At 34.9% G+C, this 72,089-nt stretch overlaps 7 protein-coding genes and 1 long non-coding RNA gene across 9 annotated transcripts in view; 4 read left to right on the top strand and 4 right to left on the bottom strand.

Annotated features, from left to right (window-relative positions):
* Positions 1–1,266: 1,266 nt before the first annotated feature.
* LOC104879464 (putative disease resistance RPP13-like protein 2) lies at positions 1,267–5,556 on the top strand. Its single transcript, XM_010652305.3, has 3 exons — positions 1,267–1,524; positions 1,817–5,029; positions 5,153–5,556. The coding sequence occupies exons 1-3, from the start codon at positions 1,475–1,477 to the stop codon at positions 5,157–5,159; spliced, it is 3,270 nt and encodes a 1,089-aa protein (XP_010650607.2). The 5' UTR covers positions 1,267–1,474; the 3' UTR covers positions 5,160–5,556.
* Positions 5,557–9,251: 3,695 nt separating this feature from the next.
* Positions 9,252–10,010, bottom strand: LOC104879482 (uncharacterized). The gene is made up of 2 exons (XM_010652342.3): positions 9,474–10,010; positions 9,252–9,355 (listed from the first exon to the last, which is right to left on the bottom strand). Exons 1-2 carry the CDS (start codon positions 9,859–9,861, stop codon positions 9,252–9,254), a joined length of 492 nt encoding a protein of 163 aa, XP_010650644.1. The 5' UTR covers positions 9,862–10,010.
* A 1,307-nt stretch (positions 10,011–11,317) lies between these two features.
* On the bottom strand, positions 11,318–20,530 carry LOC104879483 (lysine-rich arabinogalactan protein 19-like). The gene is made up of 3 exons (XM_010652343.1): positions 20,108–20,530; positions 19,249–19,411; positions 11,318–11,367 (listed from the first exon to the last, which is right to left on the bottom strand). The coding sequence occupies exons 1-3, from the start codon at positions 20,528–20,530 to the stop codon at positions 11,318–11,320; spliced, it is 636 nt and encodes a 211-aa protein (XP_010650645.1).
* A 13,633-nt stretch (positions 20,531–34,163) lies between these two features.
* LOC132253722 (uncharacterized) lies at positions 34,164–35,189 on the top strand. Its single transcript, XR_009465605.1, has 4 exons — positions 34,164–34,355; positions 34,659–34,751; positions 34,835–34,951; positions 35,109–35,189. It is a non-coding gene; the product is annotated as an uncharacterized LOC132253722 (long non-coding RNA).
* A 1,729-nt stretch (positions 35,190–36,918) lies between these two features.
* LOC100241320 (uncharacterized) lies at positions 36,919–38,627 on the bottom strand. The gene is made up of 2 exons (XM_019219927.2): positions 38,615–38,627; positions 36,919–38,510 (listed from the first exon to the last, which is right to left on the bottom strand). The coding sequence occupies exons 1-2, from the start codon at positions 38,625–38,627 to the stop codon at positions 36,919–36,921; spliced, it is 1,605 nt and encodes a 534-aa protein (XP_019075472.1).
* Positions 38,628–46,100: 7,473 nt separating this feature from the next.
* Positions 46,101–52,076, top strand: LOC104879484 (toMV resistance protein Tm-2(2)-like). Of its 2 annotated transcripts, XM_059737163.1 has the most exons (3): positions 46,101–46,322; positions 48,426–51,618; positions 51,735–52,076. In XM_059737163.1, exons 2-3 carry the CDS (start codon positions 48,434–48,436, stop codon positions 51,739–51,741), a joined length of 3,192 nt encoding a protein of 1,063 aa, XP_059593146.1. In that variant the 5' UTR covers positions 46,101–46,322; positions 48,426–48,433; the 3' UTR covers positions 51,742–52,076. The 2 variants fall into 2 exon arrangements, with proteins under 2 accessions (XP_059593146.1, XP_059593145.1); XM_059737162.1 differs by lacking the exon at positions 46,101–46,322 and having other exon boundaries at positions 48,354–51,618.
* Positions 52,077–56,071: 3,995 nt separating this feature from the next.
* Positions 56,072–58,570, bottom strand: LOC100852780 (uncharacterized). The gene is made up of 2 exons (XM_010652347.3): positions 58,451–58,570; positions 56,072–58,345 (listed from the first exon to the last, which is right to left on the bottom strand). Exons 1-2 carry the CDS (start codon positions 58,461–58,463, stop codon positions 56,193–56,195), a joined length of 2,166 nt encoding a protein of 721 aa, XP_010650649.1. The 5' UTR covers positions 58,464–58,570; the 3' UTR covers positions 56,072–56,192.
* Positions 58,571–71,967: 13,397 nt separating this feature from the next.
* LOC100252583 (7-deoxyloganetic acid glucosyltransferase) overlaps positions 71,968–72,089 on the top strand; it is a 1,736-nt gene continuing 1,614 nt past the window's right edge. The window contains exon 1 of the mRNA XM_010652306.3: positions 71,968–72,089. This exon is cut by the window's right edge and continues 526 nt beyond it. The gene's annotated coding sequence lies outside the window, so the exon portion shown is untranslated.

The following is a 72,089-nucleotide window of genomic DNA, read 5'->3' on the forward strand; positions in this document are numbered from 1 at the left end:
GTCCTGCCCAAGAGAACCTGTCCCTTTTTATACCTAAGAGCCATTGACTCAGCAAAAAAATAAAAGGAAAGCAAAAAATCAAAGAATAAAATCAAGAAACAATTATCAAACTTGGTTTATTCATAAATACCCAAAGTAAAACCCAAAAATCATGGAATAAAATGGGTCAAAACAAACCCATGAACCCTTAAATTTGTGTTCTCAAATTTTTTTTTCTTGTTTCCTTCTCCAAATGAGAGAATAGACCGATGACAATACTGGTCACGGAAGATGGTGACAACGCTATGTTCTAAACTTCACATAGATGGGGCAACTAAGGTGGGTATGACCGTAGACTATGTTTAGATGAGAAAATATGTAGGACAAGGGAGAGGAAGAGAGATCATGAGAAAGATCTCAAATGGAAAAAGAAACACAAATTCCTTATTTCTATTTCTTCAAGAGATACAAAATCTGATTTTAAGATTTCATGGATAAAAACTCTTATCTCTCACATATTTCAGGAACAATTTGGCTATTGAAAATATTTAATTTATATGTTAATTTTTTATCTCTCTTTGCATTTTTTAATCACTAGAATAAATTACTTGTTGTAATTTCTTATTTTAGATAAGTGTTAGATAGCATATTAAATGATAAATATATATATATATATATATATATATATATATATATAGAAGAAGTGAACTTTAATTTTATCTCATAGATATGGAAATATTTTTCAAAATAATATATTTAAAAAAATTATTTTTAAAATTTACTATATTTTCTTAAAAACTCCTCCAGATAATTAATTATACATTACATAAGTCTTGAGTATCTAATGATGGCCTCTTCAACAAGGTATTTTGATTTTTATATAGAGGATTACATAAATTGCCCCAGATTCTTTAATTTCTAGAGCTACTCGAATCCTCAATCCTTAGTAGAATTTCTCATTTTGTCCAAGAAACTCACTACATATTTACCACCCTATCTTTCTCATGTGGAAACAAAACCTTTCCACATTGAAAACATTGTTTGGTTAAGTTGACTCCCTTGTCTTACAAGTCTTTCAAAAAGAGCTAGCCTACCAGTATTCCTCTTAGAAAAAGGGTGGGAGCAGTCCATTATCTCTCATAGAGAAAAAGAAAAAGAAAAAGGAAAAAGAAACTGATGGTATTGGGTGGTCAATATGTGGTGGTCACTGTTAATTGGCTTTCAGATAAAAATATATATATAAAGAGAGAGGAAAGGAGAAAAGACGTCAAGGGGAATGTTCTTAGAAAGAGAAGATGAAGGTGGTGATGAGTGTGAATTGGGTTGAAAATTAAGAAAGAAAATGAGAATATAAAATGAAAAGGAAGGACAAAATGATCAGGGAAAGACTTAGTTTTACTTGTTAGTTACCAGATTTCTTTGCCATTGTGAGTTTGTTACTAAGGCCGCCTCCACTCAGTCCTTTGCCTTTCGCGGCCAGCTTCACCTTGGCAGTATGAAATGGCTATGGAGTTTCATCGGGGGCTTTGTCGCCTACAGATTTTTGTAAGAACAATGAAATTTTGATCAAGTCTGCAATATCATCTCCCCTTTTGTGATCCTCCTAAGATGACTGATTATTAAATATTTATGGGTTAATAATTTCAGTTATTGTTTCCTTTTATTCATCATCATTTTATTAGATATTTTGCATGAGGTTTTTTTTTTTCCTTTCCCCCCTTGGTTTAATTTCTAGATTCTTGTTCGGATTGAAAAGCAGAATCTGCATCTCTTGATAATTCTTAAGATATGTTTTAATTAGATTTGTGTGAGAGCTTTTCTGTTCCTTTCTCCGCAGAAAAATGCTGCATGAATACTCTACAAGGAAGGAAAGGGAGGAGGCGTGGAGGATGATGGCAGAGGGTAGAAATGAAGAAGCTAAGGAGATGCGGCATAGAAACTCTACGTTGAAGACGAACGACACACCAGATTGGGACACAATAAATTGGGCAGAGGTAGACGACACACGAGATTTGGCGAAGATAGTCTTGTCGAGGGTCATAGAGAAAGTCTATGTTGTGCGCATTCAAGAACCAACAGTTTTCGTTGGAGTTGAAGAAGATGTCCAGTGGATCCAAAGAAAGTTGATGCGTGCTCGGGTTGAACCTGAATATTCCCCAGAGGAATTAACGGACGTTGCCTATGATTTTGAAGATGTGATTGATGACCTTATGCTCAGATCACCCGCCAAGCAAAGGAGATTAGGAAATTGCGAGAGGTGCCTTTTGATCATCAGAATTCATAAGAAGCTGGAATTGATGAAGTCTAAGATCCCTGCTCTTCCTTGTCTCCCGATCGCAATAGCATCAGGTGCCAACCATGGTAACTACTTTGAAGAAAGGGTCTGGTCAGACATATTCTTGATACAGGATCGGAGTGTGGCAAACACAATTGTTTCCCCAGTGGAACAGAAGGTATCAGCTCTGCTAGCTCAGGAGGTAATTCATCCCCATACTAAGAAGAAAGTCATGCGGGTGCTAGACAAATTCAGGTCTCTGAATGATTTTCTGACAGGCTTACAATCAGTGGAATTAGACTCTTGCAATATGGTTTGGATGGAGGAGTTGTCCCATGTTGCCCTGTCTGCTGTGACTGCCATTGAGTACTTCATCAATAAAAAAGAAGAGTTCACAAAAAGAAGTTGGATGAGACCTTCAAGGGGATTTCTTTTTGCTTTTGGCAAATTGAAATCTGAGGATAAGCTTGCTGTGGAGATGGACAAAATATATGCTAAGATCCAGAACCTCTCTATGCACAGACCAACAGAATTCAGTAGACAAAGTCAAAGTAGGGACACAGAGTCCACCGTGCTAATCTCACCACAGCCAACAACGCAAGAACCTAATCTCCCCAGCTTCACTGATGATGTACATGCGATGGTAAAACGGTTGCTTACAGATGACAAGAGTTTCAGAGTGATTCCAATAATGGGTATGGAAGGCATTGGAAAGACAACCCTTGCAAAGTTGATCTTTAACAATAAAGATGTTCTAAACCATTTTCCTTTTGGTGTTTGGACGTCTGATGGCTATGAATTTCACCTACGTGACAAGGAGAAATTGATGGACTCCAACCTAAGTCAACTAGGAGATGTGTGGAATTATCATGTTGAGTTACAACGGCTGAAAGCTTTCTTAATTGATAAAAGGTCTCTTATAGTTCTGGATGATACTCATATCCCATTCTTAGAGCATGTGTTAAGAATACTTGCAGAATCATCAAACGGAAGTAGAATGATTTTGACTACTCACAAAATCAGTTTACCACCAAATTTCCAAACGATGAGTGATCCTCACCTACTGCGATTACGAGGAGATGAGGAGAGTTGGGCATTGTTTACGCATGCTTTGAAAAAGAGCATACTCCCGGAATTGCTAAAGCTGAAAGACAAAATTGTAAGAAGATGTGGGGGTCTGCCACTGCTGATTGTAAAATTGGCAGAAGCACTCTCACACAAGGATGCAACCATTGAAGAGTGGTCCACTGTACTTCAACAGTTTCATCATGACCAACAGCAACTTTGGTCCAACACCCTCTATAAGATCCATAAGGATTTGTCCTTGTACATGAGGAGATGTCTATTTTATTTCACTTTATTTCCTAAGGATTTTGATATTCCAGCAAGAAGATTGATGGCACTGTGGGTTGCAGAGGATTTGGTCCAGCCAGAGGGCGAGAATGAAACTCCAGAAGACGTTGCAGAGAGGTGTCTGAATATGTTGATAGCCCAGGGAATGGTTCAAGTGACAAAGAAGAAGCTTAATGGGGATGTTAAAATGGTGCGATTGCCGGATGCCCTAAGACAGTATTGGTTATCCAAAGCTCAACAAGCCACATTTCTTGGAATTCATACTGACACAAGATCTGAGTTATCCCTAGGCACCAGCAGGATCCGTCGTCTTGTTGATCATCTTGACAAAGAAGATGTAAGCTTTGATCATATTCATGGTGATTACAACACAACTTCTACTTCTTTGCCACCTTACTATCAAGATGCGCTTTCTTTTATGTCCTTTGATACTCGAAAAGAAAGCAAACCAGGAGAAGACGTGGGAAACTTTCTTCGTCAAAGCATATCCAGTGGTTGCTTCCTAGTACTGCTCGTGCTTGATCTTGAAAATGTCTTCAGACCTAAGTTACCTGAGGCAATTGGCAAACTAACTCGACTAAGGTACTTTGGCTTAAGATCTACATTTCTCGAGATACTCCCATCATCTATAAGCAAGTTGCAGAATGTTCAAACACTGGACATGAAGCATACTAGCATCAACACTCTGCCTGATTCAATCTGGAAGCTACAACAACTGCGGCACTTATACTTGAGTGAGAGCTACCGAAGTAAACTTATGCTTGGACAGGGTACAAATTTTCCTACAATCCTCCAGACATTGTGTGGGCTATTTTTAGATGAGGAGACCCCGGTAAGAGATGGCCTAGACAGGTTACTCAGTATTAGGAAATTGGGATTAACAATGTCATCTAAACAAGAGGCAATGTCATTTCAACTGCAGGCAGTAGTTGACTGGGTTCTGAAACTGAACCAACTCCGGTCTTTAAGGCTCAAATCTATTGATCAAAACAATCAGCCATGGGATCTAGAATTGAAGCCTTTAGTAAGCCTTGTGAATCTTTCTTACATTTACTTGCTCGGACGGTTAAGGAATCCATCTGTTATGTCCCAATTCCCATACAGCCTCATCGACCTCACCTTATCAGCTTCAGGACTTGTAGAAGATCCAATGCGGTTATTGGATAAGCTTCCCAATCTTAGAAGTCTTAAATTGCTTGCCAAATCTTATTTAGGGAAAAGCATGCTTTGCTCTTTTGGAAGCTTTCCTCAGCTTCGAGTTCTTAAACTATGGAAGTTAGAGCAACTGGAGGAATTAAATGTAGAGAAAGGAGCACTACAAGCTCTCCGAGATTTGGAGGTTAGGTTCTGCAGAAGTCTGAAAATTCTTCCTGCAGAATTGCTGCATAGAACTCTCTTGAAAATTGAAGTTCTACCTGCCCAGTAAGTTCACTACTGGTCTCTTGAAAATTGGTTTATAACCAGCTTAACATGAGATGATTTCGTAATGTAACCAACAACCTGATACACCATTGTATTTTTCCCTTTTTTGTTTTGTTTGATTAGGGCGTGAGAAGCTATGCGAGAAGGTTCTGGTCTACTTCGTGTTGGGCTTTGCTTTCCATTTCAATGTTTTTGCTGTTGGAGCAGATATTCAAATACTCATGAGGGCAGTTCTCAGTTGCAACAATTTATAGAGCTCATTTCGAATTGGGTTTCCATCCCTTCTGCTCATTATTCTGTTCTACCATTGATGATAAGTTCTTGTCTTTCAAACCTTAAATGTATGCTGTAGTGTACTTGTTAGTAGATTCTGTGAGTTGTGTGTGTGAACCGTAGAATCAGGGCATCATGAACACAATGGTGTTGTGGGTGTGAATGCTATAGAATTTTGCTTTGTGATTGTATTTGGATTGAATAGAGTACTTTCTTCTTTCAGTTGATGATGTTTATTGGATAGAATTTAACTAGTCTGCTGGTATGCATATATGGAGAAAATAACATATATCACTATTGCCTAGATGGCCAAAGGAGAGTGAGATTAATCCTCCACCTTTGTTAGAAATCATAATACTAATATGTTAAAGAGTTTTGAATATTCCTATTTGTAGCTTATTTTTGTAAGTGCATTGGGTTCAAAGTCTTGAAATAAGTTATATTAATATATCAAATTAATGCTTCCTGCTGCTAACAAGCTCAGATCAGAACCTACCATCACCTGCATGGCTGCTTACATGCTCTGCCCAATCCAGTGGCTTACGACTTCTTTTTTCCTTCTAAATTAAGAAGATTTGGGAGTTAGATCATGCCATATAATTATGGAGCTTTTGTTATAACACTCATTTGAAATGGGATTCATCCACCTAAAGCTCTTCAACTCCAACCAAAGCTGCTGGTTATTGAAGGAGAAGAACGGAAAGTTTCACCAACAACCTCCATCCAGTGCTTACTGACATGAGATATCCATCTCTTTCCTGCTTCCTCCACTCTAACCTGTTACATTCCACCTGCTTCTTCTACTTTTGGTATGGTCAGTGTGGATTCAGGAAATGAACAGCAGAGCAGAGGTTACACCCAAGTGAGACCTTCGGTTTTGGAACCATAAATTTAGCTTGTGATTTGGGTGGTTGAAACAGGGCAATTAAAATACAGTTACTGGAATGCCAGCAAAATTTAGGGCCTAAATTCATGGGTAAGTATAGGTGGGAAAGCATTGAGCTATAAGATTTCACTGGGGAACAGTGATATAACTGGCAACTGCAATAGGTCATTAATATAGCGGCAGGAAGCAGCCTTTCCTGCACTGCATCCATTCTGCATGAGACCTACTACTTTTTCAGCACTTTCAAGCACTTAATAGATGCTCTCCTTCATTCTTTTCCAGAATATGCCTTGGGAGTTTTTTCAAGAGAGGAAGTACATAACAGTTGGAAACCAAGCTGCTCAACATTAGAAGTGAAAGGAGATAGAACAAGTGAGGGATTTTTTATGGCTGCAGGATGGCTAGAGACAGAGGATCATTGGTAGTGTGCGCAGAAAAGGGAGATGATGAGTCATGTGTTTGTGGAGAAGCTATCTTATTCTGTAAGGCAGGGTTGACCGGATCAACAAACCAAGTAGCCCAGAAAAGGTGAAGAGCTGCCTGACTTTGATAGAAATGAAGGTCCAATCTTCTCATCTTTTATTAGATCTGACGCCCATTTCCACCATTTATGTCTTACAGGTTTTTCTTCATTAATTCAAGGATTTATGGTATAGCATTTGGAGTTGTGTTTGATGTTTTACTTGGATATTCACATTAAGCACATGAACTAATTGACGAAAATTATCTATGCTTTCCTCAATATATGCATTCACATAGAAAATGCTACCTACACATCAACTTACCAATTCGTCTCTGTTTTTTATAATGATAAAGACGTTTGGTATTTTAGGAGACAAATGGAGATCTTCCCAAAAAGCTTGAGAAAATCTGGAACCCTGTGATATGATTTTACTCAGCCTAAAGTTGTCATCATCTTGTTGAGCAAGGAGAGAAAATGTATAGGGACAAGATGGGTCAGAGTCATCATTTAGCTCGCTTATTGATTGGGCTGCAACAACTGTCTTGTCCTTGGTGGCCCTGACATCATTTGAGCCCATTCATCCAAGCAAAGTCATCATTTCAAGACATGGTTCAAAATATCTGCTGATATGACTCAGCCGAGTTGTATCCACCTCAAACCTTTCTACGCTGAGTCCGATAACCGGTACCATCTTTAACACAGACCCAACTAAGAACCGACTAAACTTGGTTGCCTTGGTTGAGATTCTGAGTGGACTCGGTTGAAATTACGAGTTCAATCGTTTAAGATCTAAATATTCTCATATTAAACAAAAAAAAAAAAAATCCATTTCAAATCACAACAAAAGGCAACCAAAACTGAGAAATCTCTAATAAATATGAGAGATTCTCTTAAAAATAATTTTTTTTTCAAGACCCATAACCGTGAAGGATATGAAGAAAAAAGAAAGTTTCGTGTCGGTGATGTGGTTGTGGTGACTGACCGATGAGAAACATCACATTCTTTCATCGATGATGATCTTTGCATGTTGGTGTTGCCTCTTCTTGCTCGATCTTTGTAGTGTTGTTTGGTTGTGTACTACAGAGAGACAAAAGCAAACCGGGTATCCTGTGGTGTGAATAAGTGATGTTTGGGATTGAAAATTAAAGAAAAGGGCTTAATGTATTGTTTTATATAAAAATGATTTATTATTTCAAATGTTCATGTATTTGCTTCATTTTACATTAAATGTCAACAACATTTGGATTGGAAATTTGAAAATTAGAATTTTATATATTAAATTTGGTATGAATGACTTTAATTTTAGGCAATATATTATTTTACATGGTAATGGTATTATATAAGGTGTATTATTTTATATGTTAATTTATTGTTAATAATTTAAGAAATTATTTAATTTATTATTATGCTACTACAAAAATAATTTATGGTGTCACTATTTATGGTGTCACTTTTAAAATAATGACACCATAAGGTTTATAATTAATAAAGGTGACACATCATATTAAAAATCTTCAATTGAGGTAGTTAGATGATGTTAGTTTTATATTAATAGTGTCATTTTTCGGGAAGTGACATCATATAAAATAAATTTTTTTAAATATTATAACTTAATGAGCCTACTTGAGCCCACTTTTAGAATTAATAATAAGGACCAATCTATAAAAAGCCCATTGTTTCCACATGATACCCACAATCCAAAAAATCTCAGTATACAAACCCTATATATAATAAAAATCATAATCTTCTTCTACCTTTTCTCTCACCCATAGTCAACACGCTCACAATCGACATTCTTCTTTTTGTGGACTCCCAGGTAAGCCAAAATTTCTTAGATCTATCATCTTTTTTCTTTTATTAATGTTATTATATTGATTGTTTCAACATTTTTGTATTATGGTTTTTATGAACTGCGTTTTTTTGAGTTGTAGGGAAGAAAAACTTAGGTTTAAAGTTCTAGCATAGAAGAAAAAACCTGTAGATTAATTGATTTTTTAATCTGAACCAAACACACGATCAACTCCATAAAAACAAGTGGAAAACAAGAAAAAATGAATGGTTTTTAATATGTATTTGTGTGAGAACGATAGGTATAGATTTTTTTTGAGATATATTGCCACATGATCTTCATCCCTTCTAAAAAACGAGAGAGAGAAAAAAAAAATGATTTGAGTAGACACATCTTGGCATCGGGATGGCTTGAGCAAGGTGTAGTCTCCTACAATAGGAAGCATGGTGAACTGATGCATCACATGAGCAAGACTCCTATTGCATGAGACATACTCCTATCACATGAGATTTCTAGTCAAAGTGGGAGATTGAGACTTGATGCAGGAAGAGAAAGGGACTCTTGACATGAGAAGACTCCTAATCGGGATAGGAAACTAAATCTTCATGCATAAGGAGATAGAGAGATGTGGCATGAGAGTTTTAGATTCAGTAGGACTTGAGTCCTACTCAAATTTGTCATCTGTTGAGCTTGAGTCAGACTCAAACTAGGACTCAAAAGTTAGTCTCCTAGTAGGATTAGGACTGCTTGGTGCAACCTTTATAAAAGGAGGGCGTGACCTTCTAAAAAGCAAGTGAATACCTAGTAGGAGTCATATTGGACCAATAGGATGCTCCAAAAATTGAAACTCTGCCATTTTATACGGTTCAAGGCGTCCACCAATACCAGATTGCCCTTCCTCGATAACTGTAGTCTCTGCATCAAAAGAAGGAAAAGATCTATAACATATTAGAATCCCCATTGGCCTAATGGGAGAAAGGACTACACAGTGGCTAATTCCTAACTAGTTTTTACATTAATGTTATCTCCACACCTTGTCCAAAAGTAGCAGTTCGCCAACCCACTTGCTCCTTCGCACCCTTCAACTGTAAATCTCCATCTGTAGTCAGCTCAAGGACGCACCTTTCTGATGTGTAAAACCTTGTAAAATGGCCAGAATCCCACACCTTAACGTCCCCAAGAAAAACACCCAAGGAACACGCGTATTTTCCATTAATTGCTTCCACGCTCAATGCAGCTCTGAAACTAGGTACCATTTGGTTGGCCTCCATTAGAAATGCTCTCCCTTTGAATCCCACACTATATCCCACCGGCACTGCTAGCATAACGTGAGAAGGGGCGGGAAGATCAGACTTGCAAGAGCCATGGGCGAACAATTGAATTAGAACCCCAAGCAGAAAGAGAAAGAGAAAGAGCTTCATTAGTGAAACCTCAATCCCTATCTGCACTTTTTGGCACTAATCCTTGGGCTTGTGGGATGTGGGTTTGGTGTCATTAGGAATTTCTGGTGAGGGTTGATGGAAGACAGTGAAGGAAAAGTTTGGCATGGGTGTTGGAATGTGGCATTGCCAAAAAGGGCATGAGCTTGCTATTGCTTGCTTAGCAACAATTGAGTATATGTCATGTGCTTGCTATTGCTTGTTTAGGTTCTTTGTGTACCAAGAGAATACACACAGCAAAATTAATTATTAAGTTCTTGGTCACTTAATGCCCATTTCAGCCTCATCTGAGCAAATTCATTTCAGCCTCTTGTTACCCATTTTAGACTTTGTTCAGACATGAAATAATGATTGATATTTTCATGAAATCTTGCTACTCTAGATTAGATTCTTGGTCACTCATATGGCATGATCTAAGTGGAAAATAAGGTGGTGCTTGCTTCACATGTGCCTGAGAAAATGGCAGGCACCTTCATCCTAGGGGCTGCATATTTAGAATTTTGGTATAAGCTCTCTCCCCTGATCAAAGCCTCAAAAGTTTGATGCTTAGAGTCCAAAATATTGACAAAAGCCACAACAAGCTATCCTCATTAATACGTTGTGTTGATGACTTCCCTTTTCCTTTAATGGCTGTTTTTTGATATGGAATCCCATTGACTGCAGTACATCTCCAGTTTTATGCTTGTTGCTTGCAATGGAGAGTAGAAAGTGACAAGCTCATCACGTAAAGAAAAATTCTCCAACTCAAATCCATCTTTTCCCTTATTTTCCAAGCTTCAATTTATTCCTAAAACAAAAATAAATAAATAAATAAATAAATAAATAATGCAAAAAACTACAAACCAGAAACCATCATAGGGACTGCTTAGACTTTATTTAGGAAGTGTTTTTAAAAACAAATTTGAAAAACAGTTCTTAAGAATAATTCTCTATCATTTTATAGGAAAAAAGTGAACCTTAAATGTTCTTAACTCTATATAAATAAGATGAAGGAAGGAATTTTTGGAGTGTTACCAAGACTGCCACATTTTAAACTATAAAACCCACACAGATAAAAAAAGTAAAATAAAGATGTGGATTTAAAAATAAGTTAATTGTTTTTATTTATTACTTAAAAGTTGTTTTTTTTTTTTTAAATTTAAGTAATATCATTAATTAATTTTATTAAATATATTTAATTTATTTAATGACGTAAATTAAATTATTAAATGATTTTAAGTTATTAAGTTATTTATTTATTTATATATTTATTAATTTCCCAAATCTCGCAGTATCCTGAAGTAGAACATCAATAGATTTTTTTCTTTTCTTTTTTTATTTTGGGATTCTACGTCAGTAGATGACCAGCACTTCATGCAACCCATCATTTTCTATACCACCCATCTAAGAAAACCAAAATTGATAATGCTACTGAGTCAACTATTTTGTTTTGATTCTCTTACAACACATAAACAATCATTTTAGTAGGAGAGAATGAAAATTGTCGACCTGATTCAACAAAAATACATTATGAAATGAGAAGTTGTTGACAATTATCAAACTGACTGGCTAGAAAAACACATTAACGACAAGGACTACTGTACAGAAAGAAAAACATTGGGGACTATTCCATAATCATATGCTTTTTTATTGTTTTCTGAGGAACAATTCTCAGTGTTTGAATATATATATTCTTCTATTGCTTTCTGCTTGAGAAGTCTGCATAGTTGAAGTTTTTCTTTGCAAGATTGGGTACTAGAAATCTCTCACTATTTGGTGTTAGTTCTACAATCTTGCTTGCTGTTTAGTTCTTGATTTATAGTATTATTTATAATAACGATTTTCTATGGTGGGTGCTTGAAATTTTCCATTTTTTATGTTAGTTTCTGCTTTGTCTTTGTCTACAGTTCTGGTTCTGAGAAAATTTCTGCTTGACTGCAATTTATTGGTCATCCCATTATCTTTGTTGGTGTTGTTGTGATTTCTTTGAAAAAATATGCATTTTAGTAGTATTTGCAAAGATGGGTAGAAGAAATTTCTCACTTGTTTATTTATTTATTTTCTGTTTATGCTCTTTATTCCTGATTTTGAGAAACATTTATATGCTTGGCAATATGACCAAGTACCCTCTGTATTTTCTTAGTTTTGTGGTGATTACCTTTGAGAAATGCAGTGTTGGAGTGTTTCGTAACTCAGGTACAAGAAATTTATTTGTTTCCAAATAATTATGGTGTTTGATTCTTAGCCTCTGCTGCTGATTCTGCTAGGTTTTTTTTTTTTATTCTTTGTCATATGGAAATTTGGTTTTGTTTGTAATATTTTTTTAAATCCATTTGTCTGATCGGAAAGTCTCTGCTTTTCTCCTTCTCCACACACACATTTTTCCTAACTCATAACTAATCCATCTCATCGTTTTAGGCTTAAGTTATTGTACTTTGTTGCACATACTAAAGCAAAAGAAAAGTTTGCTGAACATTTGAATTTGTTTCGGGTTTTGACTTTTAAGTAGTACCAGAAGAATTAGGTTGTGTTTGGCTGCATGGAATTGGAGCTTCGTATTGCAATTTGCGGTCCAGTTGTGAAATTTACAGTTGGTCCCCTTTCATAAAATTAAAGTTCAACAGTTTGCTGAAAGTGAGACTTATGGATACTGTAGAATTAAAATTATGAATCAAATCCAATTATGTGAAAGCAAACACTACCTTAGGTTGTTTAGGTTGTCACAAACTTTTGACAACTATTTTGTGTACTAATGCATATTAAGTTTTGTTCTTGCCTATTTAAGTTACATTTAGTTATTTAAATATATCCAATATTATGTTGAAAAAAGATGTACTTACTTAAATTTTTTTGTTCTTAATGTTAACAAGTTTTGCAGTTCTCTTGTATAGGATATATATTCCATTATTTTAATTGAAATGGAAAATCGAGATTGGATGTCAAAAGATAGAAGGTCAGTTGAGTATGATGAAGGAGTTGAAAACTTTATCAATTTCACATTAACACATTCAACCAACCATACCTCTATAAAATGCCCATGCTTACGTTGTGGAAATCTATTATGTCAAATCCCTCAAGTCATTAGAGAGCATTTGTTCTTTAATGGAATAGATCTCAGTTATCGAATATGGTATTGGCATGGAGAAAAGGGTCCCAGTGGAGGATTTTCAAATGTCTCACAACAACGTTATGACAAATGCGAGTATAATGATGTTGTTGATACAATAGATATGGTTAATGCTGCACAAGTTAATTGTATGAATGATCCCCAAGTGTTTGGAAGGTTACTTGCAGATGCAGAAAAACCTTTATATCCTGGATGCATGAAATACACAAAGTTGTCAGCATTGGTAAAACTTTACAACTTAAAAGCACGTCATGGTTGGTCTGACAAAGGATTCTCAGAATTGCTTCAGTTGCTTGGAGATATGTTGCCATTGAATAATGAGATGCCACTGTCCATGTATGAAGCTAAAAAGACTTTCAGTGCTCTTGGTATGGAATATCAAAAAATTCATGCATGTCCTAATGATTGTATTTTGTATAGAAACCAGTATAAGGATGCTATTGCATGCCCAACTTGTGGAAAGTCAAGGTGGAAGATAAACAATGAGGGGGAGAAGATTAAGAAGGGGGTTCCTGCAAAGGTTTTGTGGTATTTCCCACCAATCCCTAGATTTAAAAGGATGTTCCAATCCTCAGAAACCGCTAAACATCTTATGTGGCATGCCAAGGATAAAGAATGTGATGGTAAACTACGCCACCCATCAGATTCCTCAGCGTGGAAACTAGTTGACCATATGTGGCCTGATTTTGCATGTGAACCGCGAAACCTTAGACTAGCACTCTCAATAGATGGAATAAATCCTCATAAGTTTATGAGCAGTAGACATAGTTGTTGTCCTGTTATAATGGTCATATACAACCTTCCTCCTTGGTTGTGCATGAAAAGGAAGTTTATGATGCTATCATTATTGATCTCAGGACCACGACAACCTGGCAAAAATATAGATGTTTACTTGAGTCCATTGGTGGATGACCTTAAAACTTTGTGGGAAAAAGGAGTTGAGACTTATGATGCACACTTGCATGAGGTTTTTACTTTAAAGGCCATTCTTTTATGGACAATCAATGATTTTCCTGCATATGGAAACTTAGCTGGTTGCACTGTGAAAGGATATTATGCATGTCCAATATGTGGAGAAGGAACATATTCCAAAAGATTAAAGCATGGTAGGAAAAACTCGTATATGGGTCACCGACGATTTCTACCACGTAACCATCCCTATCGGAGACAAAAGAAGGCATTCAATGGTGAACAAGATTTTAGGATTCCTCCTAAAATTTTGAGTGGGGAAGAAATACTTGAAAAAGTTGATCTCATTCCTATTTCTTGGGGAAAAATGAAGATAAAATCTCTTGAATCTGATGTGAACACAAATTGTTGGAAAAAAAAGTCCTATTTTTTTAGTTAGAATATTGGAAATATCTTCATGTCCGTCACAACTTGGATGTTATGCACATCGAAAAGAATGTCTGTGAGAGTATTATTGGTACTTTGTTTAACATCCCAGGGAAAACAAAGGATGGACTTAATGCTCGACTTGACCTAGTTGAAATGGGTTTAAGGTCTGAACTTTTCCCAAGACTTGACTTGAAAAAGACCTACCTTCCCCCTGCATGTTTTTCACTATCCAGAAATGAGAAAAAATTAGTTTGTCAAACGTTGTCTAATTTGAAGGTCCCTGAAGAGTATTGCTCAAATTTTAGAAATCTTGTCTCCTTAGAGGAATTGAAGTTGTTTGGTCTAAAATCTCATGACTACCATGCACTTATGCAACAACTATTGCCAATGGCATTACGTTCTGTTTTGCCAAAGCATGTGAGATATACTATATCAAGATTGTGTATCTTCTTCAATAAATTATGTACAAAAGTGGTTGATGTGCCAAAATTGAATGAAGTACATAATGAGTTAGTGGTCACGTTGTGCTTACTTGAAAAGTATTTTCCACCTTCATTTTTTGATATTATGCTTCATTTAACAGTGCATTTGATAAGGGAGGTGCGACTATGTGGTCCAGTTTACTTTAGGTGGATGTACCCATTTGAGAGGTATATGAAAGTTCTTAAAGGATATGTTCGCAATCATAATCGGCTTGAATGATGCATTGTTGAGTGCTATTTAGCAGAGGAAGCTGTCGAATTTTGTACTGAATATTTATCAGGAACTCATGCAATTGGAATTCCAAAAAGTAACAATTATGACAACAAATTTGGTAGACCTATAACTGGTGGTCGTTCTATCAACATTGATCATAAATCGTGGTTACAAGCACATCATTATGTGTTAGAGAATACAACTATTGTCCAACCATACATTGAGTAAGAAAAATATACCTTTATTTTTTTATAATTTCATAACATAATGATGAAATCCTAAGTTTGCATTCCTTGTCTATAACGTTATAAGGAACACATGAATTGGTTGAAGTCTCAATACCCTCGACAATTTAAGAGACAAATTTGGTTGCAAGAAGAACATATGCGTTGTTTTACATATTGGCTTAAAGGAAAGGTAATCTCATAGTTTTCAGAAATTATTTTAATATGTTGAAAACACCACAAGTTTCCAATTGTGTTTTGATTACACACAGGTTGAAGAGGCTATCCATAACGGGCAAGATATTCCCAACACGCTTAGGTGGTTAGCACATGGCCCTACTCACCAGGTGGTCAAATACCCTGGATACATCATTAATGGGTGTCGTTACCATACTAAGGAACGTGATATGACATGCGTCACCTAAAATAGTGGTGTTAGCATTTTAGCAGGGACTATGCAAATTTCCAGTTCTAAGGATAAGAACCCAGTTTTTGGTGAACTTTGCTTTTATGGGGTCATTAATGAGATATGGGATCTTGATTACAACATGTTCAGAATTCCAATTTTCAAGTGTGATTGGGTTGACAACAAGAATGGTATAAAAGTGGATGAACTCGGGTTCACATTAGTTGACTTCTCCAAAATTGGTCACAAATCGGATCCATTTATTTTAGCATCTGATTCGATGCCCAGCCGGGTCTTTTAATCAAAAACATTTATAAAACCTATGGCCTTATACTGGCGTAGCAAAGCTACTATAGTATAGCAGTTCTAGGGTCGAACTCAGGGATGGGTTTTCACTCTATCAGTGACAGACTCTAAATTAGAAATTGATTCTGATGATTTCCTTTAGCACAAACTTGAAATTTAAAAGAAAATAAAATTGTTTTGAAAGTGGTGATTTAAACTAAACTCACATAGAACTAAGTAAAAAGTGGAAGAAAGAAAGTTTCCCGGAGATAAAGGTTGCTAGGTTCAAGTTCCAGATGCAAAGTGGAAAATTCCGGATTTTTCTCCTCGCATTGGGGATTTAACCTATAGTTATTGCCCGAACCGGTATAGGTTTGACAATGAAGTTTTAATCCATAAAAAGTCACTAGAGATGGTAGTTAAGGTCCATTAATGGCTTAAGACACTATGGGCTATCACCTTGAATCACTTTTCAATGGCTCGTACATGATAACTAATGGACTGATATGGATCTAGCAATAAGCATCCACAGAGACCTTAAGCTTACCATGTATTGGCCAGTCAAAGTGATTCTAAGGGATTTAAGGCAAAACCTTGGCTTTATAAACCATTTATGGACTCCAACTACCTGAATTTAATGCACGAAAACTTTCCATGTTTTAATCTGGACTTTTCACCTAGCTTCCTTTACTCTAAGAAACTAAATGTTTAGCCTCTCATCCTCTGGGAAAACATCCTCAGAGGGTGTTTGGCTTGCAAGAAAATAGAAAATAGAAGAGAGAAAAAGAAAGCAAAAGAGATCTCTGTATTTCACTAAGTAGCAAATTTACATCATTTGGTCTCCTGGAGAAAGCTCCCCGAAAAGATATTTTTTCAGAGATTACAAGAGAATTTATATAGGAAGGTAATTTTACCCTTCCTTGGATACTTCCTAGCTAAGGAATTACATGAGTGGTTGAATACATGGAGAAAATGGAAATTTAGACACAAAAATATCAGAAGAAAAAGAGTCGGCAAAAATATCCAATTTTCGCACGCTGGAGTTCCAATTTCGCACTTTGATTTGAGGTGTGCGAAATTTTCGCACAGTGGACTGAGGAATTCGCACCTTGATTTCCATCGTGCGAAATTGTCCCTCAGCTTGATGCAGTTGTCTTCCAAAGGCCATATCTTTCTCATTTCAGCTCCAAATCGTACATGGTTTGAACCGTTGGATTCTTGACTTTCTGAGCTTTGAAATGGTATATAGAATGTAAAAAATGGAGTTCGGAAAGTACTCCAAAAGTGCAATGAAATACTGCAGCTGTGTCCCCTGTTTTCATCCCCTGTTTTCCTCTTCTCCATTGTTTCTTCCTTGTATACTTTGAACGACTAAGGCAAAGGATTATGAGGCTCCATAGCTTGATTTCTTCATAAATTTAAGCTTTCAAAAGCTTTGCCATGAACTATAAATAGCTCTCCCTCATTCTTAAATTGCTTTGGTGAGCATAAAGCTATCAAAAAGCACCAAAACTTAACACAATTGTTAGAAACGATTGCAAGGGTCCCTAACATGTTAATTGGGTTAAAAGGTAATAATTACTACTCAAGGGTGTTTAAAAGAGCTAATTACAAGCTACAAAATAGCATGTTTTGAGTAGTAATCACTCCCCCCAACCGACATATTGCTAGTCCCTTAGCAATTAAGGAGAGAAAAACTAAGCAAACATAATAATATACATAAAAGAGGTCATGCAATTCATTCCAAAAAATAATTGAGAGGCATGACTGATATCCAAACACATCTCACCTGGTGAACTAAAGATATGAAGATTCAAAATGCAATAGGAGTTGTCAAAGCTTAAAACTTAAACAAAAAGTACAAAGAGTGGAGATTATGCAATTAAGTATCAAAAGAATCTCTACTCTCAAGGTTCCAAATCAAACTCTTCCATAATAAGCTAAGTGTTAATGAGATTAGCTTCCGGATATAGTATATACAACTATCCTCACCCTCCAACCTAAGCTTTTCTCGAACATTGGCAAAATTAATCAACTCTTAATAGGTTAGGAACGCACCTTCTTATTCACAATTCTTTTTACTCACTAATCTTAACCAATTCACCTATGTAGCAAGCAGAGGATCGATGACTCCCAACCAATCAAGGTTTAGGGCATCGGGTTTTAAAGGCTTTCGCCACCCCTTCGGATCATGCTTAGGTTTCAAGGAAAGAATAGAAGCTTATTCTTCTTTTTTTTTTTTTTTTTCAAAGACTCATTGGTCTTTATGAGGTGTCCCAACACTATTAAAGAGAGGCTAAGTAATGAACCAAGTCAAAATTTTCCTAAGCTTAGAAGGTGAGAAAGTTTTACATCATATATCCGGGATCTAATGTGCACAGTGGTGTAAAGCTTGAAATGGAAGAAGAAAGTTCGAAATCAAAGAGGCTTCAATAGATTATCAACTTTGAAAGCATAAAACAAACTCTAAGACTTAAATAATTAAGTTAAAACTCGACTTATCCTATTTTATTTTTGAGAAATTATCTTTAACAACCATAGAGAATGATTCAAAAAACTTTTTAAAAATTTTAAATTTTAAGCAAAAATCAACTAAAATACCAAAATAACTTAGTATTAACAACAAAACTTCCTTTCTCAACTCTCCCCCCAACCAAGTTGAACATTGTCCTCAATGTTTCGAAAGCGATTAAAAATAAAGGGAGGAAGTGGTACCTCCTGAGTGAGACAAAGTCTGAGTGTAAAGGAGGTATGGAGTACCTTAAACCACATGTTCCAAGGACAAAAGAGTAATGAGAAAAGGGAATATAATCAAAAAGGATATATATATATATATATATATATATATATATATATTTCAAGTAATACTTCCAATCCCAGTTTATAACACATGCAAAAGATGGGATTTACAAGTCTAAAATAAAAAACAAGTAAAATATAAAAATATCAAATATGAGGGGTGTCATGTGATGGCTCTGCTCTGATCTCCTCCTCTGGTATGGGCTGCTCAGCTGGTAAGCTCTCCTTATCTAGCACTAGAGGCTCGGATGGTGCAGACCTATCATGCCCAAAAGGTGTCTGCATACTCAATTGCTGCTGAATCTGATGAAGGATCGTGGTATGCTGGGCTTGAGTAGCAATGATCTGATCCTGGTGTGCCCGAATAGTGGCCATCTGGTGGATAATAGAATCCTGAGCAGTGCTCAGTGTCCGCAATGAATGCTCTAAGCCTCTGAATTCCGTAAGAGAAACGATGACAGTGGGCTCAGATGAAGGAGGAGGTGCTGGGGTAGCTGGCATGACTGGTGGAGCACCCGAAGTGATAGGAGAAATAGGATGTATAGGCTCAGGAATATGCTCTGAGGGGTGTGCTGTAGGGGCAGGAGGTGTGGTCTCTGTGAGAATCTCATCCTGCTGGGCCTGAGGCATCTGCTCATCTTGGGGTAGCTCTGGGGGTGCAAGCACAGCTGGGGCTCCCTGGGGTGCAAAGTAGGCTACCAAGTGATGCCATTTGTCGAGAGAGAAGTCCTCTCGGCAATGGCGGCGCCTCTCAAGACGGGGCTGTTCAGGATAGCCCAGGTGCTCTAAAATCTGGCAGAGGAGCCTCGGAAATAGTAATGGGATGCCATCTGCCCTTTGAAGCTTCTTCTGATGGACTTTCTCTTCAAAATGAAGAAGATAAGTCATAATCAAATGATGAGGGCCGAAGAAATAGCCCTCAGAAATCCTAAATAACGCCTCAAGTATAGCTCCTCGCCTCTGAACTTTGTGCTGAAGGGTGAAAAGGTTGGCACGCAGGAGCACATCAATAAGGAGCATCCCAGATGGAAGCTCTCTCCTAGTCAACACTGAGGCTGTAGAAGTCCCCCTGGACAAAATGCGGACCATGTCACTCTGAGAGAATGAGGACCACTCCCTGAAGTCTGCCTCAATCACAGGCTCATAAGGTATACGGAGGGCCTCAGCAATGTGACGAGCTCCAATGGCACCCTGGCGTCCATCTATGGTAAATTGGATGAGGGTAGGATTACGGAGGCCTCGAGTAGTCATAAATTGATAAAAATCTATAACTACTCTGGGATAGTAGAATTGCCTAGGAGTGAGAAGATCCTCCATGTGATACCTCTGTAGTAGTCGGAATGAATCTCTGAGCTCTGGCTGCTGTCTGAGGGCCTCTGTATCAAAGTAGGTCTCGGAATGGAAGGATCGATCTCTGCAATCCAAGTTGCCCTCTATCGGTGGTCCGGCTATCATGGGACGCCTGATAACGGTCTCAGGAGTAATCCCCACAGGAATCCGAGAGTCCTCTGTAGGTGGCTCTGACTGAGGTGCGTGGGATGGCTCTCCAGGACCCGAGAACTTGGTTCTCTTCGCTGGTGGCCGAGAAACAGAGCTCGTGGCTTGATTGGCTGGTGGCACAGGGTCCGTGGGTGGTCTCCTGGTGGGGTATCGGCGCTGAGAAGGGGCTTCCCCCTCAGATGGGGGAATGGCCGGGGCCTGAACAGGTGGCGAAGCTGCGGCTCCCATGGCGGCTCGATGTGGTCGAGGTGTCGGTGAGGATGGGGAGCCGGAAAGGCCTCCTCTAGTCTTCGCCATGGCCGAAATGGAGGTGGGTGACTGTTCGGGATTCCAGAGGCTCCTCAGCTGGTTCGTGGGGGAATCCTTTGAGCTTCTGGACTTTAAGGGATTATATAGGAATGAGGTTTAGGGGGTTTTTGATGTTTTAAAATTTTCCAAGGCAACCGAAAAGTTGTTTTTGGACGTTAGGCACAATTTCGGGGGTAAAATTTTAATTTAAAAGTCCGTTTAAAATTTTTGGAACTTAAAATTTTACCGTGCGAAATTTTCGCACCTTGGTCTGCAAATTTCGCACCTTGAAATTAGGTGTGCGAAAATGGCACCCCTTTAACTGAGGATTTCGCACCTTAAAATGAGGTGTGCGAAATTTTCGCACCTTGAAATCAGGTGTGCGAAATTTTTGCACCTTGTTTCGCACAGTGCGAAAAGTGGCTTGAGGTGTGCGAAAATGGCACTCGTGTGCCAGGAGGGGATTTCGCACCTGGCACAGTGGTGTGCGAAATTGGTTTTTAGGGAATTCGCACCTTGAAATCATTTTTCGCACCTTGAAATAAATTTCGCACCTTGGTTTTGGGGTGTGCGAAAATGGCTCCCTTTGGACCGAGGATTTCGCACCTTGGTTTTGGGGTGTGCGAAATTTTCGCACCTTGGAATCAGGTGTGCGAAATTTTCGCACCTTGAAATCAGGTGCTCTGTTTCCTTGGCTTTACTCCCCTGTCTTGCTTTTGAAGAATTCTCCCCATCTTTCATGATTTTTTTCTGAAATTTATCATCAAAATTGACTTGAATTAAGACAAAATAAACTAAGATTGAGGAAAAATTATAATAAAAAGAAATAAAAATAATGATATAACTATAAAACTATAACAAAAAATTCATGGACTTATTTAGCCCATGATACCCTGCTTTCCCTCAGAGTTGTGGTGGTTCAAGGAGGTTGATCTCCTCCTTGTCTGTACTGTAAGGCTCTATGAATGGCTTGAGACGATGGCCATTAACTTTGAAGGTTTGATTGCCTGTGGGATTGAATACTTCCACCACTCCATTGGGATGCACTTCATGAATTATGAAAGGACCCGTCCACCTGGATTTCAATTTTCCTGGAAAGAGATGAAGTTTAGAGTCATAAAGCAAAACTTTTTGTCTTTTGGTAAAATTTTTCTGATTTACCAACTGATCATGCCATTTTTTCAATCTTGCTTTTGCAATTTTTGAATTGAGGTATGCATCATTCCTCATTTCCTCCAATTCATTCAAATCCAAACATCTCTTTAACCCGGCTCTTGTCAAATCCATGTTGAGCTTTTTGATTGCCTACCATGCTTTATACTCAATCTCTACTGGAAGATGACACGTTTTGCCATAAACAAGGCGATAGGGAGACATTCCTAGAATGGTCTTGTAAGCGGTCCTATAAGCCCATAAGGAATCCAGGAGCTTGATAGACCAATCCTTCCTATTCACATTGACCACCTTCATCAATATATTCTTGATATCTCGGTTGGCTAACTCAACTTGGCCACTTGTTTGGGGGTGATAAGGTGTAGCTACCTTGTGCTTAACCCCATACTTGGCTAGAAGAGTCTCAAAAGGTTTATTGCAAAAGTGGGTTCCCCCGTCACTTATAATGGCTTTTGGCACTCCAAATCTTGCAAAGATGTGGTCCTTGAGGAATTTAAGTACCACTTTATGATCATTGCTCCTACATGGGATTGCTTCTACCCACTTAGAGACATAATCCACTCCTACCAAGATGTAGGAATGTCCAAATGACATTGGAAATGGTCCCATGAAGTCTATACCCCAGACATCAAAGATATCCACTATTAAGATAGGGTTCAAGGGCATCATATTTCGGCGTGTAAGCTTACCAAGCCTTTGACACCGATCACATCCCTTGCACATAGAATGGGCATCCTTGAAAAGAGAGGGCCACCAGAAGCCTGATTGGATCACTTTCATAGCTGTTTTCTGGGAGGCAAAATGACCTCCACATGCACTATCATGGCAATAGGAAAGAATTCCCGATTGCTCTTGCTCAGGAACACATTTCCTTATAATTTGATCTGCACAATATTTGAAAAGAAAAGGTTCCTCCCAATAATAGGCATGGATCTTATCCAAGAAATGCCTCTTGTCTTGAGCACTCCACTCACTTGGTACTTCTCCAGTAACCAAAAAGTTTGCAATGTGAGAATACCATGGAGCTACATCTACTGACATGAGAGACTCCTCAGGGAAGTCATCATTGATAGGCAGACCATGTGAGTCATGTGCTATCACAAGTCTGGACAAGTGGTCAGCTACCACATTTTCTACCTCCTTTTTATCCCTGATTTGGAGATTGAATTCTTGGAGCAAAAGAATCCATCTTATCAATCTTGCCTTGGCATCCTGCTTGGTTAGCAAGTACTTCAAAGCAGAATGGTCAGTGAACACCACTATAGAGGACCCTACCAAATAAGCACGAAACTTATCCAAGGCAAAAACTACTGCCAACAACTCCTTCTCAGTAGTTGTGTAGTTCTTTTGAGCCTCATTCAAAGTTTTGCTTGCATAATAGATCACATAGGGTTTTCCATCCTCTCTTTGCCCCAAAACAGCCCCCATAGCAAGATCACTTGAATCACACATTACCTCAAAAGGTAATTTCCAATTTGGGGCTCTCACTATTGGTGTAGTTGTGAGGAATTGTTTCAATTCCTCAAAACTTCTCTGACACTTCTCATCCCACACAAACTTGGCATCCTTTACCAAAAGCTCACACAGAGGTTTTGAGATTTTTGAGAAATCCTTAATGAACCTCCTATAGAACCCGGCATGTCCAAGGAATTGCCTAATTCCTTTAACATTTGTGGGAGGTGGCAACTTAACAATCAGCTCCACCTTTGCCTTATCTACCTCAATGCCATTTTTGGAGATGATATGTCCTAAGATAATTCCTTTTTGTACCATAAAATGACACTTCTCCCAATTTAGCACTAGGTCTTTCTCAATACATCTATGGAGAACAGTTTCTAAATGCATCAAACACTTCTCATAAGAACTTCCATATACAGTGATGTCATCCATGAAAACTTCCATGATGCGTTCCACCATATCACTGAAGATGCTTAGCATGCATCTTTGGAAAGTTGCAGGAGCATTATATAGACCAAAGGGCATTCTCCTATATGCAAAAGTACCAAAGGGACAAGTGAAGGTCGTCTTTTCTTGATCTTCCAAATCAATTTCTATTTGGAAGTACCCTGAATAACCATCTAGAAAACAATAGAAAGGATGTCCTGAGACTCTCTCAAGGACTTGGTCCATGAAAGGCAATGGAAAATGGTCCTTCCTAGTCACTGAATTCAACCTCCTATAGTCTATACACACCCTCCATCCTGAGGTAGGACTTGTAGAGACTTCCTCCCCTTTCTCATTCTGGATCACAGTGATTCCAGATTTCTTTGGGACTACTTGGGTGGGACTCACCCACAAGCTGTCTGAAATGGGATATATGATCCCAGCTTGAAGTAGCTTCAAAACTTCATTCCTCACCACTTCTTGCATGTGAGGATTCAGTCTCCTTTGGGGTTGCCTCACTGGTTTTGCATCTTCCTCCATATAAATATGGTGGGTGCACACCAAAGGGCTAATCCCTTTCAGATCAGAAATTTGCCATCCAATGGCTTTCTTACATTTTCTGAGGACTCCTAAAAGACTATCCTCTTGATCACTAGTGAGGGTTGAGGAAACTACCACTGGACATTTCTCATCATCCTCCAAGTATGCATACTTCAAATCCACAGGAAGTGGCTTTAAAATAAGCTTTGGAGGGTCCTCCACAGTAACTCCTTGTGAGTCTTCCTGGTTGAACAGTGGTAAGATCTCTTCCCATCTCCTCCAAGGAGACATTATGGCTAGCACATCAAAGGGTTCAGGGAACCCATCTTCAAGGACTTCTAGGTTTTCATTCAAGCTCTCCTCTAAACTCTTGTCACAGTGCTCTTCAACCAAAGTGTTGATCAAGCACATCTCCTCGAATCCTTCCTCCTCTTCAGGGTAAAGATGCCTCTTACATAAATGGAATATGTTTAATTCCAATGTCATGTTTCCAAATGTGAGCTGCATCACCCCATTCCTACAATTAACAATAGCATTGGAGGTAGCTAGGAAAGGTCTCCCTAGGATGATTGGTACATAATTTTCTTCCTTGACAGTGGAATCAGTATCAAGCACCACAAAATCCACAGGATAGTAGAATTTGTCCACTTGAACTAGAACATCCTCTATCACTCCCCTTGGGATTTTGACAGACCTATCAGCTAAAGAGAGGGTCATGGTTGTGGGCTTTAATCCTCCTAGTCCCAATTGTTTATACACAGAGTATGGGAGCAAATTCACACTTGCTCCCAAATCTAATAAAGCTTTTTCCACATGTGTCCCTCCAATGTTGACTGATATGGTGGGACATCCCGGATCTTTATACTTAACTGGGGACTTACTCTGGATGATAGCACTCACTTGCTCAGTGAGGAATGCATTCTTTGTCACCTGTAAACCTCTCTTGACTGTGCACAAGTCCTTTAGAAACTTTGCATATGTGGGGACTTGCTTGATCATATCAAGTAAAAGTATATTCACCTTCACTTGTCTCAGAACTTCAAGAATTTCTGATGAATTCTTGATTTCTTTCTTTCCATGTAAAGCTTGAGGAAAAGGGGGAGGCATATGTTTCTTCATCATATCCTCCTTAATCACTATCCTTGGTTCTTCTTCAATGCTTGATTTGGATGCACTTTTCTTCCCACTCTACTCTTCTTGGTTATTGCCCTCTTTAATCAAGGGTCTCTTTGATCTGAGTTCTTCATCAGGCCCCACGTTAGGCAAGGGTTGATCAACCTCCTTCCCACTTCTCAAAGTGATCACAGCTTTGACCTCTCTCAAATTTGAAGACTCACCATCTTGGGTTTCAACTTCGTGAACACCCTTGGGATTTTGGCTTGGTTGAGAGGGGAACTTTCCCTTCTCAATCACTGTGTTTAGGTTGGTAAGCCTAGAGATGGAGTACTGAATATTATCTATCTTCTGAGATAGATCATTTTGCATCCCCTCCATTCTCTTTATTTGAGAACTCTCAACATTTTCAATCTTTTGATGCAATTGGGAGTTAATTGCCTTTTGTTCACCCACAAAGTCACCCATGACTTTACTCAGGTTTACAATGGCTTGCTCCACTGAAGATGGTTGTTGAGGTACTTGGGTTTGGCCTTGTGGTTGGTATGGAGGTGGCCTTGGTTTCCAAGAAAAATTTGGGTGGTTTCTCCAGCTTGAATTATAGGTGTTTCCATAAGATGCACTGTTGTTGGGCCTAAATTGCCCCACAACATTTACTTGATCACCTAACATCTCTCTCACAGCTGGCATGGTTGGACACTCATCTACCACATGATCACATGATTGGCAAATGGTGCATGGCATAACATGGACTTGGGTATCGGAAATGGCTTGGACTTCATGTATTTTTTTCAACTCAAGTTCTTCCAACCTCCTAGCTAATGTTGCCACTTTAGCTTTTATGTCCACGTCTTCACTTAACATGTACATTCCAGCCTTTGGATTTTGGGTTTGTTGAGAGGGAAACTTTCCTTTCTCTCTTGAGTTGGGCTCATCTCATCCTCTTGACACCTCAGCCACGTAACTTAAAAAGTCCATGGCTTCTTCAGGATTCTTACTCATAAAATCTCCTCCACACATGGTTTCAAGAATTTGCTTCATGGAAGAAGACATTCCATCATAAAAATAGCTCACTAAGAGCCATGTATCAAAACCATGATGAGGACAAGCATTGATGGCCTCCATATACCTTTCCTAACATTCATGGAACTTCTCATTTTCTTTAGCAGAAAAATTTGAGATTTGTCTCTTCAACCCATTGGTCCTATGGGTGGGGAAATTTTTTTTCAAAAACTCAGCCTGAAGATCAACCCAATTCCTTATGCTCCTTGGCCTTAAAGAATTAAGCCATATTTTTGCCTTGTCCTTCAAAGTGAAAGGGAATAGCTTGAGTCTCATCAAGTCTATTGAAGCTCCTCCCTCTCTAAAGGTATTACACACCTCCTCAAACTCCTTGATGTGAGAATATGGATTCTCACTCTCCATTCCATGGAAAGTTGGTAGGAGGGGCACAATATGGGGCCTTATAACCAACTGCTCAAGTGGGGGCAGGATGAATGAGGGTGCACTCATCCTTGGGGGATGCATTCTATCCCTCATGGATAGGTATGCATTGGGATTACCCCCTTGACCTTGTTGAGAATTCTGATCCTCTGGTGGAGGGTCCATGATATTTACACAGATATCCAACTCTGTGTCTTGAGGATTCTCAATCCTTACTAATCTTCCCTCTTGGTCCCTAATCCAATAGGGCATGCACAAGTTACAATTCATGTAATAGTAAAAACAAAAGGAAACTAAAGAAAAGGTTAAAGTTAGGAAGAAAATGAAAATAAAATTAACAAAAGGAAAATGAAAGAAAATGAAATTAGTGAAAAAGGAATTCACCCTGGTTGTGATGAAAATCACAAGTAGCCTCTAAAAGGTTGTATCACTGTATTGTGGCACCATCCCCGGCAACGGCGCCATTTGTTTCGTGGCCCAGCCGGGTCTTTTAATCAAAAACATTTATAAAACCTATGACCTTATACTGGCGTAGCAAAGCTACTATAGTATAGCAGTTCTAGGGTCGAACTCAGGGATGGGTTTTCACTCTATCAGTGACAGACTCTAAATTAGAAATTGATTCTGATGATTTCCTTTAGCACAAACTTGAAATTTAAAAGAAAATAAAATTGTTTTGAAAGTGGTGATTTAAACTAAACTCACATAGAACTAAGTAAAAAGTGGAAGAAAGAAAGTTTCCCGGAGATAAAGGTTGCTAGGTTCAAGTTCCAGATGCAAAGTGGAAAATTCCGGATTTTTCTCCTCGCATTGGGGATTTAACCTATAGTTATTTCCCGAACCGGTATAGGTTTGACAATGAAGTTTTAATCCATAAAAAGTCACTAGAGATGGTAGTCAAGGTCCATTAATGGCTTAAGACACTATGGGCTATCACCTTGAATCACTTTCCAATGGCTCGTACATGATAACTAATGGACTGATATGGATCTAGCAATAAGCATCCACAGAGACCTTAAGCTTACCATGTATTGGCCAGTCAAAGTGATTCTAAGGGATTTAAGGCAAAACCTTAGCTTTATAAACCATTTATGGACTCCAACTACCTGAATTTAATGCACGGAAACTTTCCATGTTTTAATCTGGACTTTTCACCTAGCTTCCTTTACTCTAAGAAACTAAATGTTTAACCTCTCATCCTCTGGGAAAACATCCTCAGAGGGTGTTTGGCTTGCAAGAAAATAGAAAATAGAAGAGAGAAAAAGAAAGCAAAAGAGATCTCTGTATTTCACTAAGTATCAAATTTACATCATTTGGTCTCCTGGAGAAAGCTCCCCGAAAAGATGTTTTTTCAGAGATTACAAGAGAATTTATATAGGAAGGTAATTTTACCCTTCCTTGGATACTTCCTAGCTAAGGAATTACATGAGTGGTTGAATACAAGGAGAAAATGGAAATTTAGACACAAAAATATCAGAAGAAAAAGAGTCGGCAAAAATATCCAATTTTCGCACGCTGGAGTTCCAATTTCGCACTTTGATTTGAGGTGTGCGAAATTTTCGCACAGTGGACTGAGGAATTCGCACCTTGATTTCCATCGTGCGAAATTGTCCCTCAGCTTGATGCAGTTGTCTTCCGAAGGCCATATCTTTCTCATTTCAGCTCCAAATCGTACATGGTTTGAACCGTTGGATTCTTGACTTTCTGAGCTTTGAAATGGTATATAGAATGTAAAAAATGGACTTCGGAAAGTGCTCCAAAAGTGCAATGAAAGACTGCAGCTGTGTCCCCTGTTTTCATCCCCTGTTTTCCTCTTCTCCATTGTTTCTTCCTTGTATACTTTGAACGACTAAGGCAAAGGATTATGAGGCTCCATAGCTTGATTTCTTCATAAATTTAAGCTTTCAAAAGCTTTGCCATGAACTATAAATAGCTCTCCCTCATTCTTAAATTGCTTTGGTGAGCATAAAGCTATCAAAAAGCACCAAAACTTAACACAATTGTTAGAAACGATTGCAAGGGTCCCTAACATGTTAATTGGGTTAAAAGGTAATAATTACTACTCAAGGGTGTTTAAAAGAGCTAATTACAAGCTACAAAATAGCATGTTTTGAGTAGTAATCAGCATCACAAGCCAAGCAAGTCTTCTATGTTGAAGACCAACTTGATCCTAAATGGTCAATAGTTCTCTCAATTCCTCCAAAAGATTTCAAAAACATGGAAGGATTGGATGACTTCACCGATAATTGCATGGAACATCACCCCTTTATAAGTTCAATGCCAGAAGTTGAATCATTTGATGTTATGGATGAATCAGAGGCAATATACATGAGAGAAGACTGTGAGGGCATATGGATTGAAAATAATTAAATAATATATTGTACCCTTGACATGATATATAATAAGGCATTTCACTTATTAGTTTTCATGAGTTGCACATTAGCTTAGCTTCTATATATTGCTCATGATATATATATATATATATTGATCATCCTAAATTTCTTTCATGCATCATAAACATATGTTATTCAAAGGTACCACTTCAATCTTCATTTAACTATCTTTTTTGTTGTTCATGGAACTAGATTTATATTATTTTTTATTATCATGTTTTGATTTTATGCTCACATAACTTGAAACTCTCATTCCTAAATTTCTTTTTCATTAAAACTATAAATAATAATTGAAACTATATATGCACTAATTTATTTTATTATTATCCTCACAAATAAATTCTTCATTATTGATAACAAATCAAAAAACAAGACAAACTTTGAAAGAAAATTTCAAAAACTATATTTGTGAATGACCAATTTAATTATAGGAAATATATGCAAGGATATATTAATCTTGCTTTTGAGTCATTTTACAGGTTTGTTGGTGAAGTACTAGTTTGCACATATACTTGATATCTTCCACACAAATATGGATCCAAAAGAAGAGGAAATGACAAAAGTAAAGCATAGAGGTAGTACATTGAAACCAAAGATTGCAAAAAATCGAAATAAAGGGATAAAGCTCAAGATTGAATACAATAGCCTTGGTAGTCACATTAGGGAAAATTCAGTTGAACTAAGTAGTTATCTTGGTACAATAACTAGAACCCATGTGCCTATAATTGTTGAGAGTTGGAGGAAAGTCCCTAAAGAGACTAAGGAGAAGTTATGGGATTTGATCACGGTAAGTCTATCTATAGCTTTCATATATAATTATTGTATACATTCATTAACATGAGCTAACATGGGTTGCTATTTTGTAGACAAGCTTTAATGTGAATCAAAATTCCAAAAGGAATTGTTTCCTACTAATGGGCATCAGGTTTCGAACCTTTAAGTACAAGTTGACAAAGAAATATATATTGCCTTTCAAGAATGACCCAGAAAAGCTGAAAAAGCCACCTTCTATCTACCCATTCATACAAGAGGATCATTGGAGACATTTTGTTAAAGATAGACTTTCTGAACATTTTAATGTTAAGCATTATTTTTAATACATCTTCAATTTTTACATTTACATAGTTTCACCATGTACTAATTTTGTGTCTATATTTTTTAGGAATATCGCAAGGTTCAGAAATCAAGAAGAGATAAACACATTTACAATCATTATCTTGGAAGAAAAGGATATGCACGTTTTGAGCAGGATATAGTAAGTGATTCGTCCCTAGCAACGGCAGTGGCAATGGCACCATCTGATTCGGGGTTCGATCCCCGACAACGGCGCCATTTGATTCGTGCCCAATTGGTGTCTCAGCTGATTCATGTCCAGCTGGTGCTCCTTGATTGAGGGATTAATCAACAAAATTTATAACCTATTACACCATATACTAGGGTAGCAAAGACAAAGCTACTATAGCATAGTGGCTCTAGGATCGTTCACTGGGATGGGTTTTCACTTCACAAATGATATTAATTCAAAGCTGAATTGGTGCCTTTTCATTTCAAGGTTAGCTTTAAAAGAAAACATAAAGATGTTTGAATGAAAAAGGTTGGTTTTAAGCTAACCAAAAATAGTAACTGATTTTAACTACAAAGAAAAGTGTTTCTTGGAGTTTTAGATCACTAGGCTCAGATTCCTCATACAAAAAGGGAGTTCCGGTCACTTGTTTCTTTTCCTCGCATTAGAGAATTAATATATAGTTCCTTCTCCAACCGGTATTGTACAGATGCTTCCCATTAATGGGTTCAAACACTAAATCCCTCTCACTGATGCATCTTGCAATGGCTCATACCTCTCACCTAGCACTTGCCATTCAAGGTGATCTTTAACCTTGCATTACCCGTCAAAAGCTCGCAAGAGATAACTAATGGATGTCTCCTTGGAGTCCAAAAGCTTACCAAGTGTTGGCTATTCTAGAAAATCCTACCTTCAAACCACCTCCCAAAGGCTCGCAAGGGGTAAACTAGTGAATCTCCATGGACGGAGATCACTTGCCTTACCAAGTGTTGGCCCAGGTGAATTAAAGGCGTTTTAAGTTAACTAAAAAGATAAAAACCATTAACGGGTCACACTTTCTCTTCATTAAAAACTAAAACAACAAAACTTCCAAATTATGCATGTGGAAACTTACCCGGTTACCTTAGCTCCAAGAGACAAAAAGCTTAGCCTCTCATCCTCTGAGGAAAAATCCTCAGAGTTTGATTGGCTAGAAATAAAAAGAAATGGAAAATAAGAATATATATGAAAAACAGAGCAAGTGCTCTGTTCTTTGATTCTATATATGATATCTATATTACATATATATCCGAGCGTCTCCTTTTTAGTGTTTACAAAAGAGTTTATATAGGAAGGTAATTTACCCTTCCTTGGATACTTCCTAGCTAAGGAATTACATGAGTGGCTGAATACAAGGAGAAAATGGAAATTTATACAAAAATATCTGAAGAAAAATATCCAAAAGAGTCGGTGCACAAATATTAGGAAGCACTAAGGACATTTCGCAGGTGAAAACGAGGTCTGCGAGATTTCGCAGACATTCAAGGAGGGCTGCGAAATCACTTCGCAGCAAAAGGGTGATCTCGTAGGGCTGCGAAGTTGGCTTCCACATTGAGGTTCTCAGCTTCCAGCTTGCGGCATATATCGGGTAGCTTCAGGAGGAAATCTACAACACTGTACAAAAAGGCTGCGAAATTCTCGCAACAAAAGGCTGATTCCGCAACACTTTAGAGTGATTGACTTGCAGTGGCTGTAACTTCTTCGTTTCAACTCCGAATCGCGCACCATTTGAAGCATTGGATTCTTGACTTCTTGAGATTTGAAATGGTATATAGAATGTAGAAAATGGACTTCGGGAAGTGCTCCAAAAGTGTAAAAGAAGACTGCAGCTGGCTTTCCTCTGTTTTCTTCACTCTGTTTTTCCTCTCTCCTTGCTTCTCTCCTTGCATACTTTGAACGACTTTGGCAAAGGGCTATGGAGCTCCAAAGCTTGGTTTCTTCATGAATTTGAGCTTCCATAAGCTTTGCCATAACTTGTTCAAGTAGCTCCTCCATCATTTGGCATGCTTGAATTGATTCATAAGCTGATAAAAACATGTAAACTTGCCACAAAATGGTTAAAACCAATTACTAAGGATCTTAATGAATTAATTGGGTTAAATGAATATGATTACTACTCAAAGGTGCTTAAAACCATTATAATTAGGTCTACAAAATAGCACTTTTTGGTAGTAATCAGTAAGTTATCAATATCGGTAAAAAAATGGAGTATATTTTTTTTTATAGGAAAATGATTCCAATTTTTAAATGTCATTTATTAACTTGATCATATTGAACTAATGAGTTTTATTGTTAAAATTTTTATAGCTACAAGCAGAAGGGGGTATTGGTAGGGTCGATAGAAGTGTTTTATGGAAGAAAGCACGTGAGAAGAAAGGAAAGTTTAATAAGATTACAGAGCCAGTGATTAACATGATAGTAAGTTAGCATATTTATGCCTTTTAGAGCCTATAGTGTTAGTATGTCTATGTGACTATGGTTTGTGATGATATCGTTAGGTGTTAATAGGCAAGAGGCTTAATGCTATCATTTTTATGAGTAGTTATGTTATACACCAATTTGTCTATTATCCTTTGTATTAAAACAATTCATTTTCTAGCTACCTTGAATTGGTTGTCTTTGATTGATATGTAAATCATCTTCATCAAATTATTATTAATATATGTTTTGTTGTAGGATGAATTACTAGAAAATGCTAAGGAGACTGGACTACCTCCACCTGGTCCAAATGACATATTAGGTCAGGCATTGGGTAAGCCTGATCATCCAGGACGTGTGGTAGGTCAAGACCGTTTGGTTAGGCCTAGCTCATACTTTCATCAACCATCTGATGACATGAAAAAAATCAAAGAAGAAATATGGGAAATGGTACAAAAAGAGATGGAAGATGCTGCAACAAGACAAGTTATGTCTCCCCCCACACCCCATTCTGATATGGGTAGTAATAACATGAGACAACAACTTGTTTTACAACCAGTTGTAGCAGAAAAACCAATGTTTAAAATGATAGAAGAGCCCCAACCACCAGAACCACCACTAAAACACAAGGTATGCATTTACTTACTAATAATACAAGATTAATAAAAGTGATATAAAGCCTATGTAAATGATATTATTTGTTGTATTGAAGGTAATTAAATGTAAATTAGCAGTGGAAAGAAAAGGAAATGTTGTTGCAACTGGTACACTAATAGAAGAAAAAAGATCGAATAGGTTGGTTGTAATAAATGTTGCACACAAGCCAGATGCTAGACTCCCATTTCCAAATCCATGAGATTATCAATGTTGGGGATGCTATTGGCTTTGAGATTGATTGGCCAACAAGCCTTGTCATACTTGAAATTGAACATCCTCAAGTATGTCATTTTATGCCTATAATAAATTTGATTATAACTTGGTATTTTATTGTTTAGGAGTATATATATCTAACATTCCTTCCTTTTTCATAGGTGTTGGATAAAGGAAAGAAGAAGATAGTGAAGACACCAATTATTCGAAAATCTAAGCCTCAAAATCATTCGGTCATTAAAAATTTTCAGAAATTTGTGGATGGTTGTCTTGGTAATGACAAGACATACCCAATACAGCTCCCCATTTCACTATTTGGTGTCGAATTTCAAACATATATATCTAGAGAGGATTGTGAATACATTATTTCATCTTTAGAGGTGTCATCAAACTGCATCTCCTTCTATTTATGGTGTGCACCTTTTATTTTCATTTGTTTTTATTTTTTTAATATGAGTTGCCCATGTTGAATGAAATTGGATATGACTAATGATAATTTTCTTTTGGTGTTTTGATACAATAATAGGCACATGCATGATCAACTACATATTGCCAAAAAGGAATCACAAATTATATTTGTTAATCCTTTTACAATATCACAAGCAGGCCTTAGTACTCCTCAACAGAGAAAAGAGCACAATTGTTGTCAAAACGCTTAATGGAGTGCCAAGATGCTAAATATGTTTTCATACCTTACAACCCCGAGTAAGTGACAAATATTATACTTTAATTTGAGGTTTTATGATTGATTTATATTTCTAATTAGATGCTACTTTTGTTTTTAATGTTTTAGCTTTCATTGGGTCTTGGTAGTGATTGAGCCAAGGAAAATGATAGTCCACTATCTTGACCCTATGCATCACAAACCATGTGAGGACTTAAAGGATATCGTAAACATGTAAGTTCTTCCTATTATTTTTCATAGTATTATTTTTTTTTTTAAAAGTACATTCATCTCAAACACATTTTTTTATTATTTATATATATGTTAAAACATATAACATTTACTTATTTTAAAAATGTACCCATTGAACTTATTTACATAGGGCTCTTCGAATATCTACAAAGAAAACATCTAAAAGGGAGCCATCTTGGCAACTAGTGCAGGTGACATCCAAAAAATTTTCTTTACACATTAGCTTATGCATTTGCACCATTTATATATATGAGTACTAATGTTATTTTATAATTGATCGATTAGTGTCCAAGATAAGAAGGAGGGTTCGAATGTGGCTACTTTGTTATGAGATTCATAAAAGAGATAATTTTTTATCCTACAATTATTGCTTCAAAGGTATTACAAATTTAATGAATTGTACATAGTTTTAGGCTTCCAAATGTTATGCATTTTAATATTATTTTCTTATTTGATTTCAGTTTGGTGATAAAAAAACATATTCTCAAGTAGAATTCGATGAAATTAGAGGAGAATGGGCTACTTTTGTGCTACAACTAATCATGAATCATGTTGATGCATCATGATCACCATGCATGGTGAGTCCTTTAGCTACTACATGAATTTTTCCATAGGTTCTTTGAATAATGTTTCTATTTAAAAAAAAAAAAGATTTTTTTTCATTTATGATAACATCGATCCATGTTTATTTTCTTCAATAAAAATCTATAAAACTCATTAAACTATGAAATGCAGGTATACACTTTTGGGATGGTGGAATGGAGAATAAAAAGAAAGAAGAAGGCAACAAGATTTTGGGTTTTTAAATGCAACTCTTATGTCAAAAGTTGTAGGACATAAATGTTACTTTAATTAGTACTGAGAAATTTAGATTTTTAGATGAGACTTTTATGTCATTTTATAGTTAGTCGGTTTTATGCTTATGAAATGGAGGTATACATGAATCTTGGGATCTTTAACATTTCTAAATCATGTTTTGGTATGTATTCACACTTCTTTTTTTAGTTTTGATGGGTTTGATATGTTGGATGTACTATCTTTTTGTGAACATTTGATATACAAATATTATTAGATGATCAATGTATTATGAGTTATTCCAGAAACATTACAGAAAAATGAGTTAAATATAATATGATTGTTATATTTATGGACAAAATATAAACAAGTTAATCTTACTTATTAATTCATAAGCATTACAAAAATCTATAACTAAAAGCAATCATATCTTCCACAATAATTTACAATGATGTGACACCATTACTCAAAGGTGATGCATTTAATATGACATCATAACTCAAAGATGATGCATTTAATGTGACACCCTATCATCACTAGAAATATATGGTGTTACTTCCGAATGGGTCACCATTTATCTACTTTGGTGTCACTTCCAAATACGTCACCAATTGGTACCCTCTATGGTGTCAGTGGAGAAGGTGACGCTATGTTGTAGTGACACCCTATGTATATGGTGACTCGTTATAAATGTCACCATATATCTTTTTCCTTGTAGTGTGAGTAAAGTTAAAGTATCAAAATTGAATGAAGATTAATAAAATAGTCTTTAAGTTGGTTGAGGAGGTTAGATACATTCAAATGAGCTAAGCTTTTTCAATATTTAGACTCTTTAAAGATCAATTCATCAAATTTTAGAAAATTTGAACATATTTTGCCTATGAAAAAAAAATTGGAAAAGATTGATGAAAATTTAAAAAGTGGTGAATGAGTCGGCATACCATCATGCCAAAAATGATGCTAGGATGGAACCGCCACCTCAAAAAAATTGGAACCATTTTCTCATTCTCCAACACCATTTTGTGTTGAAGATGAGCTACAAATTGCTACAAGTGACACCAAGACGATGCCCCTTACTTTGACATTGTGTTGTAATAAAAAATATCAGAGAAGTGTTTTTGAAAATTATCCCCAGAAAGTGTTTTTCATAATGATTTTTGAAAATGTTCCCAAACAAGTGCAAAATGCCAAAAACCATGAAAATGGAAATTGCTAAATTAAAAGTTAAAGCACAACAAGGGTCTTAGAGCTATCAAGTATTCCTAAGTCACAACCACCACAGACCTTCCGTGGCCTTGTGAAATCTTGAAATGTTCACTTATACCAAAATGGGCCATGAGAAGCCACACATGGGTGAGCAGCTCTCCTCCTCGCCTCAGCTGCTGGGCGTGCTGATTCCATCCACACTGGCTTGCAGCATAACACAGCATCTCCACCCACACATCACATATCATCTCCCATTTCTCTTTCTCAGCTATCTTCAGGGATTGCAGAGACTTAGCCAGCCTGCAGGCATCGAATAGCACAGACTTGCTTTTATCTCCTTTGACTTGCTGAGGTGGAACTTCAGTGTTCACCGCAAGTAACTTTTGGCAAGCCTCGGTTCCTCCTTCCCCGACTAGCTTCTTGTCCTCTAAAAACTGTTTGGCCTCCGCACAGCTGTCTTGAAATCTGATCTGTCCAATTCCATCAGGGAGCATGAAAGGGCACATGACCAGAAGATATAACATATAGTCTGACACCATCTTGCTTATGGTTCTACAATCTGGATTTTTAACCGAGCTTGGATTTTGGTTTTGATGATCAGTATAATACAAGAGATCAGTGGCAATGTGCCAGAGAAGAATGCTCTGATCAAAGTCTTCCTCAACGCTCCAGCCAAGGTCACTGTGACAATTATATTGCTCTTTCTTGAGTACAGATCGCCCCTACCAGCACATAATTCCTTGTAATTATTTGAACTGGTATCTGAACGTTCCTTCTTAATACCCTTTGATTTATCTGAAAGGTGCTGGAAGATCAATGCCTTTAAATTATCAGCAACGGTCACAGAACTCTTGTAGTGATGCTTCTCCAACATTTCATAAACGTAAGAGAATCCCTGGAGTAGTTCAAGATACCACCTGATCGGCTTGTCTTTGAGGCAGAAACTCATCAGATTGTATTGTGCCATGGAATTAGACCATCTCTTGTTTGCTCGATCCATCTCATCCCTATCCTTGAGGGTTATTCTGTGCTTACTCAACGAGAGAATGGTCCAATCCGAGGAAAGTAGTACAATAATGGCATACATCTCGAGAACAATGGCTCCAACCAGCAACAAGAATGTTATAATCAGATCAATGGTCGAGTACCCATGCTTGTTAATGAGCAAGAAGGCTACGAATGTTGAGACTGTGAAAGATAAACTCACCGAGCGGAGTAGGTGACCCCATCTACAATACGTCACACTTGCCTTTGTATATAGCACATCATACATGAATGCAAGCTCAATTTCAATCACTGCAAAAGCTTTCTCCCAAGTTGTATTGTGGAAGAAGGATTGGCTGTCCTCGCGATCTTGGAAGGTGAGAATGAGATCTGCAAATAATCGCTTGAAAGTCATGAACAAGGCATAACCAACTTGGAGAATTGGTGCATCTCTATCCAAGCAATTCACTTTGGTAGAAGGCTCAGGCACTGGTTTGAATGAAACATTAAATCCCTGGGACCTTTGCAAAGTATACTCGCCCATGATTTTGGCATAATTAGGCCCAGGGTCAGGACGAGGGAGCATGGCCTCTCTAAACTGACTGCTGCTCGCAGACCTTAGAGCCCAAGTCCTCTCCCCATACTTGATGAGTCCGGCCACAAACATTGGGATGGCCAGAATATTAAGGGGCATGCCCTTCCAGGCCCTAAGAAAGATGTAAAATGACCCTCCAAACTGAACGACCAGCCCCAGCAAGTGTCTTAACCACAATTCATTATCTTCCATGGAGTAGGCTGTAATGGTGTCCGGGCCGCCAAGGTGAAGCAGTAGAAACGGTGTCCAAAATGCCCGTATGATATTGGTTTGTTGCGATGAGTCATCTTCACAATCTCCTTGGCTGTTGGAGAGGACGCCAATACAAACTGCTGCAATCCAATCTGCAGCTAAGTAAGCAAGCCAAAGGATGACTCTGATCCGGTTTGTAGGTATATATTTCCTCCGATTGCCTAACAGTATGAGCACAATCTGTAAGAAGAGGCTGATTAAAACCAATACCCGGACTTCCCATTCGTCCCAAAGCTTTGTCACGCTTGGAGGGAAAATTTCCACTACTGATCTTCTTTTATTCATGAAGATCAAGCTGCCAATACCTGAAAATAAGATGGGATTAATGGTTAGATCAATATAGAAGATTATCTGAAAACCAAACGCTCATTAGAAAATAGCTGATCAGTTGGCTTACTGGTGAGCTCACCTGTAATTATCATGGTTTCTCTTTGGGTGTATCTGAGATCTGAGGATTGGAATTCAGAACTTGCAGCTTCTGCTATAAAGAAACACCAACTGACAAACTGTTATGCTAGGAAAAAGAGCTTAAAACTTCCCTGCTTTGAATTCATTTCATTTAAGGGGTACATAGGGATAACAGAAGCTACAATTGATCAAGAAATTTAGAGTTTCTCTAGCCCATATTTCTGCTCTGAGAACCCTTGACCTTGAGTTTATGGTTTCTGAAAGTTTGAAGGAAAGAAGATAGGGAGAAAAAAAAAGAGAAGAAATATTATTATTCATGAAAATTGTCCGGGAATACATTTCCTCAAAATTTGTTTAACATTTTTTAAGGAATATAAGAAGAATTCCTCTCAATTTTCTTAATTTCCTTAGCTTTATTCATAGCATCAAAATATAATAAAATCAATTTTCTTAAAAAAAAAAAATCATTTGCTTAATAATTTCGGATGACCAAATATAATTTAAATCAACAACCCAAGTCTTGTATGAATCATTCACTTTCAATTAACATATATCTTTGATCTAGTTGAGGTATGATCATGTGAATTTTAATACTTAATTGTGGACTTAATAACATTATCAATTCAATCACATTTGAATACATACAGATGTTCACAGGAATATTGTATTTTGAAAAACTTTTTATTTTTAGTTTTTTGGACCAAAGAAATTAAGTTTATACATCATAGAAAAGAGATAAACTAAAGCACTAAATTTGACAAGTGAAAAACTCACCAAACATTGTTGAAAAATTAAAGTTAATAATAATTTAATTGAACTTGGGTAGGAATTTATTTAAATTATTCTTCATTAATAATTTTTAAATAATTATTGCAATCATAGTCAACTTTTTATTATAAATGGGTAGCATTTTGTGTGATTTTACTTACTAAGATAAGAGATATTTTTGCATTATGTTCCATGAAGAGAGTCAAATCTTAGACAATATTTAAAAGAATTGTAAATAATAATCCATGTGCTCCATGCATTGACTTTCAAATGACACCTAGCTAATATTATGGTATCAATTGGAATAGTTAATTGTTTAATAAGTAGCTTTCATAATAACGCTAAGTTTTGAATCAAATCATGTGATAGCCCCTTCTCATGGCTTTCATAATTTTAATATTGCACTTTTATGGTTTTTGTGTCATAAACTCAAGGTTTAATTTCAAAAGTTTTCAATCAAATCCTGTAAAAATTAAATATCAATATTATAAATAAATAATCTTCTACCATAACTCATAGAAATGAATGCCCATACAAGAGCAACTATCCACCTGTCACCCATTCACTAACATGTATATAAGAAATTAATGTGTTAGTTTAAAAGGAATCAACTCATGAAGACTTTTGTCTAATATTTTATATATTTGTGTTGTTGAGTTGCCATTAATTACATATTAATCTATTTGTAGTGTTGTGCTGTGAATCCAACTACATATATTAAATGGATGGGTTAAAATCATAAGACATGTGAAGGTGTTTGAAAAGAGGGACCCTTGATTTATTAATTATATGAAGGGATTGTTATTCCCAAAAAGGAGCCCTCTTTTAGGACACTTGATATAGATTTCATATTCTTCTAGACACCCCTCTTCTCACTAGGCTCTTACTCCAAAGAGCATGAGCTTTGAATTTACCCTATTCACACGGCTCAAAAATAGATGCAACTCCTAAAAATTCAAAACATAACTGAAATTGAAATTTAATCATTGAATTGAAACATAAAAATTTCACTAATGCAATATCTATACATTTTATACCATTAATATTCCAAAAGAACTGAATTGACAACGAAATATTTTGTATCATTCAATATGTACTAAAAGAAGTTTTTGAATATTAGTGTATGTTTGGGAATTATTTTTTAGAAAATTTTTTTATTCTTCATAATAAAAAATACAAAAGACACATTTGATAATAAAAAACTATTTTTTATTTGACAATCAAATATAGAAAATACGGTGTTTTTAAAGAATATATTTTAGTTGCTTTTTATTTTTTTACTTGTTTCATGGGAATTGATTTAAAAAATAATTATACAAATATATAGAATAATTAAAAATAAAATAGTAGATATAAAAATTATTTTTACAATGTATTTAAAAATAAGTTAAAAACATTTTAGAATTCCAAACAGACTTCTATTTTACAAAAATTATAGAACAGTTTTCAAAAACTATTTTTCAAAATTGTTTTCTAAAACAATTAACAAATAACAATTACCAAACAACACTTAATCACTTTTATCTTTATTCAAAACGTATATCAGTACCATGCAACTAATTAAACAAAAAGTGCACCAAGGCAGAAAAGTTTCAAATCTATAAAAATTTAAAATCAATATTATAAATAAATAATTTTCTGCCATAACACTCATAACTAATAGGAATGGATGCCCATAATAGAGCAATATCCACCTATCACCCATTCATGAACCCATGGAATACCATGTGCTGCATGCATAGGCTTAATTTAATAGGGCTATGGTGTGAACTGGAATAGTTATTGTTTACTTGTTAGTGTTATTAATGGGTATCTGATAAAATGTCAACGCCAATCCATGTGCTTCACAGTTTCCAAGGGCATTTAAATGAATGAAAAGAGGATAATAGCATATAAGAAACCCATATACCTATACATCAATCGATGTGCTTCTTTATATATTGGATGATATAGTTTCTTTCAGCAATAGTTCTCAATATGCTTTGGCAATGAGAGTTGAGAGGGGATTTTGTGTTTGAATGATGTATAAGATTCACATAACCCTAGCTAGGTGCAGATGATCAAGCTCAAGCCAATGCTCTTCTATTAATTGCTTGTCTCGAGCTGAGGCTGTGCTTCCCCATTTCATCGGCTCAATCCAGGTAATTAAGGCTTTATCTGATAAGTGTTTTTGAAAATTGATTTTATAAAATAATTTTTAAGAATAATTTTTAAAGGTAATTCTTCAACACATTCTAGAATAAAAATCTGTTTGGGAAGTTAGAATATTTTTCACTTATTTTCCATGTTTCCAAGGCATTACATGATAACAAGGCAATAATTGCATCTTATGCTTAATTTTAGCATTAAATTCACTTCTTAATTAGTATATTGTATGATACCCTTGTGCATACTTCGTTATCATACTTTTCAATTAGTTATTGATATTTACAACTATTTTCATGAATAATCATAATTATGGAGCCTCTAGGGACATCTTAAGGGGCAAGAGCAAAGTATGAATAGACATAAAGTATCAAAATTGTATGAATATCAATGAAATAGTCCTATTTCCATCAATCAAAGGTTTTAAGATAGTTGAAGACTTAGATCTATTTAAATTAATGAGCATAAATAAACTTTTTAAAAATTAACTCTAATTAGAATATCAATTCACAAATTTTAAGAAGATTTGGACATCCATTATCTATACAAAAAAAATTGGAAAAAAAATGATGAAAATAAGAAAAGTGCTAAGGAGTCAACTTACCGTTTGCCAAAATGGCACTAGGATGATGCCACCTCATAAATTGGAACCATTTTCTCATTCTCCAACATCATTTTGTGTTGAAGATGAGTTACAAACTACTAAAGGTGCCACCAAGATCAATGGTGCCACCTTATGCCCTGACGCCATTAGTATGACATACCTAGAGGAAATATATATATATATATATATTATATTGCCTTTACCCTATCATTATTTTTAAACTCCCAAAAATCTTTTAAATTTAAAGTCATTTCAATGGAAAGACAAATGATAGGTTGATTCTCATAAGTTGATTACTATGTTGAGATATGAACAAATGATAATAACCCATGCCTTGCATGCACAGACTTTAAAATGATTTGGAATAATTAATTATTTAATAAACATTGTCCAATAGGTCTTATTTAAATGAATATTGATATATCATGTGAATGTTATTTGTACCAATTACAATATCTTTAAATGCATCATGGTTATTCCACGATCAATTGGACTACAAATGTATCACATTGCCTTAGCAAATTAGTGATCACATCTATCAAAATTTTCAACATTCATATTGTAGGAAATAAGGCTTTGGATTACTTTTTGATATGCCTAAAATTCAGATTGATTGTTTTATCGATGAATTTTCTACCCCAAATCGTGAATGGAATTACAAAAAATTTAAGAACCACTTTATTTCAGAGCATAAATGCCTTAACTTTCTTTTGTAAGGAGAAAAAACAAAATTAGATGAAATTCAAGAGATAAAACATCTTATAGAAGCATATTCTTTCAACCTTTTTTCAAAGAAAGTGAGAAAGAAAGTCAAAGATTTTTTTCTTTCTCCTTATCTCGCATTTTGTTGGATCCAAATCAGGTCAGTCCCACTTGGGCACCCAAACCCAAGTTTAACATTTATATATATATATATATATATATATATCAAATGAAGACTTTGATATCATATTTTTATATTTATGTTAGTTGTTGAGCTGTCAATAATTGCAAATTAATCTATTAGTTAGGGTTATAGTGTGAATATGTTTACATATAATTAATAAATTGATATTCATGGGTAGTTCCCACGGATATTCATGCGCTACACTTTTCCATATTGGATTTTATGGTTTCCTTCAGCATCGAGAGTTGAGAGAGGAGAATTTGTGTATCAACCTCGCGCCACTGCTGTTAATCTTTTAGTTGCTTGCTCAGGCTCAAGCTCAGGGCCTCAGGCTCAGCCTCAGGATCTGCTCCCTAGTTTCATCCACTCGCACCAGGTAATTAAGCTGTCTGCTCATAACTTCTTCTCGCCCATCAGTCTATGTATGATCCATGCGGAATGTGATTGTCAAACAATAGATTATACATTTTTTGTTTTTTCGTTTGTTTTTTTTTTTTGTTTTATTTGTTTTCAAAACAGATTATACAGTTAGAAACCAACTATATGAAAAGAAAAAAAAAATGTTCATGTCAAATCTGATAAAAATCTCAATTTTATTATCATAAACAGGTTGGATTAATGTTTTGAGATTTCTCAAATTTTTTTAGACAATTTATACCAATAAATTCACAAATGTTATGGGTGTATGTATTTCTTCAACTTAATTTATATATTTAGGTTATTTTTGGGTTTCAGAAAATTTGAGAAAAAATATGAGGGAAAAAAAATAGAGAATGAAAGTAGAAGAAAAGAAAAAACGAAAGAAAATAAAAATTAGTTTTAAAGTCAATAAATTATTTTTATATGTTTTTTTAAATTCATTTAACTTATTTTCATTCCATTATATAAAAATGAAATAACTTTAAAATTATATAAATTTCTAATTAATTTTAATTATATTTTATTTTCCTTGGAAAACCATTTTTTTTTTCTTTTCTTAATGCTTTCCGAAAATCAAACATAGCCTTGGAGTAAGGAATGAATGGAAACATCTTGACTTAATAATCTATACTTAGCACATTGGCAATGAGAAGAGGGATTTCTATATAATGGAAACACACCCAAACTTCTGGCAATCTATGAAAGTTATGTTGTGAGTTAAATAATCAATCATTTACTTAGTAGCATTAATTATTAGGGGTCATATTTAAATGAATAGTGTATGAATTGGAATAATTAATTATTTATTTAATAGTATTATCAATGAATGATAGTATTTAATTGAGGAGTCTTCTCCCTCATTTTTAATCAATAGTCTTAGGTTATATTTGGTTCTCAAAAAATACTAATTAAGGAAAGAAAAAATACATAAGAAGAAAAAAAATTATTTTCTCATGTTTATTTTTATTATAAAAAAAATCAAAGAAAATCTAACATAATTTTTGTGATACCTCAAATTTTTAAACAATTCTTAAAATTATTATATTTTCAATGTAAGTTTTTAAAAGTTCTAATATTTTATATAAAATTATTACTAATATTTTAAATTGAAAAAAATAGAAAATAGAAAGTATATCCAAATGAACACTTAGTGTTTAGATATAAACTAAATAGATATTAGTAAGAGATATGGGTGAGTTGTATGTGTATAATTACAACAAGATTGAGGGAGAAAATACGGGTAGGAGATTAGCAAAGAATACGGGTAGTGATAGCTAAAAAAAAAATACAGGGTCAATGGGTTTTCCTTTCATATGTATATAAGAAATTAGTGTGTTAGTTTAAAAGGAATCAACTCATGAAGACTTTTGTCTAATATTTTATATATTTGTGTTGTTGAGTTGCCATTAATTACATATTAATCTATTTGTAGTGTTATGCTCTGGATCCAACTACATATATTAAATGGATGGGTTGAAATCATAAGACATGTGAAGGTGTTTGAAAAGAGGAACCCTTGATTTATTAATTATATGAAGAGATTGTTATTCCAAAAAAGGAGCCCTCTTTTAGGACACTTGATATAGATTTCATATTCTTCTAAACACCCCTCTTCTCATTAGGCTCTTATTCCAAAGAGCATGAGCTTTGAATTTACCCTCTTCACATGGCTCAAAAATAGATGTAAGTCCTAAAAATTCAAAACATAACTGAAATTGAAATTTAATTATTGAATTGAAACATAAAAATTTCACTAATGCAATATCTATACATGTTATACCATTAATATTCCAAAAGAACTGAATTGAGAACGAAATATTATGTATCATTCAACATGTATTAAAAGAAGTTTTTGAATATTAGTGTATATTTGGGAATTATTTTTTAAAACAAAAAATACAAAAGACATGTTTAACAATAAAAAATTAATTTTTATTTGACAATCAAATACAGAAAACATGGTGTTTTTAAAGAATATATTTTAGTTACTTTCTATTTTTTCACTTGTTTTATGGGAATTGATTTAAGAAATAATTATACAAATATATAGAATAATTAAAAATAAAATGGTAGATATAAAAATTATTTTTAAAACATATTTAAAAATAAGTTAAAAACATTTTAGGATTCCAAACATACTTCTATTCTATAAAAATTATAGAACAATTTTCAAAAACTATTTTTCAAAATTGTTTTTTAAAACAGTTAGCAAATAACAGTTACCAAACAACACTTAATCACTTTTTATCTTTATTCAAAACGTATATCAGTACCATGCAACTAATTAAACAAAAAGTGCACCAAGGCAGAAAAGTTTCAAATCCTATAAAAATTAAACATCAATATTATAAATAAATAATTTTCTGCCATAACACTCATAACTAATAGGAATGGATGCCCATACTAGAGCAATATCCACCTGTCACCCATTCATGAACCCATGGAATACCATGTGCTGCATGCATAGGCTTAATTTAATAGAGCTATGGTGTGAACTGAAATAGTTATTGTTTACTTGTTAGTGTTATTACTGGGCATCTGATAAAATGTCAACGCCAATCCATGTGCTTCACAGTTTTCCAAGGGCATTTAAATGAATGAAAAGAGGATAACAGCATATAAGAAACCCATAACTACACATCAATGGATGTGCTTCTTTATATATTGGATGATATAGTTTCTTTCAAGAATAGTTCTCAATATGCTTTCGCAATGAGAGTTGAGAGGAGATTTTGTGTTTGAATGATGTATAAGATTTACATAACCCTAGCTAGGTGCAGATGATCAAGCTCAGGCCAATGCTCTTCTTTTAATTGCTTGTCTCGAGCTGAGGCTGTGCTCCCCCAGGCCCAGGATCTGCTCCCTAGTTTCATCCACTCACACCAGGTAATTAAGCTGCCTGCTCATCACTTCTTCTCGCCCATCAGTCTATGTATGATCCATGCGGAATGTGATTGTCAAACAATAGAAAGTACATTTTTTCTTTTTTCGTTTTTTTCTTGTTTTATTTGTTTTCAAAACAGATTATAAAGTTAGAAACCAACTACATGAAAAGAAAAAAAAATGTTCATGTAAGATCTGATAAAAATCTCAATTTTACTATCATAAACAGGTTGGATTAATGTTTTGAGCTTTCTCAAAATTTTTGAGACAATTTATACCAATAAATTCACAAATGTTATGGGTGTATGTATTTCAACTTGAGTCACATTAATTTATATATTTAGGTTATGTTTGGGTCTCAGAAAATTTGAGGAAAAATGTAATTGAAAGAAAATAGAGAAGAAAAGTAGGAGGAAAAAAAAATGAAGGAAAATAAAAGATAGTTTTAAAGTCAATAAATTATTTTTATATGTTGCTTTAAATTCATTTCACTTATTTTCCTTTCATTATATAAAAATGAAATAACTTTAAAATTATATAAATTTATAATTATATTTGATTTTCCTTAGAAAACAATTTTTTTTTTTAAACTTTTTTTCTTTTCTTGGTGCTTTCCAAAAATCAAACATAGCTTTAGAGTAAGTACTGAATGGAAACATCTTCATTTAATAATCTATACCTATGAATACCCGCACATTTAGTCATCCTCCATACATTGGCAGTGAGAAGAGGGATTTTTCTATGAGGGATTTCTCTATGTGAGTTAAAAAATCAATCATTTACTTAGTAGCATTAATTATTAGTGGGTCATATTTAAATGAATAGTGTATGAATTTGAATAAATAATTATTTACTTAATACTATTATCAATGAATGATAGTATTTGATTGAAGAGTCTTCTCCCTCATTTTTAATCAATAGTCTTAGGTTATATTTGGTTCTTATAAAATACTAATTAAGGAAAGAAAAAATACAATATTAAGAAGAAAAAAGTTATTTTCTCATGTTTATTTTTATTATAAAGAAATCAAAGGAAATCTAACATAATTAAAATTACTTAAAAACCAATGGATTTTTAAATTATCTAATCTTTACATTGAAGAATTAAAATAAATGAAATAAATGCAAAGTAGTATATAAAAATAATTTGTTGATTTTTATAAGAGCCAAATATTGCCTTAGTTTATTAGAGTTTTAGTTTGAATTTGGATATTAATTAGAGAAGTGAATTTGATTAAAGCACTTATATATGTAGCGCTTTTGTTATTGATGCTTCTGTTAAAAATTTTTTTGAAAAAATGCTTAGTGTTGGCTTACATAAAAATAAAAATGTCTATTTAAAAATAGAGTATTTTGTATATATATATATTTATCTCGTATCTTGAAAAATTATTTTCAATTTTTAAAATTTGAGATTGTAAAATTTTTGTGATACCTCAAATTTTTAAACAATTCTTAAAATTATTATATTTCAAAGTAAGTTTTTAAAAGTTCTTATATTTTATATAAAATTATTACTATTTTTTTTAATTTTAAAAATAGAAAATAGAAAATATATTCAAACGAACACTTGGTGTTTAGATATAAACTAAATACATATTTAGATATTATTTTAATAATATATTATATAATAAAAAACCGATTGTTGGAAAAATAACCTATCAATTGATTATTTAGAAATCACTTCAAGTGATTATTTAGAACATTTTCATTTTAGCACTTTATTTAATCATGTATCCAAATATTACCTTAATTAGGAGCATTATCAATGGTCATATTTAGATGAATAGTCTTATGGGTAATTCTTAAATGAATAGTCTTAATCTAATATATAGACTTTTCTCATCCCTCTAATGGTTTTTTTTTCACCCTCCAATCATTTTCCTAAGGATAAGGATCATAAGATTTCAAGATTTCATTTAGCATTCTTTTTTCTTTTGTTTTCTTTTCTTTTCTTTTCTTTTCTTCCATTAATTTTTATAGCTTAAGAATAAAAATTTCTGATTGTTCATGCTTACACAGAAAACCAAAATCTACATATGTTGATAATTATTAAGCTATGTTCTAGTGAAGAATTGTGTGATAATATTTTGTTCCTTTCCCTAGAGAAGAAAATGTCGCATGGAAACTCTACCCGGGAGATGCGGATGGAAGCGATGAGGATGTTCGACGAGGGGAGAGATGAAGAAGCTAGGGAGATCTTTAGGAAGCTCAAAGACACACAAGGGGTGGCTGAGTTGGCGGTATCGCGCGTTATGGAGAAACTCAATGTCGTGCTGATTCAAGAACCAGGGGTTTTGGTTGGAGTTGAAGAAGAGGTTCAATGGATCCAAAGGAAATTGATGCGTCTTGGAGTTATTCATGGCTATGACTTCACAGAGGAATTAATGGACGTTGCCTATGATTTTGAAGATGTGATTGATGACCTTGTACTCAGATCAGCAGCAAAGCAAAGGAGCGGAGGGAATTGGGAGAGATGCATTTTAGTAATCAGAATTCACAAGAAGCTGGAAATGATCAAGTCTAAAATCCCTCATCTTCCTCCTGCCCAAGTACTTGTACCACTTTCTTCAAGAATTCCTAAATACTTGGAAGAAATGGAGTGGTCACCCTTGTTCTCAATACCTAGTCAGAACCTGGAAGACATAGTTGTTTCCCCAGTGAAAGAGAAGCTATCAGCTCTGCTAGTTCTGATGGCACTTCATCCCGATACTAAGAAGAAGGCCAGGCGGGTACTAGATGAATTGGAGTCGCTGAGTAGTTTTCTGAAAGGCTTAGAATTAGTATATTTGGATGATAAAGCAGGGGTCTGGATGGAGAAGTTGTCCGATGTTTCCCTTTCTGCTGTGGTTGTAATTGAGGACTTCATCAACAATAACCAACAGCTCAGAAAGAAAAGCTGGATGGGATCTCCTTTCGGAAAATCCAAATCTCAGCATGATTTTGGCATGAAGATGGACAAAATATATGCTAAGATCCAAGAACTCTCAATTTCCAAGCCTGAGAAAGCCACCCAAGTACAGGGTCAAAGTAGAGAGTTCATAAAATCTGAAAAGCACATACCGTCACAGCAAACAACACAAAATCCTCATCTCGCTAGCTTTGATGATGATGTCCATGCAATGACGACACGACTACTTGCAGCTGATAAGAGTTTCCGTGTGATTCCAATTATGGGCATGGAAGGCATTGGAAAGACAACCCTGGCAAAGTTGATCTTCCACAATAAAGCTGTTGTGGATCACTTCCCATTCCGTGCTTGGCCATCTACAACTGCTTCTTCAACCATAGGTGATTCACGTCAGATTCTCCTAGACATAATAAAACAATTGATGAACTACAAGATGAGAGTCACGAGAGGTGCAGTGGTTTCTAGTGAACACGAAGAAATGATGCAGAAGCTGAAAGCCTTCTTGATTAATAACAGGTCTCTCATAGTTATGGATGATCCTTCTCATTTCTGTTACTTGGACGGCTTGTTAAGAGTGCTTGCAGATACATCAAACAGGAGCAGAATGATTTGGATCACTCGCAAAATGAGTCTTCCTCCAAATCTTAAAACGAGGAGTGATCCTCACCCATTGCGACTACGAGCAGATGAGGAGAGTTGGGCATTGTTTACCCATGCTCTGAAGGTAAGAATACCCTCAGAACTGCAAGAGCTGAAAGACAAAATTGTCAGAAGATGTGGGGGGCTGCCACTCCTGATCGTAAAATTGACAGAATCACTCTCGCAGAAGGATGCAACCATTGAGGAGTGGTCCAGAGCACTTCAACAGCTTTGTCATGACCAAGAAAAAGTCTGGTCCAATACCCTCTGCAGGATCTACAAGGATTTGTCCTTGTACATGAGGAGATGTCTATTTTCTCTAACTTTATTTCCTCATGACTCTGATACCCCAACAAGAAGATTAATAACATTGTGGGTTGCAGAGGATTTGGTGCAAACAGAGGGCAGGAATGAAGCTCCGGAAGATGTTGCTGAGAGTTGTTTGAATCTGTTGATCGCCCAGGGAATGGTTCAACTGTCAAAGAAGAAGCTTAATGGGAATGTTAAAACTGTTCGCCTGCCTGATGCCCTAACACAATACTGGTTATCCAAAGCTCAGCGAGCCAGAGCTCTTGGAGATCATATTTACACAAGATCTGAGTTGTTCCCAGGCAATGACATGATCCGTCGTCTTGTCGATCATCTTGATCGGGACGATATAACCTTTGATCATATCCATGGAGGTGACCACACAAGTTCAACTTCTTTGACATGTTACTATCAAGATGTCCTCTCTTTTCGGTCATTTGATACTCGAAAAAAAATTGAACAGGAAGAAGAGATAGGAGATTTTTTGAGGCGATGCATTTCTAGCAGTTGCTTCCTATCACTGTGGGTGCTTGATCTGGAAAATGTTTATAAACCTAAGTTGCCTGAGGCACTAGGGGAACTAACTCAACTAAGGTACCTTGGCTTGAGATCTACTTTCCTTGAGAAGCTTCCCTCATCCATAAGCAAGCTGCGGAATCTTCAAACGCTAGATATAAAGCATACCAACATCAAAACTCTTCCTATTTCAATCTGCAAATTACAACAGCTGCGACACTTGTACTTGAGTGAGGGCTACCGAAGTAAACTTATGCTCCGACCAAGTACTGGTTCTCTTACAACCCTTCAGACGTTGTGTGGGCTCTTTGTAGATGAGGAGACTCCAGTAAGAGATGGCCTAAACAGGTTACTCAATCTTAGAAAATTGGGATTGGCTATGTCATCTCAACCCAAGGCAATGCCATCACAAGTACAGGCAGTAACTGGCTGGATTCTAAATCTAAAGCATCTTCAGTCTTTAAGGGTCAAATCCATTGATGATAATAACCAGCCTTGGGATCTAGAATTGAAGCCTTTAACAGGTCACCAGAATCTTTCATGCATTTTTTTGTTTGGACGGTTGAGGAATCCATCAATTGTGTCTCAATTCCCACCTAGTCTCATCGACCTTACCTTATCTGGATCAGAACTTACAAAAGATCCAATGGAGTCACTGGGTAAGCTTCCCAACCTAAGAAGTCTTAAATTGTTTGCCAAATCTTATTTAGGGAAGAGCATGCATTGCTCTTTGGGAGGCTTTCGTCAGCTTCGAGTTCTTAAACTATGGAAGCTAGATCAACTGGAGGACTGGAAGGTGGAGAAAGGAGCACTGCAAGCTCTACGAGATTTGGAGATCAGGTACTCTGAAAGGACCACCCCGACGCTTCCTGAAGAATTGTTAGACAGGAGCCCTTTATTGAAGATTGATGTTAAACTTGCTCAGTAAGTTCACTACATAATCTCTTCAAAATTTTGTTTATATAACATGCTGAACATGAGATGATTGCTTAGCGGAATTTATAACCTGATGCAACATTGTTTTTTGCATGCTTGATTAGGCTGTGACAAGATATATGGGGAAGAAACAATGGATGTGACTACCTGTTTGAATGTTTTGGTCTACTTCTTCATGTCGAGCTTTGCTTTTCATTTCAATGTTTTGATATTGGAGCAGATATTCAAATTATACTCGTGGAGGTGAGTTCTAAGTTACAACAAGTAATGGAGCTCATTTGGGATTGGATTTCTATCCCTTCTGCTCAGTCTATGGTTGTATCCATTAATGGATGCCTCAAATGCATATTGTTGTGTAGTTGTTGGTAGAATTTATAACCTTTGTTTGTGAACTTCATAATCAGGACATCATATACTCAATGGAGTTCTAGGTTTGAATGTTTTAATATTTTGTTTTGTGAGTGTATTTAGATTGATTGGAATAACCATGCAGAAAGCTAGTGGCTCTAGTTTTCCGTGAAGAAGAATAATTTCCTCTTTCAGTTGATGACATTGTTTTGATCTTGTATATTGCGTGTCTTCATTTTTCTTTTATAAGAAGCCAAGATGCATTAGGAATACCAAACCGTTTGCCTTGTAGGATTGGCCATTGGTGATTTCTTGTGGAATTTATGCAAAGTCACGCATAATTGTTGATTTGTGGTAAAAAAAAAAAAAAAGAAAACTATTATTAGGTTGATTGATTTTGAAGAACCAAATGAAGAAATAATTTTGAATGAAAAACAACCGTGCTCTTTCATTACAAGAAAGTGTACAGATAATATATACATAAGATGAGAGAAAAAAATTAAGAAAGAAAAAAATCAATTTTGATGCCTTGATTCATGGGATTGTGTTAGTTGATTTGGCAGCCACTATACACCCATAAGGAGGACTCTTTGATATGGCCATACATTGAGCAAGATTGGTTTCCAACAGTAATGAGGTTAGAGATAATCCTTGAGAGCAAATTTTGGAGTTAACTAGCCTAGAGATGGCTACTAAATTGGAGTTGGTCCTTAACAAGTATGCAAGGATAGCTGAGTCTGTATCATCACCATGATTTGCATGATTTTTGGAATTAGCATGATTTTTAGAATTATTTCCATCATTAGTTTTACCAAATATCATATATTGCATAATAATGAGGGCAACGGTCGTATCTTTAGTTCAATTTTAGTATCAAGTGTACTCTCCAACTAGTTAATTATAAGTAATTATCTCGTACATTCTCAATTTTCTCACGTTTTTCATTTAGTCCTTAATGTTTACGACTATTTTCATGAATAATGATGGTTATGGGAACCTTTTGGGATATCGGGGGGTAAGAGTGGAATCTGAGTATAAAGTATCAAAATTTCATGAAGATTGATGATATAGTCATATTTCAATAAATCAAAAGTTTTAGGTTGGTTGAAGGAACTAGAAATATCTAGATGAACTCAAGAAATTTTTCCTTTTTTAAAAAAAAAATCTTGACGTATTTTTTCAGAATCAATCTCATCAATTTTTAGAAGAATTGGACATTGTTAATTTGTCTATGCAAAAACAAAAACAATAATAATAATAATAATATATCACGAAATATATATTGATGAAAATAAGAAAAGCTGAAGAAGGCAACATACCATTTTCTCATTCCTCGGCACCATGTGTTAAAAACGAGTTACAAACTGCCAAAGCTGGCATTAGGATTGCACCACCTTACCCTTGATCATTTCATGTTACCACTCCAGAATAGCACAAACCCACCAATTTTGGACCTTTCATAGCCCACCATGGGATCTCCCATCTTTTTTATGCATCTGCATAGTATACAACATATGACACAATATTGAAGCACCTATAAAAAGCCATTTTGCAATTGATAAGAGGATTTCTTGGAGAGCCTTGGACAGCTTGGAGGAAGGAGAATTGGTTGCTATTGAAGCTTGTGTTGCCACCCCTTTTTACCTACTATTTTGCACATTTTACTTGTATTGTATTTTATTACACTCATTTTCTTTTATTATATTTGGATGTATTTGCTTTTAAGGTTTGGCTTAATACATTATTGAAGTTGAATCTTAGATTTCAATGACTATTTTCTCGTGCTTTTGTTTTTCACTTTAATTCCATTTTCATGTTTTTGGAGTAGTGGTTTAGGTTAAGAATTAATAAGGATTTCGTAGAACCTCCCTTGTACCTATGAAATTACCCTTATTTTTTTTGTTATTAATGATATATTCCACTTGTAAGTTGGATCTTTCTATTTTCAATAAGAATATCATGCCTTGATGCTTAGGAAATGAAGTGTAAAGGGCCTCTTTGAGGGTATCTCAAGTTCTTAATAGTTGAGAGTCATTTTTACTTGAGACAACCTTTATTGAACCCTTTATTCTATGATTTGAAAAGAAAATAGGTATTGGTGTCTTTCTTTTAATACAAATAAATTCCTTCAAAAATTTTTAAAATTGCGTCGTGACATTTGAAATTATTTTTTTTTTTCTAATTAACCTCATAAATCAATTTGTGCCTTTTTTTTTTGTTTATTCTTGTAATTTGATGTTTACTGTGACTTGTACATATTTCTTTCTATTGTTCTTTCTCCCGATATCCCTGATTAATTAGTTAATTGTTATATTCTCTTAGTTCATTTAGTAGAGACCATAGGTACACATGGTTAGAGGATGTTGTACTTAAATGCATATTGTTGTGTAGTTGTTAGTAGAATTTATAACTTGTGGTTGTGAACTTCATATATAATCAGTCCATCATGCACTCGATGGAGTTCTGAGTGTGAAATATGTTTTAGAATTTTTCTTTTTGATTGTATTTGGGTGTGATCTTTATAGTAGAATAACATGCAGATGCTAGTGGGCTTTAGTTTTCTGTAAAGAAAATAATTTCCTCTTTCAGTTGATGATATTGTTTTTATATCTTAAGTAGTTTGCTACATACATATTGAGCAAATAACATATATCACTGTTCTTTTCATGCAAATAGCAAGCACAAGAAACACCAAATTTGTTGAAAAGATTGCCCATATAGATGGGGAAGAGTAAGATTGATTCACTCTCAACAAGCAGATCGATTATCCTCCACCTCTGTTGGAATCTTTATACCTATAACTTATGTTGTGATTATAGCCCATCCTCCCCACTAGTTGATCTATTTGGTCTAAATACAGTCTCAAAGCTTACACCATCCTTTTTCCTACTAGAAGAGAAAGAAGCACTACAGATTAATTTGGCCTTTTGATCATGCTATTTAATCTCATATAATTGGAAGCAATGGCCACTCAACCCATTTAAAATGAGATTTATCCACCTTTGCAAAGCTAAACTAAGAATGCATTTGAAAAGTGTTTTTAATCGAAGCATTTTCTTTGGAAATATTTTTAAGAGAATCTATCAAATGTTTCTCTATAAAATACCATGAGTACGTGATATTAATATTAGTTCTATTAATATTATAATTAATTATTATTAGCATTTTTAATTAATATATCTATATTGTGATGATGGTTTTTTTCTATTATTATAATATCTTATATTATTTTTGTAAGTCATAATAATTTTAAAATATTTGTTTTATATATGAAGTGTATTTATGTTTTTTTTTTATAAGAAACCTAAATACATCGCAAATACTGAAAAGTTGATTGTGAGGTTGACCATTAGATATTAGTCATTAATGTTTTACAAGTGACACAAGAGTGTTACTTGTATTGAAAAAACTAATAATAGTGGTGAGTTGATTGATGCATGTCATACATTGCATGGTAATAAGAGTAATAATTGCATTCTAAACTTAATTTTAGCATTAAACACATCCTCTATAAAACTTAATTATATGTAACCTTACATATATATGCTCAATTTTGTCACATTTTTCATTTACTTCTTGATTTTTACAACTATTTTTATGAATAATAAGGATTATCAGAGCCTCGTTGGAACATTCTAGGGCAGGATAAAAGTATGAGTAGAGTTAAAATATCAAAGTTGAATGAAGATTAATAAAATAAACTTCCCATTAATCAAAGGTTTTAAGTTTGTTGAGGAGGTTAGATATATTCAAATGACCTCAAGTAAACCTTTTTAAAATTTAGACTATTTGAAGATCAATTCAGAAAATTTGGACGTCTTTTGCTTAAGCAAAAAAATTTGAAAAGATTGATGAAAATTTGAAAAGTGTTCAATGAGTCGACATACCATCATGCCAAAAATGAGGTTAGGATGGAGCCACCTCAAAAAAATTGGAACCATTTTCTGTTGAAGATGAGCCACAAATTGCTAAAAGTGACACCAGGATGGTGCCCCCTTATTTTGACACGCATGTCTAATTTTTTTATATCACAAATTTGTGTTGCAATTAAAAAGATTGTAGAAGTGTTCTTGAAAATTATTCCCATAAAGTGTTTTTCATAATGGTTATTGAAAATGTTTCCAAACAAGTACAAACTGCCAGAAACCATTAAAATGAAAATTGCTAAATTAAAAGTTAAAGCACAACAAGGGTCCCAGAGCTATCAAGTATTCCTAAGTCACAACCACCACAGACCTTGCGTGGCCTTGTGAAATCTTGAAATGTTCACGTATACCAAAATGGGCCATGAGAAGCCACACATGGGTGAGCAGCTCTCCTCCTCGCCTCAGCTGCTTGGCGTGCTGATTCCATCCACACTGGCTTGCAGCATAACACAGCATCTCCACCCACACATCACACATCATCTCCCATTTCTCTTTCTCAGTTATCTCCAGGGATTGCAGAGACTTAGCCAGCCTGCAGGCTTCGAATAGCATGGACTTGCTTTTATCTCCTTCCACTTGCAGAGGTGGAACTTCAGTGTTCACCTCAAGTAACTTTTGGCAAGCCTCGGTTCTTCCTTCTATGATGGCCTTGTCCTTAAAAAACTGAATGCCCTCAGCGCGGCTGTCTCGAAATCTCATATGTCCTATTCCATCAGGAAGCATGGAAGGGCGCATGACCAGAAGATACAACATGTAGTCTGACACCAACTTGCACATAGCTCTATAATCTGGACATTTACCCAAGCTTGGATTTTGGTCTTGATTATCGGTATGATACAAGAGATCAGTGGCAATGTGCCAGAGAAGAATGCTCTGTTCAAAGTCTTCCTCAACGCTCCAGCCAAGGATACTATGACAATTATATTTCTCTTTCTTGAGTACCAGATCACCCCTACCTGCACATAATTGCTTATAAATTGCATTGGCATCTGATTGTTCCTTAGCACTATTTGATTTATCTGAAAGGTGTTCAAAGATAAATTCTTTCAAATCATTCAATATTTCCAAATCAGTGGAAACAGTCACAGAAGTCTTGTAGCTATGCTCCTCCAACATTTCATAAACACGAGAGAATCTCCAGAGAATTCCTTCATGTTGACCAAGGCGATACTTCTTCAACATTTCACAAATGTAAGGCAATCTCTGGACTGGTCCAAGATACTTGATTGGCTTCTCTTTGAGGCAGAGACTTAGTAGATTGTATTGTGCCATGGAATTAGACCATCTCTTGTTTGCTCGATCCATCTTAACCCTATCCTTGAGGGGTTTTTTGTGCTTACTCAACCAGAGCATGGTCCAATCGGAGGAAAGTAGTATAATAATGGCATACATCTCTAGAACAATTGCACCAACCAGCAACAATAATGTTATAATCAAATCAGTGGTCGCGTACTCTTGCTTGTTAATGAGCAAGAAGGCTACGGATGTTGAGACTGTGAAAGATAAACTCACCACACGGAGTAGGTGGCCCCATCTACAATAAGTCACACTTGCCTTTGTATAGAGCACATCATACATGAATCCAAGCTCAACTTCAATCGCTACAAAAGCTTTCTCCCAAGTTGTATTGTGGAAGAACGATTGGCTGTCCTTGCGATCTTGGAAAGTGAGAATGAGATCTGCAAATAATCGCTTGAAAGTCATGAACAAGGCATAACCAACTTGGAGAATTTCTTCATCTGGATCCAAGCAATTCACTTTGGTAGAAGGCTCAGCCACTGGTTCGAATGAAACATTAAATCCCTGGGACCTTTGCAAAGTATACTCGCCCATGATTTTGGCATAATTAGGCCCAGGGTCAGGACGATGGAGCATGGCCTCTCTAAACTGACTGCTGCTCGCAGACCTTAGAGCCCAAGTCCTCTCCCCATACTTGATGAGTCCGGCCACGAACATTGGGATGGCCAGAATATTAAGGGGCATGCCCTCCCAAGACCTAAGAAAGACATAACATGCCCCTCCAAACTGGACGACTAGCCCCAGCAAGTGTCTTAACCATAATTCATTATCTTCCATTGAGTAGGCTGTAATGGTGTCCGGGCCGCCAAGGTGAAGCAGTAGAAACGGTGCCCAAAATGCCCTTATGATATTGGTTTGTTGCAATGAGTCGTCTTCAGAATCTCCTTGGCTGTTGGAGAGGATGCCAATACAAACTGCTGCAATCCAATCTGCAGCTAAGTAAGCAAGCCAAAGGATGACTCTGATCCACTTTGAAGGTATATACTTCCTCCGATTGCCTAACAGTATGAGCACAATCTGTAAGAAGAGGCTAATTAAAACCAATACCCGGACTTCCCATTCATTCCAAAGTTTTGTCACGCTTTGGGGCAATATTTTCATTACTGATCTTCTTTTATTCATGAAGATCAAGCTGCCAATACCTGAAAATAAAATGGTGTTAATGTGTTAGATCAATATAGAAGATTATCTGAAAGCCAAACGATCATTAGACAATGGCTGATCAGTTGGCTTACTGGTGAGCTCACCTGTAATTGGCATGGTTTCTCTCTGAGTGTATCTAAGATCTGGGGATTGGAATTCAACACTTGCAGCTTCTGCTATAAAGAAACACCAACTGCCAAACTTCCCTGCTTTGACTCATTTCATTTAAGGGGTACACATGGATAACACAAGCTATGATTGATCAAGAAATCTATATAGTTTCTAGCCCATATTTTCTGCTCTGACTACCCTTGACCTTGAGTTTATTATTTCTGAAAGTTTAAAGGAAAGAAGATAGGGGGGAAAAAAATAGAAGAAATATAAATTTTTTCTTGCTTATAATTCATGAAAACTGTCTAGGAATACACTTCCACAAATTTTGTCCACTTCTTTTAAGGAATATGAAGAAGAATTCCTCTCTATTTTGTTAGTTTCCTTACTTTTATCTATGGCGCGCATCCAAATATAATAAAATCAATTTTCTTAAAAAGAAATAAAAATCTTATCCTTAATGCTTTCCAATAACTAAAAATAATTTAAACTGACAAGCCATGTCTTGTATGTATCATTCACTTTTAAATAGGTGTGATCATGTAAATTAAAGTATTGATAGGTGAAGGAACATTGAATCATGTGAATGATATACTTTTCTATTTTTCATTTGTTTAATGAATGAATCATGTGAGTGATATATATTTTTATTTTCCATTTGTTTTGATTTTGTTATGGTTGTTGTTTGTTTGTATAGTCTTTTTTTTTCTGATTTTTTTTCCCTACTTGCAAGAACAATCTGACATTATATAAAGGGTTCGTTAATAAATAACTTATTATTTATCATTGAACATATACTAAAATTTCTTGAAAATTAATCTCTTTAATATTATAATTTTCTTTTCATCTTTGTTCAAAACGTATATTAGTATTATGCAACTAATTAAATAGAGAGTCCACTAAAACATAAAAGCTGGTATTTGATAAGAATATGGTAATTTTAAAAAATAATTTGTAAACTACAGTAATGGATCAAGAATTTCTAATAGTTTTTGTCAACTAGAAAAATTGAAAGCCAAATCTTTTTAAAAAGACGATTTATTTACTTATTTTTTTAAAAAAAAAAAGTTATAAGAAAAGAATCGTCTCTTGAAGAGACGATTTTTAATAATCTTTGAATATATTTTTAATACGTTCTTCATTACCATAATTTACAATTTTTTTTAAATTACCACAAACTTATCAAAAACCCACATAAATATCTTGTAAGTCCTATAAATAAAAAATAAAAAAATAAATATCAATATAAATAAATAATCTTCCACCATAAATGGTTCCCATAACTCATAGAAATATGGGATGCCCATGTGCAAAATAGGCTTAATGTAATAGAGTTATTGTGTGAATTGGAATAATTATTGCTCACTTATAACTGTTATTATTACAAAATAGGGAAAAACATAATAAAAACACACTATTATTTGTTAAAAACACACGGGCCCCTCAAAATCTCATAATTTTTCTTCATCAAATATGTTACACCGCGAGTTTTTCAAGTTAAATCAAATAGAATTCGAGTCACCAACCTCTAACAATTATCAAATGATAGGTCATATTTAAATGAATAAACTCTATATAATAGACTTTTTTAGTGGATCTTGTCTAATGAATAATGTTAGAGGCTAATTCAAATGGGTAGTATTCTTAGCATTCATTTGAGAACATTTTCTATCTTTTTTTATTTGTAAAATTAGAAATGTAGAACATCTTAATACCTCAATTTTAGCAAAAAATTATTTATTAGAAACTTTAAAATTTGAGATAATAAAAAATTTTAATACCTCAATTTTTTTAAATAGTTTTTAAAATCATTATTTTTTTAATATAAGTTTTTTTAAAATTTGTGTATCTTATACACAAATTACATGTAACCAAATGATAATTAATCTAATAAATTGGTCATATGTGAATTAAAATAGTTAATAGTTACAATCATTGTCAATGCATCATGTCTAGTAGGTTAAGCATATTAAGAGTTTCTTTGACATTCTGATTCTAAGAAATACTTTTAGTTTAAAAAGTTTTTTTTTTCTTAAAAAAAAAAAATACATTAAGTGTTGGATTAATTTTATGAAACATTTTTAAAATTCTAAAAAATCACTTATAGTAAATTATATGTGCTTTTTTAAACATTTTTTTACTTTTCTAAAAAAATTTATTAAGCAAATAAATTTCAAATCAAAGTATACTTGATATTTAAAATTTATTAATTTTAATTAAAATTTATTAATTTTAAAAAGTACATTGAAACTCAAAAAATGATTTAATTAACACTATAAAGTTACAGAACTCAATAACATTAAAAATATAGACCAAACTTTATTTTCAATGACTTGATTAGATTCTTCTTTACATATATAATATTTTTATAAATTATTTAATTAAGAAAATAAACTCCAAATTAAACAAAACGTGTTTGGCTTATTAACGAGTTTAGTAATTTTTAAAAATAACTCAAAATTCAAATAATGATCCAATTAATATAAAAAATTTATGAACAAAAATTAGTCAAAAACGATTTTATTGTTATCATTATTTTTTACTTAAAAAAAATAGTTATATCATAACCAAAGATTTCAATATGCAAAAAACTATCATTAGATTCAATAATGGACTTTTATTTTGAATTTGAATATTATTTAATTATTAATATCAATGAATCATATATGAACGAATAGTGATAAATGGAGGAAGAATACTCCATCATGTGAATGCTATAAATTGATGCATGTGAGTTTGAACATCCCTCTATATTAATAGATGAACATGTAAGAAATGTGAATAGCAATGCATGTGCTCCACAACTTTTAATGGCATTTAAATGGGTCATCTTATCTTTTCCGTTTTTATAGTTACATATGCTATCTAGAAATAGGGTAGCTGATAGAGTTATGGAGGAAAATTTCTTCAACACCATAAACCCATCACCATAGGTAGTGATAACAAATAGTATTGTGCGAACAAAAACTTTCATACAAACAAAATTAGTTTACGGACATAAAGGAATAAAACAAACCATATAAAATTATGTAAGGTTTTAACATGATTCAATAAATTACGTCAATATGCATGGATAAGAGATAAGAGAGAATCATTCCACTCTATTATAAAAAATATTACAAAGAGTAAAAACTAGATGCAACTATCAAGTTTCGGAAACATCTTATATTTCCTCATTTCTTCATCAAATATCTCTACGTGAGCTGAATTCTACATTCCCACTAACCAGAGATTTCATTTCTAGGTGGGCATTTATTTTTTGTTTGTCTTCCTTTTATTTTTCCCTCAGATGTGTGGCAGTTGTTCTCAGTTTTCACATCCATCCATTCATTCGGTAAACATAGTTTAATAAATAGAAATTTTGAATTGCTCCTACTTGGATTGAAAAGATAAATCTGCACCTGCTGATAAATGACATGTTTGAATGAAGACTTGTGTGAAACTTTTTTGTTCCTTTCCCTGAAGGGAAAGATGTTGCGTGGAAACTCTACCCTGGGGTGAGTTGTTTAGGAAGATCAACGACACACAAGGGGTGGTTGAGTTGGTCGTATCGAGGGTTATGGAGAAACTCAATGTTGTGCTGATTCAAGAACCAGTAATTTTGGTTGGAGTTGAAGAAGAGGTCCAATGGATCCAAAGGAAATTGATGGGTCTTGGGGTTACTCATCGCTATGACTTCACAGAGGAATTAATGGACATTGCCTACAATTTTGAAGATGTGATTGATGACCTTATACTTAGAACAGTTGCAAAACAAAGAAGAGGAAATTGGGAGAGATGCATTTTATTAGTTAGAATTCACAAGAAGCTGGAAATGATCAAGTCTAAGATCTCTCATCCTCCTGCCCGAATAGCTGTACCATATTCTTTGGAAATTCCTGAATACTTGGAAGAAATGGAGTGGTCATCCATGTTCTCAATACATGGCCAGAACCTGACAAACACAGTTGTTTCCTAGTGGAAGAGAAGGTGTCAGCTCTGATAGCTCTAGAGGCACTTCATCTAGATGCTAAGAAGAAAGTCAGGCGGGTGTAAGATATTTACATAATCACATAGATTAATCATACATGATTAAAGGATACTAACAATAGGAAATCACTATAAAGAACATACCTGTTTGAGTCATCATAAAAAACCGTGATTGATTGTTGCAACCAAGTCTTCTTCTCTATGACCTTGATAACAACTATGGTGGCTCGATGGGAAAACAGAAAATACCCTTTTTATCTAGATTAAAGAGGGGACTTAGCATAACTCAATATTTGGTTCTCATTGGGCCCTCCCATAATGGGCTTCAATGAGACCCATAGCCTACACTTGCCACTCAACTGAGCTTCTACTCAAAAGATGCAAAACCCAATCCAAAATGTGATCGCTAGTTAATTGGGTTCATTATACAATAGACTATCCATTAACTCATTTTTGCAAATACAAATTATTCAATTAATGTTAGCCCATATAAAAAAATTTCCAACATTCTCCCACTTGGGCTACATTAATTGTTTTTGAGGATTCATTAAATTCATTTTAAAATAAGACTCTCAAGTTAAGTACATAAAAGTTTATTTTGTGTGGCCACACTTTTTTTTTTTTAAAGAAATGATATTCTATAAGCAGCATCTTGTTAAACTTATCCAGTCCAACATGGTCTTAATATTGGATTATGATGGTCTATATGTTAATCTCAACAAACATAATGCCCCTTATAGTCACGAATATTTATAACCATATCGACATGGATCGTAAACCCAGTAGTGTAGAAAGAAATCAATGCCAACATGTGATCATCATCTATATGCATTGTTTCTTATCCGTCCTCATTACAATTTACCAGCAAAATGAAATTGTAATTGCAATTTCTCAATAAAATGAAATTGCTGCAATTTCTAAACAATATGAAATTGCTTGACTTTAACAAGTCATATGTCACCAACAATGCACCACAAGATCTCAAAATAGTGGTATTTGTGACATCCAATAGTATACAACTGTAATTCTTAAGGTTCAATATCTCAAGATACCATGTTGTATGTAATTCAATTACGACATGCTATAATATAATACTTAATTATGATGATCATAATAAAAAGATTTTAATTTTGCACATCGTGGAATAATAATGATCAATGTTTACACAAAACAATAATTGAAATAAGGGAAATCACAAAAGCTCCCACTAAACCAAAGAATCAAAAGACTTAACGACACCCATATTCACAAAACCTGTGGTTAGAGGATCAGCTAGCATGGACTCAGTTCTTATGTGCTCAATCACAATATCTCATTTCTTCACTAAGTCTTTGACTCTAAGGTACTTGATTTCCATATGCTTAGAACCCGTACTAATCTTATTGTTCTTAGAGTAGAACACAGCTACATTATTGTCACAATAAATCACAATGAGTCGAAAGATGGAATCAACGACTTGCAACTCTGAAATAGGATTTCTTAGCCAAACAGCTTGAGATGATGCACCATAACAAGCTACAAACTCAACATACATGGTCGAGGATGTAATTAGGCTCTGTTTGACACTTTTCCATGAAATGGCTCCACCAGCTAACATAAAAATGTATCCTAAAGTAGATTTGTGATCGTCAGGACAACCACTAAAATCAGAATTTGAGTATCCAACTACCTCGAGATTATCCACCCTATTATACACAAGCATAAAATCCTTCGTTCTTTGTAGATATCTCATGACCTTCTTTGCAGCAACCCAATGATCATGTCTAGGGTTCGATAAATATCTACCAAGAATAGTAACAATGAAGGCGATATCAGGTCTCGTACATACTTGTGCATACATCAAGCTACCAATGGCACTAGCATAAGGAATAGTGTTCATGGTATCCCTTTCCAAATCATTCTTTGGACACTGTTCATTACTGAGTTTATCTCCCTTCACAACAGGTACATCACCTATTTTGCACGTCTGCATATGGAATCTTTTAAGCACACGATTGATATAGGCTCTCTGAGATAGTCTAAGGAGGTTTTGAGATCTATCACGATAAATCTCAATACCCAGCACAAAAGATGTTTCTCCAAGATCCTTCTTGTTAAAATTAGCAGACAAAATACGCTTGGTATCATTCAAGAGATTCACATCACTACTAGCAAGTAGAATGTCATCGATATAGAGAACCATGAAAATGTACTTGCTCCCATTGACTTTCATGTAAACACACTAATCAAACTTATTATCTATAAAACCAAAAGACGTCACAATTTTGTCAAATTTCAAGTACCATTCACAAGAAGCTTGCTTGAGGCCATAAATTGACCTTTTCAATCTACATACCATGTTCTCTTTTTCATTTTCCTTAAATCCTTCAGGTTGTGACATGTAGACCTCCTTACTCAAATCACCATTGAGAAAAGCTGTCTTGACATCCATCTAATGAAGCTCTAAGTCAAAATGAGCTACCAATGCCATAATTAGCCTAAAGGAATCTTTTGTAGAGACTGGTGAGAAAGTCTCTGTGAAATCAATGCCCTCTCGCTGTGTATACCCTTTAGCAACCAACCGAGCCTTATATCTTTCAACATTTCCTTTGTTGTCTCTTTTGGTCTTGTATACCCATTTGCGTCCAATGGGTTTATATCCTTTGGGAAGATCAACAAGTTCCCAAACATCATTGTCTGACATAGACTGCATCTCATCTCTCATGGAAATCAACCATTCATTTGCCTTATCACTACTGAGAGCTTCACGATAAGTAGTAGGGTCCACTTCTTCTCCAATGTCATACTGTCCCTCTCCAAGGTAAAGATAATAATCGTTAGATAAGGCAGGTAAGTCTTCTAGTTCTTTGTGATCTCCTCATTTCCACAACATAAATCTCATCCACAATAAGGTTTATTTCGACAGTGGGGAAATTGACAGTAGCAACTCCTTATTGAATCCCAGAATCAAAAGCTCCAACATCAAGGTTAACATTCGAGACTAGCAAAGGTAAAGAAATAACATCCATGGGTTCCACTCTTTCATCGGATTGAGAGGGTATACTATTAGCAACATCCAACTCTAAAAACTTTGCCACTTGAGACTCAACAACTCTAGTGCCACGAGGCAAACAATAAAACTTGTATCCTTTTGAGTGACTAGGATACCCAATAAAGTAGCACCTAGTAGTTCTCGAATCCTTTTTCTATAAAGAAGGATCATAGATTTTCACCTCAACTGGACATCCCCATACTTTAAAATGATTCAAATTGGGTTTTCTGTCTATCCATAGTTCAAACGGTGTTTTAGGAACAGACTTACTAGGAACATGGTTCAGAATGTAGGTTGCTGTTTTAATGGCTTCACCCCATAAGTATTCTGGAAAATTTGATCTACCCATCATGCTCCTCTTCATTTCCATAAGAGTGCGGTTGCGCCTTTCTACCACGCCATTTTGTTTAGGACTACCAGGCATAGTATACTGAGCAACAATACCATTATCTTGTAAGTACCTTGCAAAAGGTCCCTTTTGCTGTCCAGTATCACCATGCTTCCCATAATACTCACCACCTCGATCAGATCTCATAATTTTGATGACTTTCCCTAGTTATTTCTCAACTTCAGTTCAGAAGACTTTGAACATTTCAGGAACATTTGCTTTTTCTTTGATAAAAAAATACATAGCCATAACGGGAGAAATCATCAATGAATGTCATGAAGTACTTGTTGCCACACAAGGTAGTGGAATAAGGTCCACTAATGTCTGTATGAACAATCTCCAACAAATTTTGACTACGAGTTGCACCCTTTTTTCTTATCCTTTGTCAATTTTCCTTTCACACAATCAACACAAATTTCTAAGTCATCAGAATCAAGGCGGGGAAGAATCCCAAAACTAATTAAGCGTTCTACTCATTCTTTAGAAATGCGCCCCAAACGCTTATTCCATAACAATGGAGATCTTTCCTTAGTCAAAGGTTTTTTAGCAACATTGTAAGAACAAGTAGATAACAATGATAATCTATAAAGCCCGTCAGATAAAACACAATTGCCAATCACTTTAGAGTCATAAATCACATCAACTCTTTTATTTGCAAAAGTGAAACTATATCCAGCTTTATCAAGTACTGAAAGGGAAATTAAATTCCTTCTAAATGAAGATACACAAAAAACATTGTCCAAAACAAGCTAAAAACCAGAATCTAATTCTAAAATAGCAATCCCAATATGCTCAACATCAATCCCGATGTCACTGCCAACTTTAAGCTTTGACTCTTTTTCACTTGGCTTCCTCAGATTTCTTATCCTCTGTAAAGAAGTTTCAACATGAACAGTAGCACCACTGTCAAGCCACCATGAATCTAAAGGAACATTAACTAAATTAGATTCAAAACAGACATAGGCAGATAACATACCCTGTTCCTTTTTTTTCTTCTCTAGCCAATTCTTAAACTTAAAGCAATCAACCCTCTTGTGACCCTTTTTGTTGCAGTGATAGCACTTAAGGTCTGTGTTCTTGGCATTTCCATTCTTCTGCTTTTCACTCCCACTCTTCTTGAAATTCTTGTTTTTCTTATGACTATGGAAGTTGGGTTTTCTAGCCTTTTCAACTATCTTTTGATTATTCGGTTTTCCAAGAGCAATGGGATGAGCAAATTCATTCTTTTCTCTTTTCAACTTTTCTTCCTCAGGCACACACTTAGTGATCAGGTCATTCACACCCCAAGACTGATTCAGGGTGTTGTATGCAGTCTTGATTTGGCTGAAAGAAGATGGCAAAGTATTGAGGGCTTGATGAACAATGAACTTATTGGGAATGGGAATGTCTAGTGCTTTCAATCTAGTTTGAAGATGCACCATTTTCAGGATATACTCACGAACCCCTTTCATATCATCATATCTCATATTCATCAATTCATCCATAAAATGGCCAACTTCGGCATTGTCAGATGTTTGGTATCTATTTGCCACAACAACGAGAAATTCCTTAGCATTGTTGCTTTCAGGTATTCCTTCAAGGAGATGCTCAACAATGGACCTCTTGATTGAAATGAGACTCAAACGGTTCGATCTTTCCCATTTCGCATAATGAGCTCTCATAGCTTCAGTGCTTTCATTAGTAAGCTTAGAAGGTTCATCTTCGCGTAGAGCCATGTCCAAGTCCATCATTCCTCAAACAAACTCTATTTCTGATCTCCATCTCTTATAGTTCGACCCACTTAGAATTTCAATTGTAGCATTATTGTTGTTCACAGCAAAGGAAACCGATTGACAAAATTTTGCAACTAGATCAATTATGAGCAATAGGTAAAAAACTTAAATAAGCATAAGCAATACAATACAAGAATCAATTGTACTATCATAAACTCCCCTTTGGGCAGAGTCCACAATAAACAACTATTCTCTAAGCATGAAGATCAACAAATAATTCATTAAAATTTATTTCATTTGGGCAAATAAATTTATCAAATTATTTATCTCATTCAATATCCTCATGTTGTTAAATTAATTTGCACAATAACCCCCTTTGGGTAGGCGATTGTACAAATTAATCTAAAATTTTCCCCATCAACAAAATAGGAACTCATAAACTTGCAAATTTTGATGGTTAAATCACTTTGGTGAAATAACCTCAACAATTCACATGAAACATTCCAAAATTGGGTAAATTAAAAACAATATTGCCCAACAACAATAGTGCATATTAGTGATATAAATGCATATGATCAGTTATAGTTGCAAGAATTTGAACAACATTTTTTTTTATTACACTTTAAACTAATTATTTAACTAGTTTATGTGATTTAGTCCAAGTAGGAGAGTATGCTTGAAAAAGTTTCAATCTAGAGAGAGTGAGTACTACACTCCTATTCCATATATATTAGCATAATTTCTGGTAAATTCTCAACAGAAAATTATACCAAAAAATAATTTTAAGCTAATTAAATCACATAAATAAGTAATAATTATTCAATAAATATTTTGACCCCCAAAAAATAAAATAATATATCCAGAAAAATAGATTACAAAAAAACGAGCGTACAAGAAAAAACGGGGCTCAAAACGGACACTGGATGAGGTTACACATGCCTCACACACTTGACCCGCGAGTGGGGAACGTGTGGCACATGTGGCACGTGTGGCATGTGCTGGAGGTCATCTTCAACCTCCAGCACTGGGTCAAAAATTCTGCAATACGAGTCAAATGACCTGGTTGCAACCCGGATTACAAATAATTGAATAAAAAAGGTTTTTTTTTTATATCAAGATCTTGAGAGGTTTTAAACTTTAGGTTGTTTCTAACAATTCTAGGACATTTAATCATAAATAAAAAATAAAAAAAATAAAAATAAAAAACAACTTAAAGATCTCCATAATTGATTAACAAAATTCGGTTTTTCATACCTCCATAGCCAAGATCGAAAAACTCTATTTTAACACCTATTTCGGCCTCATTTTACATGTATTTTTACCTTAACAATATAAGAAATCTCTCTACCACAATTAATTAAACAAAAAAACTTCTCAATCTTGCTCATTTTTTAAAAAATATAAAACAAATTTTCTATGGTTCATACCCATATTTTCGAATTTTCAATTTTCACCAAATTGAGCAAAAAAAAAAAAAAAAAAAAAACGAAATTGATGCTACATATCAACTACAATATATGTAAACAACAAAATCTAAGAGTTTAATTTGAGTAAAACACAATAATTTGAACAAATAAATTTTTTTTCTTGAATCTTTAAACAAGAAAATTCCGAAAATTGAAAAACTTAATTGCTCCCAATTTAAGCAACAAAATTGCACATATGATATATCAATTTGAAGCTTGTGACAAGAGGAACAAAAGGCCTAAAGTTTCACAATCAAAAGAAACTAAAAAAAACATACACATTCATGGATCACAGATCAGCTCCGAAAATAAAATAAAATAAGAAACTAAAAATTTTATTTTCGATTTCCAATTGTAGATCCTAAATTATGTAAATCTGGCTCTAATACCACATGTAGAATATTTGCATAATCACATAAACTAATCATACATGATTAAAGGATACTAACAATAGGAAATCACTATAAAGAACATACCTATTTGAGCCATCATAAAAAATCGTGATTGATTGTTGCAACCAAGTCTTCCTCTCTATGATCTTGATAACAGCTATGGTGGCTCGATGGGAAAACAGAAAAGACCATTTTTATCTAAATTAAAGAGGGGACTTAGCATAACTCAATATTGGGTTCTCATTGGGCCCTCCCATAATGGGCTTCAATGAGACCCATAGCCTACACTTGCCACTCAACTGAGCTTCTACTCAAAAGATGCAAACCCAATCCAAAATGTGATCACTAGTTAATTAGGTTCATTATACAATAGACTATCCATTAACCCGTTTTTGCAAATACAAATTATTCAATTAATGTTAGCCCATATAAAAAAATTTCCAACAGCGGGTACTAGACAAATTCAAGTCCTTGGATAGTTTTCGGAAAGGCTTAAAATCAGTAGAAATAGATGATAGAGAAATGGTTTGGATGGAGGAGTTGTCCCATTAAATATAAGATAGTTGAAAGTAAAGTTTTTTTTACTTAAAACTTATTTTTTATATAATAAAGGGTTAATTTTATTGAGACCCGTTGAGGTCTAGTGTAAATATACTAAACCACCACAAGTTTCAAATTTTGTCAATTAGCATCCCTATAAATGTATTTCACATATAATTTTTTTTAAGGAATAAAATTTGGTTTTTAGAGAATTGTTAAACACTCTTATCTAAAATATTTTTACTTAAGACATCTCTAAAACATAAATAAAATAAATTTATAAGGGTGTTAATTAATGAAATTTGAAACCAATGGTGGTTTAGCATATTTACATCAAACCTTAGGGTCTTAATGAAATTAATCCTATAATAAAGGCTTAATGTTAAGACTTTGATGGACCTACTTGTTATTCTTCTTCATGTAAAAATTTTAGTAGTTAATGAAAACATGACAAATATTAAGTTCTATAATTCAAAATATACTATCAAGCTATATTTTCTCCATGATTAAAACAAAATATAAACTCACTTAATTTGAACAATTAAATAAGATTAAATCATGAAAATTAAATATAAAAAGGAAAAAGATTGGATAAATTAATAGGGAAAAATAAGTATGAAAATTAAATAAGATTTTATTTATTTTTATAATTTTAGTTAAATATTATATTCTTAGTACTTAATGGTAAGTGACATTTTTTTAGTAATAATATTTAGTTACCTCTACTTTTATATTTTTTTTAGAGAGGGCAAATTTTCCATTTTTGATTTTTATTTTGCTAAAAATTCTTAACATGTAAGGGATTTTTCTTTTTTTCTTTTTTTTTTCTTTTTTTTTTTTTTTTTTTTTGGGAATTTCGAGGGGGGCACATGACCCCAGTCTTACTTGGCTCCGCTAGTGCTTTTGCATTTTGTTGTAAAAAAATAGTCAATATTTAACTGCTTCCTTTAAAAATTAAATAAAATTATTAGTTCACATGTTAAATCAATGAAAAGAAAAAGAAAAGTTTAACTTTGACATATTAATTAATAAATGATAATCGACAGGCTTAATGGCTAATTTAATAGCCAATAGTGCAACATTGAATAATGAATTTTTTATTTAGTTGCATAAACAATAGATCATATTGAAAGGAATCATCTTCACCTGTATCATATTCAAATGAATGTTATATATATATATATATTGTTATGGTGTGTGCATGTTAGAATAATATTAATGGTTAAATGAATGGTCCTCATCTAATATACGTATGGTGTGATTACCTTACCATCATTATTTAAATGGATGATCCTAATATGATAGCTATGTTGAATTGTGATCAAGTCTGAATCAGTTATGTCATACTTTGCTTACGATGTCGATGGTTGAACTCCCCGCCAAACTCGTGAGGATTAAGTTACCTAAGTCAACTAGTAGGGGTTGAAGGGGGCAATGCCCCATAGAGAAGTTTTTTTTATGTGATGAATGATGAGTTTATTCCTATTATATATTTAACCATTTTATATTTTAGCTAGTTTTGCTTTTACACAGTAAAGATAGAATTGAAAGGTTTTTTTAGAGTTTCATCATTGTGATCTTATTTTCTCTTGATTAGTGGGTTCTTGAGTATTGCAAGACTTCGTGGAGAGATCACATTGATAATCAAATCATGTTAAAATTTCATTTTTTTTATTTTTTTTTTCTATTGGTGTCTATGGTTTGATTAACAAGCTAGGGTTGTGGTAATTGGAATAATTTTATTTAATAGCATTATCAATGAATCATATTTAAATGAATGATCTTCATATCATGTTCATGTGAGTGGATTCCCACCACCACATTCAAATGAATTGGAATCCCACTATAATATTCATATGATTGGGAACCACGCCATCCCCAACAGTGGGAACTTCCCATGCTTTCATGGTCTCCACTGTTTGAATCTTGGCCCTGCAAGCTTGAATACAAGCTCTCTGCTCATTCAAAAAGTCTGTTCAATCTCCATGTAATCACAAAGCAAACATCCCATAATTTCATTAAAAGGGCAAGTGGAAGTGGATCTCAACTATTCTTCATGTGTGTGACCCTCCAGATAGCCCAAGCTAAGCAGCGAGCACAGTGATATAAAGAGGAGCGAAGTACTGACGCTGCT

This window comes from Vitis vinifera, chromosome 5 (assembly GCF_030704535.1).
Source record: "Vitis vinifera cultivar Pinot Noir 40024 chromosome 5, ASM3070453v1".
Taxonomy (NCBI): domain Eukaryota; kingdom Viridiplantae; phylum Streptophyta; class Magnoliopsida; order Vitales; family Vitaceae; genus Vitis; species Vitis vinifera.

Coding starts and splice junctions, on each gene's coding strand:
- LOC104879464 (XM_010652305.3), top strand. CDS start 1,475: ATGAAATGGCTATGGAGTTTCATCGGGGGCTTTGTCGCCTACAGATTT. Junction 1,525..1,816: donor TTTGTCGCCTACAGATTTTT/GTAAGAACAATG, acceptor CTTTCTCCGCAG/AAAAATGCTGCATGAATACT.
- LOC104879482 (XM_010652342.3), bottom strand. CDS start 9,861: ATGAAGCTCTTTCTCTTTCTCTTTCTGCTTGGGGTTCTAATTCAATTG. Junction 9,356..9,473: donor AACTGCTACTTTTGGACAAG/GTGTGGAGATAA, acceptor CTTTTGATGCAG/AGACTACAGTTATCGAGGAA.
- LOC104879483 (XM_010652343.1), bottom strand. CDS start 20,530: ATGGCGAAGACTAGAGGAGGCCTTTCCGGCTCCCCATCCTCACCGACA. Junction 19,412..20,107: donor AGACCTACTTTGATACAGAG/GCCCTCAGACAG, acceptor TTTGCACCCCAG/GGAGCCCCAGCTGTGCTTGC. Junction 11,368..19,248: donor TATTTCTCCTATCACTTCGG/GTGCTCCACCAG, acceptor TTGTTGAATCAG/GTCGACAATTTTCATTCTCT.
- LOC104879484 (XM_059737162.1), top strand. CDS start 48,359: ATGTTGATAATTATTAAGCTATGTTCTAGTGAAGAATTGTGTGATAAT.